General features: G+C 36.2%; 1 protein-coding gene, 1 long non-coding RNA gene and 1 pseudogene across 2 annotated transcripts; all 3 read right to left on the bottom strand.

Annotated features, from left to right (window-relative positions):
• Positions 1–33,532: 33,532 nt before the first annotated feature.
• On the bottom strand, positions 33,533–48,914 carry LOC120243563. Its single transcript, XR_005531337.1, has 3 exons — positions 48,884–48,914; positions 48,614–48,730; positions 33,533–33,637 (listed from the first exon to the last, which is right to left on the bottom strand). It is a non-coding gene; the product is annotated as an uncharacterized LOC120243563 (long non-coding RNA).
• Positions 46,448–48,481, bottom strand: TPBG (trophoblast glycoprotein). The gene has a single exon (XM_039249769.1). It carries the CDS (start codon positions 48,389–48,391, stop codon positions 47,132–47,134), a length of 1,260 nt encoding a protein of 419 aa, XP_039105700.1. The 5' UTR covers positions 48,392–48,481; the 3' UTR covers positions 46,448–47,131.
• Positions 48,915–67,395: 18,481 nt separating the features above from the next.
• Positions 67,396–72,089, bottom strand: part of LOC120243552 — an 8,945-nt pseudogene continuing 4,251 nt past the window's right edge.

The raw sequence follows: 72,089 nt of genomic DNA, 5'->3' as shown, positions 1-72,089 counted from the left end.
CAGGAAAGCTCTTTCTCACCCTCCTTTCTCCACAGAAATATGCTTAGCTATAACTGTGCCATCTTTTTCTCATGTCCTAAAGGAGGGAAACTTCTCCCTAAGGCTCATTCCTCCATCTGTTCCTTAGATCCTATTTGCTCTTTGTTACTCAAGATCTTTATATTCCCAATGATCTCATCTCTTTCCTGCATCACCAACTTCCTCTCAACTGGATCCCTCCCCTCAGCACCATATAAATATGTTTACTTTTCTCACATTTCATAAGAGCTTATCTTTGACCTGTCCTTACTCCTTCCTTATCAAGTATTCTGGCCGTAGAACTAGTTTGTATTTTCTGTCTCCACATCCCGTTTTGCATCCCTCAACCTTTGCAGTTTGCTACCACTTCAACCACACCTTGACATTATTCTTGTGAAGATCATTTCAATGGCTTTCAAGTTTCTAAATTTAAAGTCTAGGGTTTTGTTCTCTTCACCTCCCTTCAGTATTTGATGCTGCTAGTCAATCCCACCCCCCAAGTACTTTCTCTTGGTTCTAGAATAACATTCTCCCTCGTTCCTCCTTTTACCTCTCTCACCAGTCTTTTCAGTGGGCTTCCTGGACTCTTTTTCCTATACATATCTAAAAAATGTTTAAAAACAAATTGCTGGCATCCCAGTGAACTTCTGGGCTGAGCTCAATATATCAAGGCTCCGATGTGGCAATATCATGTAGGCTGTGGCTGCCAGCACAGGCCTGTGGGCTTTAATAGTCTATATACACCATGATAGGAAGTTCGGTGGCAATGTCAGTTTACACCAAGTCATATATGGTGCTATCAGTTTCCCTGAAGAGAAGTAAGGGGCCCTCACTGCTGCATCAGAGAGCAATTAAATTGAGGAGAGTGTACACTTTCACACATCTCAGGAAATAAGCATTCCTTAGATGTGTGAATGGTCTGGTTTTCTTTACTCATAAAGCATTGTGCACTTGGCCCTGAAGCTGGTAAACATTTTGATCAGTAAGCAAGATGCCTGTAAAATTAGTGACTGGTGGCTCTGAGAAGCTGTAAGATCTTCTCTGCTTCCATAAACTCCTCCCTACTACCTAGATGACACACACAGCCACCAAGCACCCAGAGCTCCTGAGAGACCATAATGACCAAAGCTGACATCTGTTGCTTTGCCATCACTCTCTGGCAAGTAACCGTCAAGGAGATGCCTCACTCAGGAGAGCTCTGCACTGTGATGTCCTATAACTTTCATCAGTCTCTCTCAGTAGCTCATCTTCACTGAGTCTGTCTCTGGGCAAAGGCTTGGGAAGATCATCTAAAGCTGCTGGATAGCCAGTGCTTTGCAGCAGCCAAGTACAGCACTTAGGCTTGACTTTATAACTCTTTAAAAGCTAAGTTTGGGGCTGCCTGACTGGCTCAGTTAATAGAGTGTGTGACTCTTGATCTCAGGTTTGCGAGTTCAAGCTCCAGGCTGAGTGTGGAGCCTACTTAAAAAAAAATTTTTTTTAATTAAAAGCTCAATTTAACTGACTCTAAACTGTATCAAGATAAGCTTTTTACTTTCTTTTATTTACTTTTAAAGAAGTGAGTATGTAGAAAAAGACATTTATAGGAGGGATTTTTAGAAAGTAAGGTATAAAACATAGAGAAAAATTTCCAACTTCTTGGAAACTTTATTAGTTGTGATTCTACTTCCTTGAGGGAAATTTTTTTGGGGTGGCTTTTAATTGAATTAGAAAACTAAGCCTATACCATATATATATAATGTATGTAATTTTTATGATACGATTTATAAAGTATCTCAAGGCTTTGATTTCATCAGATAATGAGGGTGGAAGACAGACTTCATGGGCTCACAACATGACGTTGGAAGTTGCCTGTGGTGGGAGCTTGAACAAGTCACTGAATTTCTCTCTGCCTGTTTATAAGATGCAGAGAACCTCTGTGCCCAGGTGCGTGATTGCTCTCACAGCTACCCTGTTAGGATATGTCAAGTGCTCAGGACAGTGCCCAGCCCACTGCAGTCATTCAGTAAACGATAGGTATGCTGTCATTGCTATAGCTAGTGTTATTATACTGGCTTTTCCTGGAGCAAAAAGAAATAAAAAATCTAAATATAATTTAAAAAATTAATGCATCATCTTGAACCTAAAGTAAAAACAGCCTTAAAAAGCCTTTAAAAAATATCTTTGAACCACAAATTTCTATTCACCTTATATATTTATGTATGTTACTCCCCTAACACACACCCCTTAGAGTGGCCTAAATGGTTTGGAAACTCTGTTATTCAATAGCGTGAAAATGTCAGAGATCCAAAACCTATCTAGATTAAATAAATGCATTCAGGGCCCTCCAAAGATCCACAGTCTCACAAGAAGGAATGAGAAAAGAGAGCAAAACCATATCTCAAATGTAACATTCTCATTAGTCTCTTCTGATTTGCGTTCTTTATTTTTTAACTTTTGGTGTAAAGACAAAGGTCTTATTCCCTCTAGTCTAATTCAAGAACTTTTATGGCAACAAATACACTGATTGTGCACCTACTGTGTGCCTGGCATCACTCAGGACACTTGGAGGACAAGCAGGACACTCTGCTTTCATGAAGCTTGAAGTCAAATGTGGTTCTTAAAAAAAGATTTAATGGTAGTTTAGCAGTTGTTGGTATTGTCTATGTTCATCCCTTAACATCATATATTAAATTAAAATTGGCATTTAAAAGTTTAAATTATAGTAACATAAATATTAAATGTTGGAATCAAGAATAAAATTAGATCTCTTTGTGTATAGTTTCTCATATGTTTTTAATTGCCCAAGTGCCTACTCTGTGCTAGAAAATGTGAAGTTTTAGGCCATATAGTAATTATATTTTTCAGACATTTTTCTTTTATATAAAATTAGAAAGAATGCTATTATCATGATAGATCTTATTGAGCAGTTTCAGTAAGTGGCTTTTTGGTTTTGCTGAAATCTAAATGCAAATCTAAATGAAACGTAAAATTTGGGGTCAGTGGAGCATTAAAAAAATCTCAGTTTATTCAAAGTAAAACATAGCCACATAGAGTTTTTTCAAGAAGAAAGCATATTTCATAATATGCATCATTGTGTTTCTTTACTGAACTAGAATAAACTAAATATTGACAAATTTGTCTCTAAGAAACCCATTACAAATACAATTAATAAAAATCCCCTACTTCCCACATGTCTATCACAGTATTACATATAACACCTGATAAACAAATATGTCATTAATAATTGCAACTATGTAATGTTCTGATCATCCAAGTGGGTACCCACTTCATTAAATTATCAGGTATTTGTTTAATCCTAATAATGGTCTGGTAGGAAAAGCTATATACTCTTTTACTCTACACAATCACAAAAAGGAGGTATTTTATTTCATTTATTACTTTCTTTGCTTCAAGTTTTTATTTAAATTCCATTTAGTTAACATATAGTGTAAGACTGGCTTCAGGAATAGAATTTAATGATTAATCACATATGATACCCAGTGCTCATCACAACCCAGGCATCATCAAAATTGAGGTATTTTAAACATGGTTTATTATATAATAATAGCTAATATTTATTGATTGCTTACTTTACAAAGTAATTGTATAAATCTATTTAATCTTAATAAGTCTCGATGATCGGATTCTATTATCCCCATTGCAAAGTTGAGGAAACTGAGACACAGAGGACTAAGAAACTCACCCACAGTGGCATAGACACAGTAGAAGAGATGGAGTGGGGGCTTGACTCTGTTTGTCTGGTTCAAGGACCTGTTCTTGGCCCCCATGCCGCATTCTCATATACCAGTCTCCTTTCCAAAAACAATTTGCTGCTATCTCTTTTTATTTGCTAAAACATAAAAGTTTTTCTTCCATTTTTTTTAATCATAAGAAAAATGTTCAAAAGTATGACCTGCTTCTCTGTCTCATCTCAAGTAATAATGGTTCTGGTATTCTGGACATTGATTTAGATGCTTCTTTTTATCTCTAGGTTCTTTGAAAGCACCTATCATTATAATGCCTATGCACTCAGACAAATATATGAGACATGCTTTAAAAAAGAGAGATAAATTTCCCCATGGTCTCTATTACATCTTAATAGTATGAAGAATAATGCAGTTAACAGATAATGGAGTAAGGCAAGGAATTGTGGGAGGAAGTTTCTTTAGGGTTTTTTGGCTGAATCACCAGATAAAAACTCAGACCTTGTCTACCCTGGCTTAGATTTCTGAATCTTGGACCGAAAAGACAGAGAAGTAATGGTAACACTGTGATGCAGTAGTTTAAACCCTGCGATATACATGTAATCCACACACTGCCAGAGATTTACAGTGGTGGACTAGGCTAAATGTCAGTGTTTTAATTAGATTTTCTTGTACTTCCAATAAGAACTGTCTTGGATAAGATACACAGCGAGTCTGTCTTACAGTGAATTCCACAATATAGAACAATCAGAGCACTGCTAGAGAAAGAATCTAAGTTGTTTACATATCAGCTACAACTGCATAAATTATTAGTGAAACAAAAATGTTATGTCTAAAGATACTAAAAACATATCAAGATAAAATGTAACTCTACGTTCTCATGTTTTAATATTCTTCTGGACATGAGTGCCTTTTTGTCCTAGATTATTTACTTGTAAATAATTTGATTAATTTAATGATTTTAATTTTACTGGGTCTGTTTTCTCCAAGTTGGGAGTATAATGTGGAGTTATATTCAGAGCCATGTTATGGGAGATCTCTGGGATGATAGTAATGGCCATTTGTCACTCTCACCTGTCACTATTTGTCAGGCCTCAAGTCAGCAGGCAGAGAGGTAAGGCTCCATCTTATAAACCCCTTCTGAAATTGTTTGTGCTATTGGCAATGTGCCAAAGAGTTGCTAATGCCCTGGGGAAAGGCACGGAACTTCCCACTTAGAAACAGCTCTGTGGGTCGCCCCAAAAGCCATTCTTCCTGCTGCTGCCATGAAGGGCACAGACAGAAAACAAGGAAATTTGCTTAAATTCAGTGTTGGCTCCAAATGTCTCTTATGGTGATATAATTTTGAAAGAAGAAAATTAATTATGATGGTTGTTCAGTAACTTAGAAGACAAGAATCACAGAGAAGTACAATAATTTACATTACCAAAAACACCTTCAACATTCAGAATTTAAAGTACTTTTATTTTCTGAAAACAGTATAGTTCCCATTGTCCAAATAAAGAGATTTGTAGCTTAGTGGTTCCAGACTTCTTGATTTTATTTATGCTAAGTGATATACACAGTACCTGATACTTTTTAAAAATATAAAGCATAACAACATTTATTTGTGGATCTGATAATATTTACACAGAAATTTATCACCCTATATTGCTTCAAAATATATATAAGAAAAAATTAACTTGAATTCATGGTGTGCTTACAATGAGACTCCCTGAAAGGTTGATCTTTCACTTCTAAACCCATTTTCACTTACAAGGTACCTTGATCATAATTAGAATATTTTATTGTTATTTAATTTTTATTTTCTTACAGCAATTGCATTAAGCCTTTTTGAGTAACATTACATGATAATATCGCATTATATTAATCTTCAAAGTGACTGCAAACAATCAGTGATCATGGGGGTTACTTTGTTGTATGTTGATTTCTTTTTGTTGTTGATGTTTGACTAAAAGCAATATATGGTAAAAGAAAGTAAGATAGATTTCCTGAATAAGAGATTCAGCTTAGACATTGTTTTGTTGAACATCTGTGTCTTCTGTCTTATTTCCATATTGAGCCATTGAGTTTACAAAGAGTAATTATAATTTCTGTAATGTTATATTTTACCTATCATTACATTGGACTGTTCAATATTATAACTTCTATACTATGATACATTTCTATTCTTCCTTAGTCTTATTTTTATCTGAGCTTTTTAGTTACAAAAATTTAAAACCAGTGTCTTTATTTAATTTTTTTATTTTAGAGAGAGAGAGAGAATGTGAGAGAGCAAGTACAAGAAGCGGACAGGGGCAGAGGGAGAGTGAGAGACAATCTTAAGCAGGCCCCATGCTCAACATGGAGCCTGACACAGGGGGGTCACAACCCACGGAGCCCACAAACATGGGAAATCAAGAATTGGCCCATTCAACCAACTGAGCCACCCAGGCTCCCCACAAGTATCTTTCTTTCTGACATCAAATCAATGCAGTCATAATTATCCACTGTTTATATATTATTATTTTCAAAATCTATAACCATATTCACTGCTAAAACATAGTATTTTAAAAGCCACACAGCTCATGGCTATATCTCAGTGTCTGATTTGATAGCCTTTGGTGTTCTTCCATAGTTTATGTGAAAACCTAGAGATCAAGAGATACTGGCATATATAAAATCAAGAATCCTGAGTCAGAGAACTTGAGCTCTAATCCTGAGTTTGTCACCTAATAGCATTGTGACATTTAGAAAAATATGTTTTTGTATCCATAAATCTGGAATAATATACTCTGGCTCCTTGAGTTGTTTTGATGGTTTATAAGCTATGATTTAAGTGACCAACATGATGCATGACCTCAAATAGTTGGTGAAAGCACGTTCATTTCCTTTCCTTCTTTTGAGTCCCAATTTCTTCATCTGTAAGTCAGCAGTAATAACGCCTATATAGTTCAGTGGTGTACTCGAGTTGGCATTACCAGCTCATAAGAGCTGCTTGCTCAATTTTTAGGAAATTTTCAAGCCAGTTTTTAAGCACAACCAATAATAAAGATTAAATTCTATAAATTTACAACTAAATGAACTATATTAAAACACTAAGGCAGTATGTATTCAAAGCATATCGCTTTGTAAGTATTTTGCTGTTATCTATGTTCTTGAGGTTATTTAGGTATACTGTGCCTATGTGGTAAAAATTTTATATAAAGCACATTACATTCAGTGAAGTCGTCATGTTGGAAGCTTGAGATTGGCCATGGTGAGAGTATTTACATTGTAGAAATTGTCAAACTCTAAATCTGAAGGGTTTCTTTCTCCTAAGAGAACGGATTGCTAACATTTAGCAGCACCATAGATACCTAAGTGGTTTTGAAATGGAAAAGCATTCCATACATGTAGATAATTGTACGAGTCCCTTCTAAGTTTAAAGTTCTAATGTTCCTATCATGTTGAAAACATTATGCAACAAGATGAACAGATGCTGTTAGTGATCATGGAAACGTCAACAGTTAGTAGTAGTTTGACTATAAAGCTTGGAAGAAGTAGTCATGAAGATTGTGTATGAGAGATGACTGGATCCTTGGATTCAAGGAGATATTAAACATATATGATCACAATCATTTGGTAGAAATATATCTCAGGAAGTAAACCTTGAAAATATTCCCTAGTATCATTTAGTGTCTCATTCTAATTATAATCTTTAATTCAGTGGCTCCACTTTTAAAATAGACATGACAATACTTTACAATATTATGATGTACATTTATAAGATGCCAGGGCACCTGGGTGGCTCAGTCAGTTGAGCGTCCAACTTCGGCTCAGGTCATGATCTCACGGTTCATGGGTTTGACCCCTCGTCAGGCTCTGTGCTGACAGCTCAGATCCTGGAGCCTGTTTTGGGTTCTGTGTCTCCCTCTCTCTCTCTGCTCCTCCCCTGCTTGTACTATGTTTCTATCTGTCTCAAAAATAAATAAACATTAAAAAAAAAAAAACTTAAAAAAAAGATGCCTTGCTGATAAAAAAGTTCAGTGAACCTTGTAAGTGACTTTTTCTGAAGTCAAAAGTGTTTGTCCTTGAAAGTATATTTTAATTATTTGAGACCATGCTATCCACCAAAAAGAGGTGGGTGGTAGTTTTCACTCAAAACTTCCCATAAAAGAAAAATACTGGAACTTTTAAATATATGCTAGTGATGAGGTATTTCTGTATATATTTCAATTATTATTTGAAATGATATTTTTTCTTGTTAGTGCGGTTTAAAAAAGCTCTTAAATCCCATAAAACTCTACTTTAAAGCAGATATTTGCACCTAAACTCTTCTTCATTTTCAGTAACAAGTTGAGTCTGCTGAAAAAGCAATCTCAGTATGCCACCTCTGAAAGAATAAAAAATGATAAATTGTAATGTTCAGGAAAATACTATAAATTAGCCATTTTGAAAATAAAATCTGGGAAATAAAAAGAATTAAGAACAAATTAATATCTGAGTAATAATTACAGCAATGATTTTATTTTATTTACACTAAAATTCATTTTATTTATTCAAGATACTAGTTTCTATTACAATTACTTTATTATAAAGAAATTTAATCTAATCCGATCCTATAATTTTATTCTATCTGGTTATGTAAAATAATATTTTATTGATAAATTTTATTCCAAAATTTATATTTTGCTTTTGAATTATAAGATTATTTTCCTGTCCACATTTTTCTTATTTTAGTGCATACTGTTCTTTTTTTATTGAAGTATAGTTGACATACAGTATTATATTAGTTTAAGGCGTACAACCTAGTGATTCAGCATTTATATGTATTATGAAGTGATCACCTAGAAAAATCTAGTTACCATCTGTCACAATACAAAGTTGTTACTTACTATTAACTATATTCCCTATGCTGCACATTGCATTCCATGTCTTATTTTTTTAATGACTAGAAGTTTGTAACTTTTAATTCTCTTCACCAACTTTCCCAATTCCCCCACAGTCATCCTCTCTGTTAACAACCAAATTGTTCTCTGTATTTATGAGTCTGTTTCTGTTTTGTTTTGTTTTCCTTTTAAACTTTTTTTAATGTTTTTATTTCTGAGAGAGAGAGAGAGAGCGTGAGCAGGGGAAGGTCAGAGAGAGAGGGAGATACAGAATCTGAAACAGTCTCCAGGCTCTGAGCATAGCTGTCAGCACAGAGCCCGACGCGTGGCTCAAACCCACGAACCATGAGATCATGACCTGAGCCAAAGTCGGACACTCAACCGACTGAGCCACCCAGGCACCCCTTGTTTTGTTTTTAGATTCCACATATAAGTGAAATCATACCATATTTGTCTGTTTCTGTCTGACTTATTTCACTGAACATAGGTTATCACAAGTGGCAAGATTTATTTAATTCTTTTTATAGCTGAGTAATATTCTATTGTATACATTTACCACATCTTTTTTTTTTTTATCCATTCATCTATCAAAAGCATAAGCAGTAAGCTCTCAGACATCAGTCTGAGCAATATTTTTAGGATAGATCTCCTCAGACAAGGACAACAATAGCAAAAATAAACAAATGGGACTATATCAAACCAAAAAGCTTATGCACAGTGAAGGAAACCACTAACAAAATGAAAAGGCAATCTACTGAATGAGAGATTTTACAAATGATATAACTGATAACGGGTTAATATCCAAAATATACTTTTAAAACCACATACAACTCAATATTAAAAAAACAAACAATCCAATTTAAAAATGAGTGGAAAATCTGAAAAGACATTCCTCCAAAGAGGACACACAGATGGCCAAACAGGCATATAAGATGTTCAGCATCATGAATCATTAGGGAAATGCAAACCAAACCCACAAGATACCATGTCACACTTATCAAAAGGACTATAATCAAAAAGACAAGAAATAACAAGTGTTGTCAAGGATATGGAGAAAAGGGAACCCTTGTTGGTGGGAAAGCAAAATGGTGCAGCAACTATGGAAGACAGTAGGGAAATTTCTCAAAAATTAAAAATGGAACTAGCATATATCCAGTTATTTCACTTCTGGGTATTTTCTGCAAAGAAAATGAAAACACTGATTTGAAAAGATATATTACTCCTATATTCATTGCAGCATTACTCACAATAGCCAAGATATAGAAGCAACATAGTGTTCTTTTATATTGCAATTAATGAGATTGAGTTTGATTATTGCTTACTGATCATGAATAAATTAATATAATTATCCTGATTAGTTTCTTGCACTCATAAAAACTAGAAATAACAGGATCTAAGAAGAAATCCTAAAAATGTTTTCATCAAGGAAAAGCTGATTTCTACAGATGTTCCTATTGACGATGATATAGGACTTCTCACACTCCAGTATATATAATAGGGTAAACTACCTACCAATATTATACAAGAGTTCAAAATGCCATTAAGAGAGCAGTCCTCATTGAGATCATTTTAACCTTTCACTGAATCATAGAACTTAAAAATAAATGAACATCCACAACACTAAAAACTGAAATTGGTTGTATTACCTACATGAGACTGTATAAAGAATCCATCCAAATTGTAAGGCATGTTGAAAGTAGATTAAGGAAAATTTGGGCAGATCTTAACTCTCACATAAAATTAAGAACATTTGGAAAATGGTACAGGGTATTTAGAATGCCTCAACTCCACCCCATTTGTCACTGGCTGCAAAAAATGAGGGTGCCCACCCATTAGAAGACAAGGCAGACAATGCTACTCTCCTTCCCTGCACATGTGCATGCATCATATTTCAATGAGGATAGGAGTTGATGGGAATACTACCCTATACCTTAGAAGACAATTTTGTGGTATATTTTACATGCTTCTCCAGAGGTCCTCAGTGGAATAAAGTCGAGTTGTCCACAGTTGTAATGAGCTCAGAAACAACCTTTATTGACTTTCTCTTCTTTTTCTGCCTCTCATTCTTACACTGTAGCTTCCAGATCATGCTGCAAATTAACCACCTGCACCTGAATCCTTATCACAGGCTCTGTTTTCCAGGAAACCCAAACTGAGATAAATTCCCTACTTTCCTTTCTTTCACTTCTTTATACGTTTATTCACCCTTTGAAACTTAGCTCAAATATTACCTTCTCAGAAAGCCCTTACCTGACTATTCCACTCTGCTTTAGATATCTCTTATTCTAATATTATCATTTCTGAATAACTGGAGTCTTTCTCCCATCATCAGATTTCAGCCCCCCTAAGAATATATTAGGACACTTTCCTATTACCTTTGCACCCCAATGCCTGGTACATGCTAAGCTTTCAATGTACTTGTGTTAAATGGGTGACTGAAATAAATTTTGAAAAGAATAAAAGTAGATCAAAGAGGAAGAAGAAATAAAGATAGACTTCTCTTGCTAACATAAAATCTATTAATATTTTGTGCCTGATCATTTCAAAATGCAGCTCCCAATAACCAAACTATATTTCCTATTTTTGGTTTACAGACTTACCTCATAAAAATAGCCCTGAGAAAAAGCTCCCATATCTTAATTCTTGAATGAAATGTAAAGGACTTGGTAAAGTGAAGGTGTCTGAGATTTTTTTCAGCAACATCAGGAAAACAGATCTATCATCTTAGCTAATTCCTAAAAGAAAGAATTTGGTAATTCTCCTTGGTAGATAGTTCTCAGGGAAAAAGAAAGTCACAAGCTTACACTTGGAAAATTATTCATATTTACAACAAGAGTGGTAAGAAACCTTGGAATAGTGGAGCAAATCCTAGGCCAACAGTGAACGAACCCTGTGCTATGCCAGGTGGGACATATGCAGACAAACCAGGGACCTGAAGCAAGAGCTTCAGGGTCTCACTAATGTAGGGTCTCGGCAATGAGGTGCAGAGTTGTGGCTGCGATGGCTAAGAATTGGTGATGTGGTGAGACAGATGAAAATCACAGTTAAATGACACTTTCAAAAAGCTTTATCCCTTTACTTTGGGGCAAAGGAAGAGAGGGAGGGAATCCAGTCTTGCCTGAAATAATCAAGGTTACTAGGGATGCAAGGATGATAGCCGACTTTTTATCTGACATGGAAATTCTTAAATTAGGAAAAAGAAGGCATGCAGTGTAAGTGTAAACCTTCTGAATCAATACATTATAAACTGTAGTTTGTGACATGAAATTGGTTTATGAATTTTCTCAGTATCTTTTAAAAAGATAGAATGGGGGCACCTGCATGACTCAGTCGGTTAAGCCTCTGACTTCGGCTCAGGTCATGATCTCATGGTTCGTGGGTTCGAGTCCCATGTCGGGCTGTGTGCTGACAGCCAGCTCAGAGCCTGGAGCCTCTTTTGGATTTTGTGTCTCCCTCTCTCTCTGACCCTCCCCTGTTCATGCTGTCTCTCTTTCTCTCTCAGAAATAAATAAAAATATTTAAGAAAAAGATAGAATGGAATAGATTCAAGTAGAAAACATCAGAGGAGTTAAAATAGGATGACATAATTGAGTTTTCTTCCATCTTCTCCTCAAAGAACACTGATTTTGACCATCACCCAAAGATGAGATTACCATTGCAGAGGCTCAGAAATCCAGCAGAGAAGAAGTTCTAGCATGCTGTTGAAGAAAAAAAAAAAAAGAAGAAGCCATGTTTGGCTGTACTTGGCTTGGAGGAGGGTAAGAGGAACACATTCACTTTACCCCTAACATTCTGGAAGTCTCACCCCCACACATCCTGTTCCATGGCCAGCTGCCTGTACATGCTTCAAAGGGGGCAAGTGCAAACCATTGCAGATGTGCAGACAGCAAGCTTTGCATGTGAGCACATGCAGAAAATCAGCCTGACACTGTAGGATTGGGAGAAAGTACAACAATTTGAAAACTTAGCACCACCCTAAGGAAAACAAATGTTTCAACAACCAACCTAGCTTTGCAAGATGAAGAGAAGGCATACAATCTTAAGAACTTAAGAAGGAAGAAAGGTATGGAGCAGGCATAATCATAGAAAATGTCTAAGAAAATCTCAGAATCTCTAGCAAGAGTGACAGAAAGTGTTTCTCTTCTGAAGCCAGTCAGTAACACAGGAGGACATGACTCCATCTTCAAGTGTGAACACAGCAATTCAAGAAGTCAAGGAACATGAAAAATCAAGGAAGCATGACATCATCAAAAGAACACAATAACTTTCCAGTAACTGAACCCAAAGAAATGAAGATCTGCATTTTATCCAACAAAGAATTCAAAATAGTTGTTTTAAGGAAGTTCCGCAAACTAAAAGAAAATACAAAAGACAATTCAGTGGAATCAGAAAAACAATACATGATCAAAGTGAAAGGTTTAGCAGAGAGAGAAAAATCATAAAAGTGAACCCATGCAGAAATTCTAGAGCTTAATACAATGAATGAAACAAACAAAAATTGCAATGGTGGGCTTTAATAGCAGATTTGATCAAACAGAAGATTATCTTTGGACTCAAAGAAAGCACACTTGAAGTTATCTGGTAGGAGAACAAACTTAAAAAATGATTAAAGAGTGAAGCAAGCCTCTATGAATTATAAAATATCATAAAAAATGAACCAAAACAAAACATAAACCAAAACCATTTATGCATTGCAGGAGTCCCAGAAGGAGAAGAAAGACAGAAAGGGACAGAAAGTTTATTTGAAGAAATAATGACTGAGAACTTCCCAAATCTGGGAAGAGATTTGGACATCCAAGTTTATGAAAATCATAGGTTCTGAACAGGTTATTATAATAAAACTCTAAAATTAAAGAAAACAAGAGAATTTTTAGAATTTTTTAAATGTTTATTTTCGAGAGAAAGAGAGAGAGAGATAGACAGACCATGAGTGAGGGAGGGGTAGGGAGAAAAGGAGAAACAGAATCCAAAGCAGGCTCCAGACTCTAAGCTGTCAGCACAGAGCCCAATGTGGGGCTCGAACTCATGAGCTGTGAGATCATGACCTGAACTGAAGTCAGACACTGAACCAACTGAGCCACCCAGGTGCCCCAAAAACAAGAGAATTTTTAAAGCTGCAAGAAAAAAAAATTACATAAAAAAAAAAAACCAACCCATCAGGCCATGAGTGGATTTATCAGCAGAAATTCTGCAGGCAAGAGAGTGGGTCAATATGTTCAAAGTACTGAAAGAAAAAAAAAATGCCAAGAATACTTTACTCAGAAAAACTGTCCTTTATAAATGGAAAGATAGACTTTCCCAGACAAACTAAAGCTGAGAAAGTTCACTACTATTAGACCTGCCTTACAAGATGCTAAAAGTTCTTTAAGCTGAAATAAAAAGAAGCTAAATAGTAACATGAAAATATATTAAAATATAAGACACGCTGATAAAGGTAAGTATACAGTCAAATTCAGAATACTCTAATACTATAATGTGTTATATAAATCACTTAATTAATATGAAGATTAAGAAACAAAAGTATTAAAAATAACTAGAGTTTCAATCATTTTTAATAGACTCACTGTGTAAAGAAATTTAAATTATGACATCAAAAGTATTAAATGTGGGCGAGGAGTAATGGGGTAGTTTTTGTACAAAATGTTAAATTGTTATCACCTTAAAAAAGACTCATAACAATAAAGTATTTTATGCAAATTTTGTGGTAAACACAAAGCAAACATCTCTCATAGACACCAAAAGATAAAGAGAAGGGAATCAAAGTATACCACTAAGGAAAATCATTAATTCACAAAGGAAAGCAGTAGAGAGGAAGAAAAGAACAACAAAACAGCTGGAAAACAATAAGATGGCATTAGTAAGTCTTTACCTATCAATAGTTACTTTAAATGTAAGTGAATTAAATTCTCTCATCACAAGATATAAAGTAGCTGAATGGATAAAAGAAAAAGAAAGCCCAACTATATGCTGCCTACAAGAGACTTCAGCTTTAAGGATACAGGTAGACTGAAAGTGAAGGGATGGAAAAAGGTATTCCATGCAAATGGAAACCAAAAGAGAGCTGGAATAGCAATACTTATACCAGACAAAATAGATTTTAAGTCAAAAACTGTAACTAGAGATATAGAAGGTTATTATATAATAATAAAGAGGTCAATTCAGCAAGAAGATATGACAATCATAAATATATATATATACCCAACATCAGAACATGTAAAAGTATTAAGCAAATACTAACAGATCTGAAGGGAGAAATAGATAATAATACAATTATGGTAGGAGACTAGTATACCACTTTCAATAATACATGGATCATCCAGACAGAAAATCAATACAGAAATATTGGACTTGTTCTATGCTTTAGATAGAATGGACCTAACAGACATATACAGAACATACCATCCAACAGCACCTGAATCCACATTCTTTTCAAGCACACACAGAACATTCTTCAGTATATATCTTAGGTCACAAAACAAATATAACAAATTTAAGAAATTTGAAATAATATCTAGTATCTTTGCAAACAACGATAGGAAATTTGATATCAGTAATGGGAGAAAACCTGAAAAAAATTATGAACGTGTAGAATTGAACAACATATTTCTGAACAATCAATGGATCAAAGGAGAAATCAAAAGGGAAGGGAAAAATATGTTGAAACAAAATAGAAATACAAGATACTAAAATTTATGGGATGCAGCAAAAACAGTTCTGAGGGTAATTGATAGTGATAAACACCAACATTAAGAAAAAATGTGATCTGGGGCACCTGGGTGGCTTAGTCGGTTAAGCGTCTGACTTTCGCTTAGGTCATGATCTCGCGGTTCGTGGGTTCGAGCCCCGCATCGGGCTCTGTGCTGACTGCCAGCTCAGAGCCTGGAGCCTGTTTCAGTCTGTGACACCCTCTCTCTCTGACCCTCCCCTGCTCACGCTGTCTCTCTCTCTCTCTCCTAGAAATAAATAAAACATTTAAAAAAAAAAAAAGAAAAAATGTGATCTAAAATGGACAATTTAACTTTAAACGTGAAGGAAATACAAAAAGAAGAATAAACTAGGCCTAAAGTTAACAGAAGTTAAAAAATTACAAGGATCAAACCAGGGATAAATGAAATGAAGACCAGAAAAATAATTACAAAGGTAAGTGAGGCTAAGAGTTGTTTTTGAAAACACGAAGAAAATTGACAGACATTTAGCTAGAAAAAAGAAAGACTCAAATACATAAAATTCTAAGTGAAAGAGGAGACATTAAAATCGATACTACAGAAATAGAAAAAATCATAAGATACAACAATACAACAATGAATTGGATACCCTAGAAGAAAACATTAAATTCCTAGAAACATACAACTTACCAATACTATATCATGAAAAAATAGAAAATCTGAACAGATCAATAACAAGTAATAAGGTTAAATTGATAATCAGAAATCTAACAAATAAAATCCCAGAGCTTAATGACTTCACTGGTGAACTCTAGCAAACATTTCAAAAATTAACACCAATACTTCTCAAACTTTTAAAAAAAAAATGGATAGGAGAGAATATTTCTATTTTCATTTTACAAGACCAGTGTTAGTTTGATACCAAAGCCACACAGACACTGCAATGAAAGAAAATTACAGGCCAATATTCCTCATGAATCCTTAACAAAATACTAGCCAGTAGAATTTAACAGCACCTTCAAAGGATCATACACCATGATCAAGTGGATTCATCCTTGACATACAAGGATGGTTCAACATATGCAAGTCAATACATATGATATACCACATTAACAGAACAAAAAATAAAATCATATGAGCATCTCAATAAATGAAGAAAAAGCATTTGATAAAATTCAATACGTTCACAATGAAAACTCTCAATGAATTAGGCATAGAAGGAATTACCTCAACAAAATAAAGGCTATAAATGACAAACTCACAACTAACAACATACACAATGGTAAAAACAAGACAATATCACCCACTTTCACCACTTCTATTCAACATATTACTGAAAGTCCTAGCCAGAGCAGTTAAGGAAGAAAGTTCATGATGTAAAAACAAAAACAAACAACTAGGACTATATCAACTAAAGGCTTCTGCATAGCAAAGGAAACAATGAAAAAAATGCAAAGACAACCTGTGGAATGTAAAACAAAATCTGCAAAGCATATATCTGATAGGAGTTAATATTCAAACACACACATAAAGAACTCTTACAACTCAAAAGCAAAAAGACAGTTTGATTAAAAAATGGCCAATGGACCTGAATATACATTTTTGCAAAAAAGACATATTAATGTCCAAAAAGTATATAAAAAGGTGCTCAACATCACTAATCATCAGAGAAATGTAAATCAAAAGCACAATGAAATGTCACCTCATACCTGGTAGGATGACTTTTATCAAAAAGACAAGAAATAACAAATTTGGCAAGGATATGGAGAAAAAGGAACCTTTGCACACTCTTGGTGGGAACATGAATTGGTACAACCATTATGGAAAACAATATGGAGTTTCCTCCAAAAATTAAAAATAGAACTACCATATAATCTAGCAATCTCATTTCTGAATATATATCCAAAGCAAACAAAATAAGTATCTCAATGAGATATCTTCACTGGCATGTTCATTGCAGCATCATACACAATAGCCAAGATACGGAAAAAACCTAAATGTCCATTGATGGATGGCTGGATTAATATTGTTCAGCCATGAGAAAGAAGGAAATCCTATCATTTGCAATAGCATAAAAGAACCTGAAAAACTTTATATTATGCTAACTGAAGTAAGTTAGAGAAAGGCAAATACTGCAGGATATCACTTACATGTGAAAGTTTTTAAAAAGTCAAACTCATAGAAACACAGTAGAATGGTGGTTGCCAGAGGATGGAGGTTGGGAAAATGGGGAGATCCTGGTCACAGGGTACAAGTCTTTTGTTATAAGATCAATAAATTCTAGGGCTCCATTGTACAGCATAGTGACTATTATTAATAATACTGTATGGTATACTACAATTTGCTAAGAGAATAGATCTCAAGTGTTGTTGCCACAAAAAAAAAGATAACTGACTGAAAGGTGTTTTTATTAATCTGATCATGATAATTACTTCACAAAGTATACATATATCAAATCATCATGTTGTACATTTTAAATATATACAATCTTATTTGTCAATTATACTCAGTAAATCTGGGGGTGGGGAGGAACCATTTTTAAAAATGTCAAGCAATATTTTGCCTGCTTAGAATTTAGGTTTACTCCTATTTTTCAATCCTACTCAAAATCTGTTCTTGCATGATTTATGAAATATGGCAATTTTTGGTTATTCTTTATGAAATTACCAACTATGAACCCCATGATTGCATTTTGCTAAATAGTCTTGGACAGAATGGCTTTTGAACATGCAGTACAAGTTAAACTAAATAATAAAAAAATCAGAATTCTCACATTTTTGTGGACACATACATGTGTGCTGGATTACAATATAAAATGTGTTCTTAAGTGAGTTGTGGTTAAAAATGTTTGAAAGTCTCTGCTGTGGATTAGTGCTATCTATCCCAAATGTGATATAGATGCCCCAAGTCATAATGGTCCAGATAAAAACATGACTTCCAGTCCTCAAAGGACTTCCTGTCCCAGAGATTATGATTGAATAGGTCTAGAGTGGGGCCCAGAAATCTGCATTTTAGATCCTGACGAAATCACTAAAGTTACAAAGATGTTATCACTTCTAGGGTCACAATGAGTAGATGTAAAGAATTGCTAGTCATTTTACTTTATAGCATTGCAGAGGGCTTCCTCATGATTAGAATTGTGGGGAAGACCTTTTTTTTTCAGAGCAGTTTTTTCTTTTTTTATTGAAGTATAATTAACATAGTGTTATATTAGTTTTGGGTGTCTGATATAATGATTCAACAGTTCCATACATTATTTAGTGCTCATCATTAGTGTACTCTTAATCTCCTTCACCTATTTCATATATCCTTCCACTCCTCCCCTCTGGTAACCACCAGTTTGTTTTCTATACTTAAGAGTCTGCTTTTTGTGTGTGTCTCTTTTGTTTGCTTAGTTTGTTTTGTTTCTTAAATTCTATATATGAGTAAAATCATATGAGTATTTGCCTTTCTCTGACTTATTTCACTTAGCATTATACTCTCTAGGTCCATACATGTTGTCACAAAGGGCAAGATCTCATTCCTTTTTATGGCTGTGTAATATTCCATTTGATTATATACACACATATAATATATATACACACACACACACACAATCACACACACCACACTTTCTTTATCCATTCATCTATCAGTGGACATTTGGATTGCTTCCATATCTTGACTACTGTTAAAAATGCTGCAATAAACATAGGGGTACATATATCTTTTGAAATTAATGTTTTCATTTTCTTTGGGTAAATAATATTGGAATTATGCATCATATAATAATTCTACTTATAGTTTTTTGAGTAACCTCCATATTGTTTTCCATAATGGCTGCACCAACTTGCATTCCCACCAACAGTGCCTGAGGGTTCCTTTTTCTCCACATTCTTGCTAAAGCTTGTTTCCTGCCTTTGTGATTTTAGGCATTCTGACAAGGGTGAGGTGGTATCTCACTGTGGTTTTGATTTGCATTTCCCTGATGTTTGGTGATGTTATGCATCTTTCCATATATCTGTTGGCTATTTTTATGTCTTCTTTGGAAAAATATCTATCTGGGTTCTCTGCCCACTTTTAATCAGATTATTATTATTACTATTATTATTATTTGGTGTGCAGTTGTATAAGTTCTTTATATATTTTATATTAACTCCATATCAAATATATCATTAGCAAATATCTTCTACCATTCAGTAGGTTGCCTTATTGTTTTGTTGATGGTTTCCTTCACTATGCAAAAGCTTTTAATTTTGGTGTAGTCCCAATAGTTTAATTTTGCTTTTGTTTTCCTTGCCTGAGGAAACATATATAGAAAAATGTTTCTACAACTGATGTCAAAAAAATCACTGCCTATGTTCTCTTCTAGGAGTTTTATGGTTTCAGGTCTCACATTTAGCAGGAAGTCCTTAAATCTTGATAAGATGCAGTATTGCATAGTGCTTAAGAGAAGTTTTGTGAAATGAGACAGACTTGAGTTCTAATCCCAGTCTGCCATTTGCTAGCTGTAAGATCGTAGGACTCTCATTTCCTTTGTTTTTATAAGTAGTGCTAATAACTATCTACAGCATATAGTTACAGGGATTAAATGGGATAAAGCAACTGGTGCATAGTGATATAAGAAATATTAGCTATTGTCATCTTTAGGAATTCACCAACACTTTGAGAAAAATTTTGTAAAACTTAATTTTGCAGACATTAGTTGAGTGTACAAAGAACTATGCTAAATGTTTCTGGAAATGCAAAGATAAAAAACAGACTCTAACTTCATGGACCTTACAATATGATATGGTCATAGACTTTTACAGCAGAAAACCAGATTGCCCAGTTAACTTCTCATTTAACAGATGAGGAAACTGAGTCTCTAGAGCCTAAGCATGTTGCCCAGGATTGTCTATCTGGTTACTGGGCTAGTCATGAATAGAACTCAGGCACCTGAAGCCAGGCTAGTGTCCTTCTGCCAGAGTGGACCCCAATTCCAGCTGAGAGCTTGGTCCTAATAGTGTTGTGCTGGCAAATGTTCTTTGGGTAGGAAAATATGTGTATATATTTATATTTAATTTTATTCTGCATGTTACTCATACAAAAAATATGTAACATGGGTTACAAATGAGGATAAAATACATACATCACTATAAATTCTACAGGACTAGTTTATTTTCACTAAATACTTTTAGTTGATTTTTGCAGAATTATATCCATAGCCAAACTATGGTTGCAATTTAACCAGGATTTCACTAATGGGGTTGTACCTCAATCCACTAGCTCTTCTTTTTAAATTGTTGTAAACACATATAAAATTCATCATCTTAACCATTTTTAAGTGTATAATGTAATTCAAAACTGTTATACATATTCAGATTGTTGTGCAACCAATCTTCAGAACCTTTTCATCTTGCACAGCTGAAACTCTATACCTATTAAATAGCAACTCTCCATTCATCCCTTCCCCCAGCTCCTGACCAATCACCATTCAACTTTCTGTTTCTATGAATTTGAACTCTCCAGATACTTCATAAAAGTGGAATCACATAGTATTTGTCATTCTGTGACTGGCTTATTTCACTTAGCATAATGTCCTCCAGATTCATCCATGCTATAGCATGTGACAAGATTTCATTCCTTTTTAAGGCTAAATGATATTTCATTGTAAGTATATAACAGTTCTATTTATCCATTCACTTGTTCACAGATTTGGGTTGCTTCTACCTCTTGGCTATTATGAATAGTGCTGCTATGAACATGAGTGTTCAAATAATCTTTTTACAACTCTGCTCGTAATTCTTATGTATATACACCCAGAAATGGGGTTGCTAGATCATATGGTAGTTTTATTTTAACTTTTTTGAAGAACTGCCATTCTGTTTTCTATAGTGGTATGTTACCACCAACATTGCAAGAGAGCTTCAACTTCTCCACATCCTTGCCAAAACTTATTTTCTGGTTTTTTGATAGTAGCCATTCTAATTGGTGTAAAGTGATCCACTGACTCCTTACCCAATAAAATTGTTGTAAGTCTGATGTGTGATCTACTATTAAACTACTTTTCACTCCTATACAGATGATATTCATTAAACTAAAATTTTAGGTTCAGCATACTTATGTTGAAATTTCACTCAATCATCAACATTAGTGGTTGCTGAATCAGATAATAGTTTTCCAATATTGAAGAATATTTCTTCAGTTTTCTGTGCTATTCACAATGGAACAACTACAAAAACATGCTTTTAAGTTTAGTTTGCATTATTAACATTTGCCTCGTCACTTTTTAAATTCTAGATGAGGGACAGACCAACCTTTTCTATAATGGGCCAGGTGGTCAATATTTTAGGGTTTGCAGGCCATACTGTCTCTTTCAAAATTATTCAGCTCTGCCATTGTAGTGTGAAAGTAGCCTTTGATAATACATAAGTGAATGGGCAGGCTGTGTTCCAATAAAACTTTATTTATAAAAGCAGATACTGGGCAGTTTTCTAAACCTTGGTCTAGACAATCAACAAAACAACAAATCATTAGGCCTGCCACTTGCCAATTTCCCTTGTGGCCATCCTCTTACCGTTGTCTACTTCAGGTTACCAACAGGAAGTTACTGATGAAGTTAGAAAGAGATTCATAGAATCATACCTTCTACAGCTTTCCTACCAAACAGATACAGTAGACACAAATAATAAAATGTAGTTTTAGATAATTAGGAAGTGATAACTATTAAGTACAATCACCTGTGTTTTTAACATAATTTCTTTATTTTTAAATTTACATAATTTAATTTTTATTAATGGCTGTAATTAAAAACTGGCTCACAAAATTCCTACAGATTTAACAACTGTTTCCACAAGCCAGTGCAGGCTACTTCCGGCATCCCAGTGGTTCAATTCCAGTCTGTGCTAGTCTTTGCTCAGACAACCGAGAACCAGTTCAACTTCTTGTTCCCTTTCAAACTTTACAAAAATGGTCTTTTCTGGAAGATGTCAGAAGCCTGATTTCTGGGTATGTATCCTACTCATCCATAAGTTAATTTTGATTAAAACAAAAACAAAGCCAACCAAAAAAGCTCCTCTTCTAGTAGTTTTTAAGGCAGGCTGTCTTAAGGTAATTAAATTTCTGGCCAAACCTGCACTGTATTGGAACTTACAGAACTGAATAATCGCTCATGTGTTTGTATTCTGAGTCACAGTTGGTCTAAAAAAGCTCATGTACTCTTTAGAAGTTTCTGAAATTACAGCACTGCTAAGTCTGGGAACCAATAACTTTGGGTAAAAGGTAAGATGGATATAAGATATTGCACGTGAGCATAATCGGGCAGTCTGTATTTTAACTCAGCCCCAGCATACACACAATAATCTCGGACAACTGAATTCACTTACTTAAGTCTCAACTTTCTCCTTTCTACAAACTAGGGTGGCAGTAATGCTTGGTACTCTTAAAGTTTGTGAGGGCTAATATTGCTAAAGGGATTTGAACACTTTGGCTAATGGGGTGTTGGAAACATAGATCATTATTTATCATCTGGACATGAATGTGAGACATTAAAGATTGTAATTCCATGAACCTGACATAAACACTTTAAGCTTTGAAAAATGTGCCTAGTTCCTTAGGGCAAATTGAAACTACCCACTGAAATCAGCTTTTTAATTTTTATTTTCATTTTCTTAGTATTCTCTCCCACTCTCTCTATGCCATAAGTAATTGAGAGGTGATGACTGAATTTATTCAGACATGGATTTTCTTGTGTGTTATCTATGGATCTGGACTAGACAAACTATGTACCACTATTTCCCCTCTTTCCTTTGTTTGCCCTTCCTTTCTTACTCTATACTTTCCATTCTCTTTCCTTCTTTCACTCTTCCTTTTTTCCTATTTGCCCAAGTACATGTAAAGCCAAACATTTTAGCCTGGTGTGACCTTTGAATTGGCTTGAAACATAAAGTTACATAACAATGTATACGGGTCTCCTTTAAAACAGGAGGCAACCTGGATTCTAATGATCATTGAATCCATATTTATCAGGCCCTTGTATTACCTCATCCTTTTTATATTTCCAGGTTATTTCTAGGTACTGCCTCTCACTCTGCTTATGGGTTCATATACCAAAAGACAACCGTCCTAATATATATCATTATATGGTAAGATATATCTCCTTAATTAAAGACCTGAAGAAGGACATGGGCTGTGGGTACAGGAGTTCACTCTGGCATAGCATAGCCTTAGCATGACAGCTCTTGTTGTATGTATTCTGGAAAGCCCAGTTCAGTTTATGCTTTTGTCTCATGAGAATGCTAGCCTAGCCTATGGGTCCTTCCAGAGCTTGATCTATCTCCCTGGTATGAAGAGCCACTGTGCAATCTGTATGCTTAATATCCCAGATCTAATTGTTCTTTACTAGTATTGTATGTAAAGGTAAGCATTTAAAATCACATCAAGTTGGAAAATATACTTCTCATTTTTAGTGGAATACCATATTTATACTGAAAAGCTTTTGTTAATGAGTACTTTGTTGAGGAGGGTAGCTGGAAAAGAGTTATCCAACCGTAGGTTTTATTTGCCCTTTGTATGTGTATGGATTTGAAAGAGAAAACGCTTTTATATCTGCTAAGATTAGCTACAAGTAATTGTGGTTAGCTTTGCTGAAACTCCTCATCCTAATGATGCAAACAAAAATCACAAAGCACAGAGCTTTAGGTTACAGAGGTGACTCACAAAGACTAGCAATCCATCTTGGAAGTCTTAGCAGGCCTATTTTTGGGCTATTCTCCACACATGGCAAGGCTGAAGAATCCCAGGTGTTCTTGCTGAGAGCAAAGTGAGAGCATGAAGATTGCCCTGAGAAGCAAGAACATGCTCATTAAAGTAGGTTTCTGGTGGGAGGTGAATCCAATTGGCAGTTCTGCGTTTCTCCTTGTGGTGACCTCTTTCCTTGTTAGAGAGGGGGTCTGATGTCCAAACGCATCTGGGTTTAATGAGTGGCAGTTCACTGGGGACCCAGAGAGGGCAAAAAACGTAGCCGCCTGGTGAACCAAGAACAGTATATTGCTTATTTTGTGTATTCTATACTGTTTAAGCAATGTAAAAGTTTTTCTTTGTGAGATCCTTCTGTCCCTTGGAAGTCTGAAATGGCATATATGAATAGGAAGCCTAGAGCTATGACATAAGTGGACTAATCAAGTTGGCTAGATTAATGATTCTCTTATGAGACAATCACTAAACTCTTAAAAAAATGATTTGGCAAGATCATCAGTCATTCATTTCTCTATCACAAATGAAGATGGAATAATACTAGAGAGGCTCTTCTTATAGGTCTGCAGATGTACGATGGCTGACCAGGTAGTTAGTTCCCCTAGAAACTAGAGGATTAGGTCACTATATTGATTGTTTTAATCTGTCAGAGACTTATTTACAGCAAGAATACTTTGTCTTAAAGGGCATATTTCAATGAAATGGCAAATAAATGTGTATCTTTGTAAAACCAGAAGTGAGAAATTGCATGCAACAGGATTGAGAATGGCAAAATGGCTATTTATATATGGTCAGAGAATATAATTTTATATGAAGTGTAAAGATTGTGATGTCCAGGGGCGCCTGGGTGGCTTAGTCGGTTAAGCGTCCGACTTTCGCTTAGGTCATGATCTCACGGTTCGTGGGTTCGAGCCCTGCATCGGGCTCTGTGCTGACTGCCAGCTCAGAGCCTGGAGCCTGTTTCAGTCTGTGACTCCCTCTCTCTCTGACCCTCCCCTGCTCACGCTCTCTCTCTCTCTTTCTCCTAGAAATAAATAAAACATTAAAAAAAAAAGATTGTGATGTCTGTATAAGAAAATGCATAACAACTCTAGCAGTGTCAAAACCCTCAAGAAACATTGAATGTGTATCAGAAGTTAAGCATTAACTTGGGCACTAAGTGTCATGAAAAAAGATCTTTTCCTCTGCAATGATACTCTGAATGACTTTTTCTATCAGTAAAAAGTAAGCTTTTTTTTCCTGCCAGTATTCTAGAAGTATGCAAATACAATATGTTTTAAAGGTATGAAAACATTGTCTACTATTTAGACAATTAACTACAAAAGAATTAACTACAAAATTAACTACAAAAGAAACCATGCTTTCCATATCAATGTATTAAATGTTCTTTTTATAGAATCAATTACATACAACTTCTTCGTGATATAAATTTGCTTTCTTGTGTTCAAATCAAATCTTTGGAATTTTAATAGAAATACTTCCTATTATGCTATGGAGTCTATAACCCTGATCAATTCACTTAATTTTTCTTTGCTTTGGTTTCCCAACCGAAAAATGAGGATCATGATATAGTTCTACTTCCTTATCACACAATATAGAAATAAGTTAAAATGAGCATGAGTATCTAGGTTTATATGATGTGATGAATGTATTTGTAAAGATATTAATACCCTCTTAAAATTTTAAATTATTACAACTGAGGAATCTACACAATTTTCCAAGTAGGTGAAATGTTAGTATATGATCTAAATCATCACTGAGCATATCAGATCAGCAGAGGAAGAAATTCACATAAGAACAGATATTTATTGACCACTTTCTGCATGCCAAACACTTTATAGGAACTATTTCACTTGACTGTCAGGACACTTTGAGGTAAACACTACTATAAGATTTATTTTAGAAATGGGAAGATTGGGACTAGCAGAAGTTATGTACCTTAACCTAAATTCATCCGAATGAGTAGTAAGAAAGACCATTTGACCAAATTTGAACCAGATTTGAGTCCTGTTTGATTCCACAGCCCCAATTTTTTTAATGTTTATTTATTTTTGAGAGAGAAAGGGAGAGAAAGAGAGAGAGAGAAGTCATGAGTGGGGGAGGGACAGAGAGAGAGGGAGACAGAGGATCTAAAGCCAGCTCTGCACTGACAGCAGAGTGCCCCACACAGGATTCAAACTTATGAACCATGAACCACATGGCTTGAACTCACCAACTGTGAGATCCTGACCTGAGCTGATGTCAGACACTTAACCAACTGAGCCCCCAGGAACCCCACCGCAGCCCAGTTCCTTAATTGCACTCTTCTGACTGCCTCTCCAAATTCAGATTGCCTGTTCACACAATCCAAGATTTTGCAATACTGCATAACATCTTATCTCAAAATATAAAGGGAATACTACAGCAGCTGAGGTCAACACATAAGTTTTGAGATCTTATCCCATTCCAAATTTCACACTGAAATGCATGCCCTTTTGTCATCCATTCTTGTAGGAGAATCTGTCCACCTGAGCTAGTAGGTGGGAGATGTGAAAACATTATGTCTCTTGCTTTGTTAATTGTCTGGGTTTGGTAAAGAAAAATCCATTTTCTTTGGAGATGATCAAATGCTTCCCATGCAATTCATAAAAGCTTCATACAGAACATTTAGGCATATATTTCTTTGCCATCTCAAGGACAAAGTGTAACCATGCATTATTTGAAAGTTTCTTTCATCTTTGTAATTATAATAATATTTTTTACCTTTTCCACAGAGAAATATATCATGATGGTTCAGGAAAATGACATATTAGATACATAACTATTATGAATCATCACTGTGGAAGAAATAAGCCACTCACTGATCTCATAGGTAGTACATTTTTTATTTGACTAAATATTTTAATTGTGACAACTCTCCATAACAATTGTTTTACAAGGAAGTATGTAATATTAATTTTTAGGAAAAGGGAAATATATTTTCTAAATATAGAGAAGAATGATACAGTGGTCATTTTTAATATTGATTTCTTTAAAAAATGTATATTTATGTTCATTGAACATAGAAAAGAAAATTTTAACAACTTATTAATGAGGGGCACCTGGGTGGTTCAGCTGGTTAAGTGTCCAATTCTTGGTTTTGGCTCAGGTCATGATCTCACAGGTTCATAGGATTGACCCCCATGTCTGCTGTCAGCACAGAGCCTGCTTGGGATTCTCTTTTTGCCCCTCCCCTTCTCTCTCTCTCTCTCTCAAAAATAAATAAATACACACTCAAAATAATTAAACAAATAAATAAATAAAACTTATAAATAATATAAATTGCTATGGCTTTCAGCTATGGAAAAAAAAATATTTACTCCCAAATACATTACATTTAAATGTTTGAGCATCCTAGAACAGGTTAGCTCAGTTTTTTCTTGAATATGTCTATGTTTCTTAATGATATATATTATAAACAAGTGTCGCAGTGAGTTCAACTCACTTTTGAAAGTCTTAGAAGAGTACAAAATGGAGAGCTACTTAAACACCAGGGAAGAAACCTCAATTATTCAGAAAAAAACACCTTTTGTAAAAGCTTCATCTAAATGAGGATTTTTGTGTAATGGAAATGAACTCCTTTTACTAAAAGTAGACAAATTTACCATTGTTATTAACACTTTACCCCCCAGGAGGTACACTTTTCCCAATGCTAAGTAGTAACACAAAAACCGCAGGATTGTTCCTCCTAGGAAAAAAAAAAAAAGCTGATGTATTCAATTTATATTTATTTTATTATTTTGTAAAAACATTAGAACAAAGAGAAAAAATACGTCATGTAAAGTTTCACTCTACATAACACTAAGCTTCAGAAAGAACTGTTTTCCAGCCTGCCAGATGTTTTCCTCCTTTTATTATAAGTTAACAGCAGTGATATATCAAGGATAGAGAGGAATTCACAAATGCATTGTCTCCTGCTGCCAATTTAGGGTGTGTGTATTTTTTTTTTTTTTTTGGCAAATGAATAGAATTTATACTTGGCATCTTCTAACTGAAAAGCTATTCTTAAAGATACAGAGATTGTTTTTCCATTAGGCTAATTTGTGTTACTCCATTTGCCTCAACCTGTAACTGACAGCCAAGGAAAATGAAAAGATTCACTCCTGTTTGCTTCCATGAGAAAGTACTACCTAAAATGAATTTGTTAAAGTTAAATTAGTCCTACAATTTTCCAGTTCTTTTTAAGTGGCTTCTAAAAAGTTATCCAAGATAAAAAGAAGAGTTGACAAAGTCTGGAAGCACAAGGGGGAACTATCTAGGCAGGAAATCTCAGCATCTCAGTGCTATTTGGTGATTGGGTGCTGGTTAGAGATGGAAATACTCACAAACATGCTCACATGCACACATATGTTCACACCCACACATGCGCAGGTGCCCTTACACACACATACAAACACACAAACACAGAATATACCATCAAGCAGATTTCCCTAGTGTTATTTGGAATTTCCTTAACAGATATCATGCCACACCAAAACGGGACTAAATCAAATGTGTTCAGAAAAGTAGAAAGAGAGGCCAGTGCCTTTCCTGTAAGTAGTCCAGTGTCTAAAGTCTGTTGCAGTTCTAGTAACAGATCAATGAGGTTTCTCATGCCCACTCCTGCGGCTCTTACCCACTACTCCTTCTCACAATGAGGCTGATAATAGCCCCAAGCCTTCACTTTGGTTTTACACACCACCTATTGGATTCATCCTGTAAATACTTCAGAGTCCCCTGAGCAGGAGCCAGTTAAATATGGGCTATTATTAAGCAGCATTAAAAGCTCAGAAAATCACTGGATAGGTCAGTGTCATACTCAATGCAATATTGATCTGTCGATCAACACCATAAATATTGAAAGATAAACTGATGTTAAATTAAAATTCGGGAAAAACCTCATATCTTCCTAATGAAAGAAGTAAAAATTTGTGACAAAACAATTCACAATTGTTTGCTCACAATTTCAACATTCCTTTTTAAAATTTTTTAAAAATGTTTTATTTATTTCTGAGAGAGAGACAGTGTGAGCAGGGGAGGGTCAGAGACAGGAAGACACAGAATCTGAAGCAGGCTCCAGGCTCTGAGCTAACTGTCAGCACAGAGCCCGAGGCGGGGCTTGAACCCAGGAACCCCGAGATCATGACCTGAGCGGAAGTCGGACGCTTCACCGACTGAGCCACCCAGGCGCCCCAATTTCAACATTCTTAATTGCTTTTCTTTTACCCTGACTTACTCTAGGGGTAAGATGGTATTTTAATGATCATTGCTATTTTACACATTTTAATTAATGCTTTAAGTTTTGTACTTTTAACCGGAGGCAGTTTTATAAAGGAAACTATTTTCAACAATTAAAACATGTTACCCCATCAGGTCTTCAGCTTAGCCAGCTGCACAGGTAGAACTGAGCACCGTTCCCCATACCCTCCAGCATGCCAAGAATACGTGTTAGGAAGCGTAGCCAGGGCAACATGGTAATGGCTGTAACTGACAAAGTTCTCTCGCTGAGACTGTCCTTTCATATTGCTGTGGCACTGATCATCAAAAGCTTGCCCTGAACTTTCCATCACACAAAGCCATGGAATATAAAGGGGAGGGTCAGAGGAGGGCTTGATTCTAGAGCAGAGGCCAGAATGAAAGTTTCAGTGAAGTGCTTTTTGGATATGAATGGCACAGAGTGGACCCCCGTTAAATGTTCAAATTAGTTAAATCAGTTTGATATAGGGAGAAGGGGAGGAAAAAAGGAGCCAGAGAGCCAGAGAGATGGGGTTAAAAATGCTATGTACTACTGGGGCACCAGCGTGGCTCGGTCAGTTAAGCCTGACTTCAGTTCAGGTCATGATCTCGTGGTTTGCGGGTTCAAGCCCCACATCAGGCTCTGTGCTGAAAGCTCGGAGCCTGAAGCCCTCTTTGGATTCTGTATCTCTCTCTCTCTCTTTCTCTCTCTCTCTCTCTCCCCCTTCCCTTCTTGTGCTCTCATCTCCTCTGTCTCTCAAAAAATGAATAAATGTTAAAAAAAATTTTTAATGCTATATACTAAAGTTGTATTAAGTGTGCTATTATTTAATGAGCAGTCAATTTTGTATATCTGATAACACATATCTTAGATCATAATATCTCTTTGAATGGCTTAAGTGCATCTCTGTTCTTTCTTTTTTGGAAGTTTATTTCTAATTATTTTTATTTCATAATTAGGAAATCTGCCCTACCCTAGAAACTGAGTTCTGCATGCTAATGAGGGAACAGTGACAATTTGAGAATTTCAGGTGAAATGAAAATTTCTTTAGTCCGGGAACCAACTCATCAGAGTCTGGCATTCTTGTAGCTTATAATAAAGGTATCACTTCTAGTTAAAATTTGTGGTGCTCATCCCTGACCTCAGACTTGACCTTTAAAGAACATTAAATATGACAAATGAACTTTGACAGAAATATATTTAATGACTAGTTTGCTGACATCCACAGGTAAAACAGAGAAAATAGCCAGTTAAAAAAAAACCCAAAAAACTATTTTGCATCTGGCTCTCCTCACTCTGCAGCTGCTTGGAGGGCTGGGTTCCCAAGTAGGAGAAGGAGTCCTTCAGGATAAGCCCCGCACCCACGCCTGGGGACCCTGAACCATCTATCTGGAGCCAACACAATGGGCCAGAGGAATCTGCTCCTAACTTGTTAAAACACTCTGTTTGTAACTAGAGAGATAAATATTTACTTCCCTTAACCTTTACTTGTATATGATGATTTTACTTAAGGGGTGGGAAAAAAATCTGCTTTGCAGAAATAGAAATTTTCTGTTAAATGCGTAGAGTTCAGCATTAAAAACAAACAACAATGACAACAAACCTCACAAACTGTATATAATGAACATCTCATCTGTTATTAGTTACAGAATTAGCTCTGCTTAAATCTCTCTTTCCTGATTCAGGAGTGTCTGTGAAAGGCCAGTAAGTAGCCTGAATGTCTATAAAATGGTATCAAACACAACCAGTATTTAAAAGACATGAGCTCCTGTGAAATACCAAACAGAGCATTAATTACTTATTAAGAGTAATTAATGAAAATGACTGAATTTAAGTATGTTCAAAGACTTGGAAAAGACTCATTCCAAGTTTCCTCACAAACACAAATCCAAAATACAAACTTGTATTTGATGTTTGATGTCTGTAGCCTAGACTCTAGTTTAAACTTGTTATATAAGAAAGGGCTATAGAGTTATGAGAAAAACATTTTAGAAAATGAAATGAGCTAAAGTCTCCTACATTTTTGTAGTTGTGAATAGTCACTATTGAATGATTGCCTTTCTTGATCACAGCATTACATGACCAATTTATATGTGATTAAAATGATCTATCAGACAGTTTGCAGAATCCATTTTCTGGTTTGGTAACAGAAACAATGCTTTTTTTCCATTCCCCTAAAACCTTGTTATTCAAAACATAATCAGTGGACCAGTTGCATCTGAGGCTTTAGAAATGCAGACTCTCGGGCTCTACCCCAGAGCTTATAAATCAGAAACTGCATTTTAACAAGCACTCCAAATGATTTATGTGCACACTACATTTTGGGAAGCACTGATCTAAACCACAGCTACCCATATTCCTTACAAAGTAAAGATGGGTTTTTTAATTCTCAGAACTAATTCAAAAAGTTAAACCAAAAATGTTCTTTAAAATTCTACATTATAATATTATTTTTTAGTGTTTTTATTTATTTCTGAGAGATAGAGAGAGAGAGAGAGAGAGAGACAGCATGAGGAGGGGAGGGTCAGAGAGAGAGGGAGACACAGAATCTGAAACAGTCTCCAGTTCAATGTGGGGCTCAAACCCACGAAACGCAAGATCATGACCTGAGCCAAAGTCGGATGCTTAACCAACTGAGCCACCCAGGTGCCCCCAAAATTCTACATTTTAAACTTTTATTTTTTAATCAATTCAATATAATGAGTATAATACAGACTTTCAATGTGGCTCTAATTTTTTTTCTAGAAATTCCTCCATGCAGTTGGAAGTTCATTTTAATAGTCCCAAACAACATATAATAAACAAATCACAAGTTGGAGAATAAAAAAAAAAAATTCTTGGAGATAAGTATAACAGCAACAGCTAGTTTTGTCTGATATAATATTTTTTATATGTGCCAGGTTTATTACTTTGTCCTCATTTATCAAACACTTTGTGCTTTGTATGCAGTATTTTCAGAATTCATGATAACAGAATTATGCTGTAAATCCTCCAGCAAAATTGTGAAAAGCTTTGTTCAGAACAAGAGTAACCTCTACTGGATTGCGATGGTCCTTATGGAAATCCACAAAACAAAATTCAGGGTTTGCTCATTTTTACAGAGACAGAACAACTGCTATGTTTATTCCGACATAATCTGCCTTCACTTTCTGAAATAAACTAAAATTCCTAATGAATAGTATGCTTGAATCCAGAAGAACATATTATTTAAATGATAATTGAGAGTTGTGATATAACATTTTACTGTCAGATCATGAAATCAGATTTATTTTGTTCACTTACATTACCAGTTACGTATTTTTCAACCTAAATTTAAATATATAATGCATCATCTTCAAGCTTTTAAAAAGAAGTTCGGGGAGGGGGAAATTAAAGGACAATAGTGGACAAAGGACAAAACTTAAAGGACAATTTTTTGAATTTCCCAAGTGTTTAACATAAAGAATTTATTATTTTGTAATAAAAAAAAACTTTTATTTTAAAAAGAACAAAAAAGCTGTCTCAACTCTGGGTAAAACTACAAGATAATTGCATTAAAATAGAGTATGCATTTCTGATTAGGATTCTTCTCATCTGCCAACTGTCCATAATATCAAGTATTTTAAATCTAGAGATGCTTAAATGAGAGTTAATCAGAGGAAAACTGCCTCATGTAATTAAACTTGTTAAGCAGTTATGTAAAGTTTAACCAGAAGTGGTATAAAATATATAACAGTCTGTCCCTTCTTTTTGACTTTGTATGTTATATATTCTTGATGACAGGATGAAAAACATTCAAAAATTCAAAAGGGGAGAAGTGTAGCCACATTTTATATATATAGATATAACTATAAAACTATATAACTATGAAACGATATATATGTATTATATATATAATGAACACACACACACTAATATATATATATATATATAGAGAGAGAGAGAGAGAGAGAGAGATTCTTCAAACAAAAAGCATAGTTTTTATTACAGTTCCCCTCACAGACCTTCAACTGTCACTATTTCCTACTGAATAAATTCTAAACGCTTAAATTCAGCTACCAAGTCTTTCATACTCTTGTCCCAAACTATCTTACCAGGTATCTCTCACTATTTGCTATCTTCTCTTTTCTTTGCTCCAAACTATACAAAACCATTTGCTATTTCCCTATATAATCTGAGTTTCTAAATTCCATGTTTATCTCACATTGTTCCTGTTGATTGGTGTATTTTTTCTCCAATACCACTTCACCACCATCCCCCACCCCCCTACCATACCCCAAACTGCCAAGAAGGATCCTACTCTGTCAGTTAGGAGGCTCATAGTCTCCTGTAACAGAATACTCAACTAACTGTGTCTTAAATAATATAGACATTTATTACCTTACATAGCAACAACTACTTCGCTATCTTCATGTTGGCCATTGTCTTCATGTTGTTTCCACATAGTCACAAGATAGCTGCCACTGCTCCAGGTATCACATCCTCACATATCTGTGTTAAAAGGAACAGGGAGGGGAGTTCTTCTCATATGCCTTTTCTCAAGAGAAAGGAAAACTCTTTCCAGCATGCCCTTAGCAGTCCTCTGCTAAGGTACTAATTGAAAGGAATTGCCCATGCTCATTCTCTAGTTTCAAAGAAGGTGGAAATGTTAACATCTACATTTTCAGGCTCCAACATGGCAAGTGGACTGTACTGTCCATGAGGAGGATCAACGGAGGTGATAGCTATTATGTAAGCAACCAGCAATTGGCTCTAGTTCTCCAAAGCCCAGATCTAATGACATTTACTCCATTAAGCCTTCTCCAAGTCATCCAGTAAAAATAATCTCTCCTCTGGTTTCACACAACACTGTGTATATTTTATATTCACACTTTGCTTTGTATTATAATGCTTTGTGTGCTTGCCTAATTTCAACTATGAGAACATATGGACTCTATCTTCTTCATCTTTTATTCTTCATATCCTCCAGCATAGTCCTTGACTTTAGAAGGTCTTGGATAAATATTTCCTGAACTGAAAACCTCATTGATTTGAACCACAGATCATTCACTTTAGCTCCAGGGGAAAAAGAAATAACCCAAAAGAAAACTTAGGGCTTTCACCATATTGGCAATTAATACAAACTTGGCTTTTCAATAAACAAACTACATGGGTAAGAGTCAGAAACAAAAATATAGAGGGTTTGATCTTACTCCCTCTACTGATGAAAAAAAAAATGATTCCTAGAAGAAATGCTCTTTTCTCAAGACTAGCTACTGGATGGTTGAAGTAATAATCCCAAGGGCTCATCCTAACGGGGTACCAGACTCAAGCCAACTTAGGCCAAAATGTTCAGGGCTGCCTACTCGGAATGGAGGACCAATAAGTTAAAAGCATCCACAGTTGCTAAGGGCTTCATAGAGAAAGGCTGCCATAGCACTTCTGAATGTTAAATCTTCAATTTCTTAAAAGAAATAAATTTGCTTCTATTGAGTTTTCTGCCACTCACAGCTGAACCTATTCCAAATTAATGCACTTGGTCTCTCCTGGAGACTATTTTACTTGTCAGAGTCTTTGGAGTTGGTTAGGGAGTCATTGCCAGCAGGAAGGTCCTCTTGAGTCCAGCCTCAATCCAGCTTGGAACTCAACTCAACTTGAAGATTGGCCAAAACTAGTTCCATCTAGTCAAGTGGTACCATACACTGTCTGCACTCACTTCTGTTGGTGAAACTGGCTGCACATCTAGTTTCTCAAGCAAAACAAAGGACAGTAACAAATGGTCAGAGATCCTAAACATCAACATTGCGGATTATGTTTAATAAAATGCCACTTTTTTCTACCTCAGGAAGAGCTGAAAGAAATAAGTCAGGCCTTCCCAATGCCAAAGCAACTAACCTCTAACCAAAAGGAAGATGAGATACATGGAAAAATCTTAATGGTTCTTTGCTTTTTATTTATACTGCTACATCTTTTACCAAAGATCCTCATGCTAAAATTATGGTGACCTGCACGAGTGAAACAGTCAAGTGGAGGGGATGAAAAGTCAAACTAAAAATGCATTTTGTATTCTATCCTAAAGGTCAAGTTAATTCAAACATTTGTTTTTTTGGACTGAGCAGTGATTTTGTTAATATGACCAATGAAGTCAGTTAAAATAATAAATTAGTTTGTAAATAAAGATGTAAATTGTTGAAAAATATCCTTATTGCAGTTTCCATAGGTAGCTAAATCCATAAAGTGAGGCCTTGTTACAGACACTAGGATTAACACCCTGGCAGACACACAAAAGGGGCAGGAGTGCTTTTTCTCAGCTTTTCCCCACAGAAGGCAATTGTCCAGCCAAGATTAAGTTGAAAAGACATGAGAAATTATTCTGAACTCTAACAGGGAGAATTTCACAACCAGCTGATTCAAATGGAAATGCAGACCACAGATCAGATAACTAAGGTCAAAATATTCAAGAAAAGACTTGAAATGTCTGATTTATCTGGTTCAAAATTGTTCAAAACTTTCACTTTGTGGAAAGCACTTCTCAAAAATTATTAGCAGCCAATAATATAAAATTGATCATCTAATGTCACGAAGGAGGGACACCTGGGTGGCTCAGTTGGTCAACAGTCCAACTTCAGCTCAGGTCATGATCTCACAGCTCCTAAGTTCGAGCCTTGTGTCTGGCTCTGTGCAGAAGCTCAGAGCCTGGAGCCTGCTTCAGATTCTGTTTCCCTCTCTCTCTGCCCTTCCCCCGCGCACACTCTGTCTTCCTCTCTTTCTCAAAAAATGAATAAACATTAAATAAAATTTTTAAAAAGTCACAAAGGAAATCCTGAACCCATTTAGATACTGAAAGTAAATTACACTACTCTTTTCTCCAAAAGTGCCTCGTTTATAAACTACTGATTTTTTTTTTAATTTTAGATTTGCAAATGAAATTAATTGGTGCTCTTTTTCATACACAGTAGCTTATTCAGGGCCTTGTATTATTACCATTTCTTCACATACATTAAATACCACTGAAATGTAGTGATTTTGTGTTTATAGTTTAACATCAAAAATTAAAAAACTAAAGAATGTGAAATTGAATTTAAATTATTTGGGTCACTTACCCCATAATCCCATATACCATCCTTGTTATAGAGAAACCTGTCATATTCCTATTTTCTCTAAGAATATATAGCATTATGGTTACCATGGTACTTGTGAGAAACAATATAGCACAGTGGTTGAGATGTGGATTCTGGAGCCAGATTTAAACTTTAAGATCTGGGGTTCATATCCTAAATATCCTAAATGTACCACTTACTAGTTGTGTGAACTTAAGCAGGTTTTTTAACCTCCAATGTGCCTTGCTTTCCTCATCTATATCACATTGTCCCATTATGTCCCATTAAAAGGACAAAATGATTTAATATTAATATAGCACTTAGAATGGTGCCTGGGGCATATTAATATTACATAATGAATTATGAAATATGTCACTTATTAAATAAGAATCACTTCCTTAAGTAATACAAAATGTCTCTGCAGTATGTAGTATAAACTTAATTTAAAACTGCCCTTGCTATATGTGACCAATTTCCTGTAAGGACCATTAGAACATAAAACCACCCCAAGTTTAATTTGATTAGCCAGCATTAAATTATTAAGATTGCAGATTTGTTCAAGCAATCTCTTTGGTGAGTTCATTTTCATTAGAACATCTATCAAAAATTGAAGAAAGACAAGAAGGGATACATTATGGGATATTCTGTTACATAGAGTCACTCTCCATTTATTCATTCAGAGGTCAAAACAACTGGTCCTAAGAACTGACCTGCTAAATAGCAGCAGCATCTTTAGGTCTGACCAGGGAGAATTTTAACTTTTTTTTTTTAATCTGAGTGAAAAACCAATATAAAGGACTATTTTACCTGACTACTGAAATCATTACTTGTCTCCTCTCTCCCCTTGCATCATTGTCAGATTATTCTTCCTGGAGCAAAAGGTACTAAAGAGACTCCATTTTTTTTTAACCTATGACCTCTAACACTTTCAAGCCCCACTTCTCACTCTTCCTCTCTTGCCCCACATCTAGGTAAACCAATAAGAAGACCCCAGCGCTCCTTTCCTTGGTAGGGTGGAGAGGAACTTCAAACCAGAGAAACCCTGGGAACCCTTACCTTGGCCCCACCCCCTAACTGCAATAAAAATCAGAGACACTCTCTACTTAAGCCATTTCTAGACCAGCTTGGATGTCTCCTCTCTCCAGAAAGTCCCACTATGTAAATTATAAATGTATTCATACTCTTGGGGGAGGGGGAGAGTGTCATCAATCTTAAAATCCAAACCAATTTCATGGGGAGTTTGATCCCAGCCTTCATAGGGCAACCAAAAACAATTTGAGTGGCAACCACTGTTGTGTAGTTGATGACCACATGACCACCTTTGAAGGGAGCCTTTCTTCTCTGGCTCTTGGCTTGCTCACTGGCTGTGATGCAAGCTAGGAAGCATGCACTTGGAAACATGCTGCTGCCTGTTGTCAAACTCATGCTTTGAGTTGTGCTGTGGCAGTGTTGCATGTGCCGAGTCCTAGAGTTTCTGTTTATAGATTTAACTTAAACTGAGAGTTGCAATAATTGGAGTATAGGAACAGGATTATGGGGTTGGTGGCAAAGGGGGGGGGGCGGGGAGTTGCATATCTCCTTAAAGTGCTCCCAAGTCATGTGTCTTGGCCCGGGCAAGTATGTCTCAGACAGTTGTTTCCCAATTCTAGCATAAGCTATGACCTACACTAGGAGACAGCTTTTACCCTGCAACAATTGGTTGTATATACCTCACTTTAGAGTGCTTAGAGGAAAGACTGATACTCTGTGTGATATACAAGCCCACCATGCCTTATTCCTTGTTTACAAATTTTATTTCAGTTCATTTGTGCTGTTACTTGCAAGTTAGCCTGCTGTGAATAGGGTCCCCTCCAACAAAAGTATACTATAATAGGCACTCCCATTAATGCTTTCTAGCATTAATTAGAGGCTTTAGCAACCTCCTCTCATGCCCACAGGAGTCTCTGGCCCACCTATGATGGCCAAAAGTTGCCCATGACCCTCTCACATAAGACACTGCCCTTAACTCCATGTTATACACCATTTGAACATCAACTGGTGGGTGCATATGGGGCCTTTCTGGAAATGGATGCCCTTAGTCCAGGACTCTCCATACCCAGTATCCTCTTATGCCTTGGATCACTGAGGCAGCACTCAGCAGACTGGGCACAGTCACAGAGGCCTCCTTATTAAAATGGAAATGATATTTACAAGATAAAGCCCAATCTTGGCCTTCTAGAATATCCCTCCTTTAGGATAAATTGATTTCCCCTGTCTTTAGTCCCTTGCCAGATGTAATAGTGCTTAGAGAAAGTCACCCCTATCCCAGACCCACTGACCACTTAAAGAAAGTGTGTGTGTTTGATTACTCAGGATGAACTGAATAATCAAAAAAGGGATTTCATTTATTTTACCTGTGGTGATATCACCATAACAGGTGATGGAGCCCTCCAGTAAGCTGCTGTTATTCATCCTCTAAGCAGGACAACCTTGATTAAGAACAAGACTCAAAGGTCTGCACAATTGGCCAAACTTCATGCAGTCATTTTAGCAATAGAAGATACCTGACCAAAAATTGGTCCAATGTGCCTGTTTTTACAGAAGCTTGGTACATTACTAATTATCTGGCCATTTAGTGTGACCAATGGCAATAACAACTCCTTATCCAAGGCTACCTCCTTTGGGTTAAAAAACTATGGGAATTTCTTGCCTCAGATACCCAAAATAAAAATCAAGGTCACACATGTCTATCCATACTAAGCCAAAATAAAAGGCTTCATCTTATCTTCTTTGAAGTTCCAGACATTACTGATGGTCACTAAGGCATGTATTTTCTCTTCTCAAAATACACACATTGACTCTTGAACAAGATACCCAGTGAAACCTCAATGAAGCCTTAATAGCCATATGCTCTAAGCCTCATAGAGAGTCATAATGGCTTACTTAAATAAGTCCAACTTATTGAGACATAGTACATTTCAGTCATCAAACATCAGTAATGAATTATAATTGAGTCTGCCTCCATTTGTGATGTCTGAGTATGGACAACTTTCAAGCCCCATATCCTCCCTTCCCACTTTGTTGCCTCACATCTAGGCAAGCCCCTAAAAATACTATGAGTTTCATCCTTTGGCATCTGGTGAGTAGTTAAAACCACAAAAATCCAGAACCCTCACTCTGGCCCCACCCCCTAATCACAATGAAAAGAAAGCCAAACCCTGTTCTCCCAGAAAATCCCATTATGGGAGTTATAAACCTATTCACAATTGCTTGATGCTTGTGTGTTATCATCACTCTTGATATTCAAACTGGTTTGAGGAGGAGGTGCTTTCTTACCCTGTGGAGGACACCACAGTTGTGGGTATCACCCTTCTGCTCATAGGCCTCCAACAGCTCTCCCTCTGTCCACTGAACTAAGTAGAAACCATCTCTCATAGCTACAGACTTGTCTTTCTAGGTTCACTCTCTGCAATACTCCTTATAAACATAATCCTTCCAATGTTATTGTTGCCAGAACACACTAGGTCTTTAATTGCCTCCATTCTATTTGCTTATGCTATTCCCTCTGTCTTGAGTTTCCTTTTCCACCCCCCATCTCTGTTTGCCCCTTGCTCAAGATCATCTTAAAAGCTAACTCTTCCATAAACTCTTGAGTCTCCCAACCAGACAAACTATCTTCCTGCTTTGAACCCCATTCCATACTGTTTGAATCTCTGGTAATGCTTTATCGTGTTCTACCCTATAACATAGTTATTCACATCTTATTGCTCCTAAAATTCAAAGGTTCAGACCATGGGCCCTGGAAACAGACACAAATGAATGAATGAATGAATGAATGAATGAATGAATATCCACATCTGATTCTTGCTACTTAGTTGTCCGTGGGCAATTCATCTCTACTCTCTAAGCCTCAAGTCCTTCCTAAATAAGAAATAAAATCTTATGTGCAAAAGGTTTTGCCTACTGTATGATTCATATTCAACACTCAATAAAATGTTAGCTATTATCATATTTATCCTCTACTGGATCAGAAACAATTTTACATCATAAACTTATTTTTCAACCCAGTGCATCAATAGTGTTTGGTATATAGAAAGCATTTAATAAATATCTATTGAGTGAACTGAATAAATGATTCACAGGACTTCAATGAAATTTTAAAGCAAATTAACAGTAAGATTAGGACAATCAAATCACGTGCATGGAATCTAAATTAATTCTAAGTACGCACACACAAATTATCTAAAAATATTAGAATTAAGGCAAAGATATCTTTGTCTTGAAAACTGCTTGCTAACTTGTAACTAGCTAAATTAATTTCCCAGATGATCCTCCATACCCCATCCAGCCTCTCCCACCCCTGCAGTGTGCTCTCTCTCTCTCTCTCTCTCTCACACACACACACACACACTTTTAACTGGATAATGGGCTTAGCTATTCCCAAATTTTTTAACTTTAAAAAAAAGTAGACATTTGTGTATTAAAAACAGTGACAAGTTAATTAGCAACTTAAGGTTTCTTTCTGTTCAAAATCCTATTCACAGACCATTCAACATTCTGTAAAAAGTTTGATGTGAGATTTAAAATATATAATGAACTATGCTGGTCTATGTTTAATATTCCTAATTTAAATAGACATCAAAAATATTTTTAGAGGTTAGAAAAAAGACATTGTACCTTCTGATGCAGTAATTCTCCTTCAAGGATCTACTTTAAGGGAAAAATGAAGGATGTAGAAAGAAACACAGGTAGGTATAACAATGCTCATTAGAACATTACTTAAAATTGCAAGAAGAATCCTACATGTGTAAAATATGTGACAGCCTGTGTACTTTAAAACCAGATATAAAATTGTTTTTAATTATATTGGGGAATGTTCACAACATTGTAAGTAAAAAGGCAAGATACTATGTGATATAAACAAAAGGCAGTTTATCTCAATATTGAAGCATTTTTTCTGTAGTGATAGGATAACTCATGGTGTTTCCCTCCCATATTTTTAAATAATCTACAAGAAACATGAATGAGTTACTTTAAATATGTCTTTTAAATGCTAATAGCCACATGTTTGCCGTGGTCTGTAAGAATAATGGCAGAATGTGTCCAAGTGAAAGATCAAGTTCTCTTTGAAAACAGTTCACTAACTGTATTGTAAAACTTGGAGAAACTGTCTCATGCAGAGAAATGTATATTTGTAAATTGACCCACCTAATGTTTCAGTCAGACCAATTCTTTTGTGTGCAACCAGTCACCTTGAAATGTTGTGTATCATAGTTCTCCTTGGGAGAAGACACAGGAGTAGAAATAGGAGTAGAAATAGGATCCTGGGAGTAGAGAAGTAGGGAAATCTACTAAATCTACTAAATTCAAGTTTTTAAAAAAGCCTATGTTGATAACATCCTCAGATTCTTTAAAACATATTATTTTAAATATTTATTTCTCACACAAAGTATTAAATTTAGTCATATTTTAAGACTCTACTCCCTTAAAACAACTCTATCCTTACATCAACCACCTTAAATTCTGAATCACAAATAAATCCTACCATCATAAAATGTCAGCTAAACATAAACTACATTTGTTTTTTATAGACAATTTACATACAAGTTTGTGATATAGTAATCACAATCCTGAATCTTAAACCACATTTTCATTTCAAATAGCAAAGCAAATCTATTTCCCATGTGGTACAGTAAAAGGCACTCATGAGAGATTTTTCTTAAAATTCACATAAATGAGAAACCTTTCGTGATCTGAGGCAAACACACTACAGCAAGGACCCAGGGACAGTCGTGTTGGTGCTGCACTGGTAAAGACAGTAAACTAACACAGCAGCAGGACAGCTGCCGGGGTTTGGCCCATCAGTCTACTGGTTGTCCTGGGTGATACGAATTTGCATTGACTTAGAGTCCCTGTTCGGTCCAGGCCCTGAAAGGATGGGTTGCAGCATGCACCTGGAGTGAGCACAGACCTGAGCATGCAAAACGGACTGTCTCCACGGTCATGAACTTGGTCTCATTTGTTTAGAGTTCTCACAGCTGAGCTAACTCATTTTTTAAGATAGAATTACACAAGCTAGCACAGCTTTCCGGTTTTATTTTTCTTTTCAAAAGAAATACCACCATTAAATTTCTAAAATATTTCATATCATAGACTCAGCGGAGCTTTATGGTAATAAGATTCCTGTGAAAAAATTACCTCAAAACATATTTAAAGCATATTCAGGGTCTGAAACAGAGTAATTTTTAACACAGTGGAAGTGAAATTTAGATCAAACCAAAACATATTGAATAAGGGCAAAGCGAAAACAATAAAACCAATAAATTCATAGCAATTGCCTTTTTATATTAAACATGGAAATTCCAAAGGTTTGAAGGTAGGTAATTAGTAATGCCATCATGTGGCAAAAAGAACATTAGAAGGGTAGTCAGGAACTCTGAGATCTAATCCTAGTTGTCAGTATATAACATAATGATATATCACAATTATTAGTTTCTTCATTTATAGAATAGGAAACTGGACTTGACACATCTAAAACCCTTCCATTTTGAAATACTCCAAGTTCTTACTCCTGTCAAAATTGTATACATCACAAATTAAATATTTTTTAAAATCTAGATTTTTTTAAACCATGATCAAGTTAGAGCTGCTGAAATGTTTTAAAACAAAACACAAATGAAGCCACTTGAGTTTCCAAGTTATTTGTAGGGATAAGAACGGAAAAATAACTGTACAAAACATCCTCAAGGAGCTGTTTTTCTCCATCTGAAAGAAGACAAGATAGAATATGTTTTCCTAATTATTTCTAATAATATAGGATATGTTTTCCTAATTATTTCTAATGTGGCACGGCAATATTGCTGAAAGATTTTTAAAAAGTCATTGTCAAGGCATTTTTCATTTATTACCTAAAAATATAATTTCCTTTCTTCCCTCTACTTTACTGTGAAAAATCCGCACACAAGTATTAAAGTGAAACCTGAATCTCATAAAATAAATGTGTCTTCACTTAATAGTGCTGCTCTCTAAAGGCTGGATGACTGAACGGATTTGGGAGTAGGAAGAAAGCACATGCCAATTGTTTTTAACCTTGCATATCCTCATGATTGTCTTTTTTAGTGTACTCTTTGGAGAAAAATGTAAATGGAAAGCAGAGATGATATGAAAGACTCCCAACCTAGAGCTGCAAAGCCTGGGATGTCTTCAAGCAGGTAAGCCCCATATTGGAACATTAGGGCCAAAAGGGACAGAGTAAAATGGAATCCCTAAGAAAACAATCACAGTTCATTTGGACCTTCCTTCCTTCCTTCCTTCCTTCCTTCCTTCCTTCCTTCCTTCCTTCCTTCATCTCTCTCTCTCTCTCTCTCCCTTCCTTCTTTCCTTGCTCCCCTCCTTCCTTCCAACATCTACTTTAATTTAAAAGACAGAAAAGATATGTTATTCCTTTTTTTAAAATGTTTTATTTATTTCTGAGAGAGAGAGACAGACAGACAGACAGCATGAGCAGAGGAGGGTCAGAGAGAGAAGGAGATACAGAATCTGAAACAGGCTCCAGGCTCTGAGCTGGCAGTCAGCACAGGGCCCGACGCCGTCTCGAACCCACGAACCGTGAGATCAGATGAGTAGATGACCTGAGCAGAAGGTGGAGGCTTAACCAACTGAGCCACTCAGGCTCAGTTATTTGTAATTAAATATTGAGCACAATCCGAATTTGCTGCCAATCAAGATATTTTAAAAGGATTTACGATTTATGATTTGCTCATTTATTTCACTCAAGCCTTTCCTCACTTAGGAAGGAAGGAAGGAAGGAAGGAAGGAAGGAAGGAAGGAAGGAAGGAAGAAGGAAGGAAGGAAGGAAGGAAGGAAGGAAGGAAGGAAGGAAGGAAGGAAGGAGGAAAATCTTGTCTATTATTGATAGTATCAATTTATGTAGCTCCTTTCCCTTTAAAAAATTTTATTGACTATGCTTCAAATTTTCCTGGTTTTGTGGGAAAAATCCCTCAGCCATAAGGTACAAATGTGCCTTACAGGTCACCACTGAATCACACCAGGCAGCAAAATTGATGATATATACACATATTAATTTATCAAACTGAATGATTACATTGAAAGCAGGTGGCTGCAATTCAGGGTCAAATAGTGTATTATCCTAAAATCTTGCACTTTAAATAGAAATTTATTGGACATTTTAATAGCTTTCTAAATTGAGGGATTTATCAAGTGCTTAAATTTTTAAGTATTTTTCTAACTTCCTTCAAATGAAACTTATAAAGGATAAATGAAGGGTGTTTTTGCTGAAACAGCTTTGTTTCAAGCTGAGTAATAAAGTATATCACCAACCAAAATAATTTATTTTAAGTGGATTACTTATAGGTTTCTAGGATTAGTAATGCATAATGTTACTAAAGATCAGCATTTAAAACAAGTACACTTAAATAAAGTGCTGATACTTTTATTTCATTTTTCCTATATTCACACTGTATTTATCTCAGATTGCCTTAGAAGTTTATAGACTTCAAATATTATGGCTACACAATGGCAATTGTTCCCAAACAGTATTATTTTTTGTTGGAAGACTGTTCAATTGCCATGTATAGGAGAATAGCAAGGAGTGATGTCACAGAAATGAGACCAGTAGCAAATTGGGAAGTTCATACAAAGGAAGAAATAAGGGGATGAGAAAGAAGAAATTCTAACTTCAAAAAAAGGTGAAAACAACTTCACTTTACTCTAGATCCTGCTTCAGTGAGTAGATGAGAAAACCTAATGAATTTACTGCTTCCCCGGATCTTAGATAGAGCTCAATTTTTAACTGTTAGGTTATTATATGAGGACTAAATAATTCTTCTAAATAGACTTTCCACAGTATCAGCAGACTTCCCAATCAAAGTCCATCAGTAGTTTATTTCTAACATGGTGTATATGCCCTTATTTATTAGATGCTTTTTACTAAAACACTGGTGAACACTTAAAATGTTTAATGGAATATTAAGTACCGTATACTTAACCTTTTCTCAGGTAATTATAGGATCTGAAATAGAACCTGTAAGTAATAAATACTGTAATATTTCATAAAATGAGTCTTATGAAAGTTAATATAGTTAGAACTTCATATTCCAACTGGAGTCTAAACAAGGAACAGATTCATAAATCTTTAGCCCTATTTTGAAAACTTCTCAATTTAACTCAGAGAAGGAAAAGGCAAAGACCTCTGAAACCTAAAATACAACATTCCAATTTCATTTATAAAAATATGGAAATGTAAATTTTATTTCAAATATAAAACACTGTAGAACATAATCAATTTAAAGAGAAGGCCCTGAGACTTACTGATGCGAATTTACCTACTCTGTACGTTAAGTAATAACTAAATTTAAGTCACTTTATATAATAGATTGAAGATTAATGGAATTTACTTTTAAGCTTAATTGGCTCATAATAAACTGACCAAAAGAAAATCCTGTGTATTATTGATAGTATCAATTGGTCAACCAATTGCTTTTATTTACCCTTAACTGTGATTTATTCTTCACAAAGGTGTAGATAAAGCTTAGGCAAAAAATCGAAACAACCCCAAATTCTTAAATACTGAACTAAACATAACCTATGATTAGTTGAGACACGTTTATGGATGTAGACATTTATATGTGGTTATTTCCTCAAATTCATAGCCTATCATGAAAGTTTTTAAACATGCAAGCAGGATCTCTGATAAACTACTGACCATGTATATTCCATTTTAAATGTCTTGAAAAAATTTTTCCCAAGAAAGTCTAAGTTCCAATTTACATTATGATCTTAGGAAACATTTTTTTAAATTTACATTTTGAAATCTTTTATTTTAGGATATTCGGTCAGTATCTTTAAGACACTTCATTTGGAAACAACTGCATTATATGTTTCGTATTCTGCTCTAAAAGCCCACAAATAACTTCATAAAGTTTCCTTAAGTAAATAATTTTGTTCCATTATAACAAATTGGTGTAGAAAAAGTTCCAAACTGTGAGCTGTTTATCATGAGGACCTCTTCCCTCTCACCCTACCAACTTTATATAATGCCCTTATAAAACTGCTTCATGAATAGAATTAACTTTGGGACCATGAGATGTCTATTACATGAATATTCAACTCTGTTTGAATCCTGAAAAGATCCACCATCTCAAAACTATTTCTAAAGTCTACTTATATAAGACATTACTCCTAATCCTATTTTTTTCAAATAGCAAACTTGAACACACTGTAATTCTTTTAAGAATCTTTATTGAAGTTTTTCTTAACAATTTAGTCTGTTGGATCTCAATGCAGTTTATAAAAAAACTTCAGTATAGTTTCATATAAACTGCAACCAAAAAAGTAAGTTACTTTGTCAAAGAAGTTATCTGAAGTTGCAAGTTATTTTTTGTAATAAGTAGAACAGTAAAATGTAAGCATGCTCTCGGATGCAGGTGCTCCTGTGTACTATGGAGTTACTTTGAAGAGCTTGCTAAGATCTGCAGGCAGTCTATAGAATGCATTTATTTTCTCCACAATTTAGGTACATGAGAAAACTGATATTTATGAATAAAGTCTTTTTCTCAAAAAAGTTGAGGCAGCTTTTGTTGAATGCTATCTGTGCGGGTACACTGGCTACCCCTCGAACCGGACTAAGAGAAACAGCCAGGAGTCCATGTTCATGCTGAAACTTGAAAAATCCCTCCACAGGAGTTGAGTTCCAAGAGAAGGAAGAGGATAAAACACTATGCACAGCTTTTCATCGTCTTACATTAACAAGACACACCAAGAAACTTCACATAACAAGGGAGCAAATTCCCTTCACTGCTTTCAGTCAAGGTCAGTGGTGTCCATAGTGGAGGGTGGAAGTGGAGCAAGCTTAGGACAGAATAAAGCTTAAGTCTACATGTCATGCATAGCTGTCCTCAAATGTGTCTCAGACATCCGAATTAGAACTGAGGTTTGTCAACCTGGGGTCCGCGTTGATTTCATATCTGTAGTGATACCCTTCCATGTGATCCCTGCAGGCATCTCTGATATTATGCATCCACTTTTTTATCCCCTTGCGGTTCAAGTACAAAACCAGTAGGAAAATGGCACCTATCAGGGCTAAAACAATACCTAGAAAGACATAAGAAGTCTGCAGGGATGGAGGGAGGATAGGGTCACACTCCAGGTGGGAGACGTTGAGTTCCAAAAGGGCCCGATTCCACATTTTTTCCGGGAATGCACAGGCGAGCCTGGATTTGCCCTGCACTATCTCTGTCTCCTTGAGCCAGGCCACCATGTCTACCATGTGGCAGTCGCAGACCCAGGGATTGTTGTCCAAGAAGACCGTGACGTGGGGCAGGCTCTGCAACTCCGCCAGGGTGCTGTTGTGAAGGACCTTGAGGGCGTTGTCCTCCAGGTGGAGGCTTTCTAGGTGTGTCAGGTTGCGGAAGGACACGTAGGTTAAGCTCACCAGAGAGTTGTTGCGCAGATCCAGGTGCCTGAGGCCGGGGAGGTCGACCAGTACGTCGCGAGGCAAGTAAAGGAAGCGGTTGCTGGCCAGTTCGAGGCGCTGGAGGCCGCGAAGCGCATGGCCCGCGCGTAGGGCCGCCGCCACCATGCCCTCGAAACTCCGGTTCCGCCGGTTGTCGTCAGGGGGCACGACGTGGTTCAGCAGCAGTTCCGCCAGGGGGCTGGGGGCCGAGAGGCTGGCGTTGCCGCCCGAGAAGGCGAAGGGGCTGAGCTGGGCCAGCGGGTTGTGGCTGAGGTCGAGCTGGCGCAGGCTGGGCAGATGCTCGAAGGCGCCGGCGCGCACGTCCTGCAGGCGGCTGCCACTGAGGTTGAGCGTGGCCAGCTCCGCCAGCGGCGGCCGGCGGGCAAAGGCGCCGGCGGGGAGCACCGCCAGCTGATTGCCGGTGAGGAAGAGGTTGCGCACGTAGTGGGGCAGGTCCGCGGGCACCTCGGTCAGGTTGCGGTTCACGCACTTGACGGTGCGCGCCGCCTCGGAGCACTCGCAAAGCTGGGGACATTGGCCCGGCAGCGGGGGCTGGGCGGACACCGCGGAGGCCAGGAACGACGCGGAGGAGGTGGAGGGCGCCGAGGAAGTGAACGGGGACGAGGAGACCCAGCCCAGGAGGACCAGCGCCAGCCGCGCCAGCCGCAGCCGCCCGTCTCCGGCGGCGGCGCCCCGGGAGCACCCCCCAGGCATCGCGGCGCGGCTTTCCCCGGAGCTGGGCTGAGACGGCGCCCGCTCCGAAGCCTCGGGAGCCGGTCCGGAGGGCGCCCGCCTGCCGGAAGCGTCCGGAGAAAACTTTCCTCTCTTGCGAGCGGAGGAGGGACGCCGCAGCCGGAACTTGGCTAACCCCCTCGCCACCCGGCGTCCCCCTCCCGGGGCCGATTCCCCCACCCCTTCCCTCCAAAAAGTACGCACGGCGGGTCTGGACGCCCAGCTCCGCGCTCTTCCTCAGGCTCGTCTTCCTGCCGCCGCCCCCGGGTGGCACCCTCCGGCCTCTTTTGTTGGCGCCTCGTGCTCGATCCGCTTCAGGACCTGGGACAGGCGGGAGAGAAGCATGAGCAGCGGCGGCGGCCGCAGCTCCCCGAGTGCGGGAACCGGGCTCCCCAAGCCAAGTCGTCCCCACGCGGTCCCCAAGACCTCCCTCCGAAAGCGCGTCCGGGCTCCGCCTCCCCCACTCCCACGCACATCTTCACCCCCGAGAGGGGCGCGCGTCCCGAGACACCGAGGGGAAAGTCTCCCCTCTGCCCAGGCCCACGCTATATATACATTCTTCCAGCCTCCCGCCCTCCTCCCTCCCGACCAGATTCGTCCCCGGAGTCGAACTTCTCACTTAATCCCCAGCGCCTTCCCGACCAAACTTCTCACTCTCCCCGCTCGGTCCCCGACCGCCTCCGCGGGCGACCTGCCTTCCGGGGTCCCCGCCCCCGCCCGACCTCACCTCGCGGTCCAGGTTGGGAAGGGAGGGAAGTTTCAGGTTACAGGAGTCTTTTCATCTCTTTGGGCACCTTCTCCGCTTAGCAGGAAATGGAGGACCTAACAGCTGTCGCTGCCCCCTCCCCCTCAGCCCCCGCCCCAGCCAGACCCTCGGATCCCAGAGGGGGTTCAAGTCATCTCCAAAGAGTCAGGGAGGGGCCGCGAACAAAGCGGCGGTGGGACCCCGGACCCACGCCACTCTCCCTTCAAAAGATGGGAAGGGGCCACGGCGCAGCCTCCGCGTTTTCGCCTTCGCCGCTGGCTCCCCGCCGCTCACCTCCGCGCCGGTCACCTCCAGAGACAACTCTGAGTCTCACCGGAGTCGCGGCGACTTCCCGGCTCCGCGCAGCGGGCGCCGACTCTCCTAGCACCCCAGCCCTTGGCCCAGCCTCCGCAGCTGGGAAAAACCAACCTTGGGGGCGGGGGAGAGCTGGGCCTGCTGGAGGCGCTGCTCCCGCCGCGCGACCAACCTTTGCAGCCCTCGGTAGGGGGATTTAAGAAAAGACACTGGGGGGATCTGGGCCGCGCGCCTCCTCCCGGTGGAAATTAACGAGGGCTGTGCCCGGAAAGGTGAGGGAATCCCTCTCTCTCCCCCTTCGCCTGCATCCTTTGGTGGTTCCTCATTTTGCATAATGTATTTACCTTGGACAGGAAGAAAACCGCTGGTGAATCTCGTGGAATTCACTCTGATTTTGGCACCTCGCGCCGTATAGGTAGTTTTAGGGGTGACAGAGCCACGCGAAGCAGCAGCATTAAGAAATGAGCAGGAAATGTACAGCGGCAGCAGCAAAATGCCTAGCAAGCTGCAAGGGAGCTTCAGAAAGTCTTCCCACCCGAGTGATAACGTTACATGCCAATTTAAGGTTTAGGTGTAATTAATGCATCCCCACCTGTCCCACCCCCGCACTTCTAGGATAGTTACAGAACTTGAGAACTAGAGAGCCAACTTTAAGAGGGAAAAGGAGTCGAGGAGAGGAGATTCGTTCTTGGTTCATTAGCTTTCCTCCTCCCCAAATTAAAAACAGAGGGAAGAAAACAGCAGCCAAAGCATGCTAGAAAGAAAAGGCAAATAGCAAAGACTTGAGTCACCCAGAAAGCGGATGTGGCATTGGTGTGCCAGTGCAAGTCTCTTAAGATGGGAGAGCCCATGAGGTGGGGGATGGGACGTGGGCGGCCCTCGGAGGACGGAAGTTTGGTCCAGATGTCTATCCTCCCAGGGAGTGCCTGGCAGGCTGGGGAGGTGGAGAGGATGGAGTTGGGGAAAGGGATAGATTGTTATCTGGAGGATCTGTTATTTCGGAGAGGTTTAGGGTCCTGAGGGCTCCAGCGTTGCTCTCTAAATAACTCTATCCAATAATTGTCCTGAAAGGATGAGAAGGTGCTGGTATTCCAGGCTTCTTCATTTTAGAGAGAAAATGGCAATTAGAGGAAATAATTGGGAAAATTGAGATCTGGAAGGTAATATAAAAAGAAACAAAGAGGAAATGCTGAAGTTTGTGCCTGTGACGTGTGCGTTTAGCATGAAGAAATGCCCCAATTCTCAAGCGATTCCTGATTTACTTTGGTGGAAACAGAGAGTCTGCAGAGTCAACAGCAAAAATGGCCCAGACAAGACCTAGAGGGGTTGGGGACTGCAGAGATTTGTACAAAATGCCATTCTTGTTAGTTTGTATCTTGACAGTTATCTAAATTCTTTTTTTCTTATTTTTAAAACTGTTTTGCAACAAGAATGTGAAACGCTTTGAAAAAAGAATCTCAAAAGCTAGAGTCATGTTCTGTATCTGGACTGTGGTAGTGGTTACATAAATCTGTACATGGGTTAAAATTCATAAAACTTTATACACCGAAAAAGAGTGGATTGTACTGTATGACAATTTTTAAAACAAAATGAATTACTCAGACGAAAAATTGTAAATAATGTTCTCGCATGGCATTAATTCTGATTCTGATCTAAGGAGCAAGCACTCTGTTGAGGAGAATGAGAAGCTGTTTAGAATATAGAAAGATAATATGTATTTCTCATCTGATCCTCAAATCAACTTGGCAATATTGGTATTATTTGTGTCTCTGTCTTGTTATTGATGTTGTTATTCTGGGTTTTTTTAATGAAAAAACTGGGGTTCTGGGCCAAGAATAACTAGCATTGACTTAGTGTTCTTTCATTGGACAAACCCTGTGCTGACCACTTTACAGAAATTATCTCTTTTTTTCATTGTGTCAGTACTCAGGTCTTCTTACTCCTGTTATACAGACAAGAAAATTAGGCAAAAATAAATTATGTAACTTGTTCGAATGTGTGGTAGATATGGGGACAAGGTCCAGATGTGTCTGCCTCTCCTACATATCCCACATTCCACCTCTAACAAGGTTAAAGACTTTGTGCAGGCCTGCTCAGCTACACTTAGGTAGAACCAAAGCCACACCTCTGATTCTCTTTCCCCATCTTTTCTCCCTTTCCTCCCTGTAGCTGGCACTTGGTTATGGCTGCTGAATCAGGACCCAGAAACTTGGGGTCATTTCTAACTCTTCCATTTACTGGGTGACTTTTGTCTACCTCTGTTTCTTAATCTGTAAAATAGGACCACTAATAAAACTGTAAGGCATTTCCATTAGAATGGAGATAATGTATGAAACACACTTAGCAAAATTGCCTGTTATTGTGCTCTCCTCAATTACTCTCCCTCTCACGATTTATTGTGCAACCACTATGTATCTGTAAGTATGCTAATGATAGGAGTACAAAGATGAATAGTTTATGGTCTCCTTGAAGTAGAATTGCCAGAATTCACAAATAAAAATTTGAATTTCAGATAAATAATGAATAATTTTTTAGTATTAAGTATGCCCTGTGTAATGTTTGAGATGTACTTAAAAAATCCATTCCACTTGAAATTCTAATTTAACTGGGGGGCGCCTGGGTGGCTCAGTCAGTTGAGCACTGCCCTTCGGCTCAGGTCATAATCTCACAGTTCCTGGGTTGGAGCCCCACATTGGGCTCTGTGCTGACAGCTTAGAGCCTGGAGCCTGCTTCAGATTCCATGTCTACCCCTCTCTCTGTCCCTACCCTGTTCATGCTGTCTCTCTCCAAAAATAAATAAACATTAAAAAAAAATCTAGCTAGGCATCCATTTATTTGATCTGGCAACCAAGGAACTCATAACCTGGTGGAAGAAATGGACACAGAAACGAAAGCTTTTTCAATGCACGACATTGAAGTTTGATGTGTGTGTGTCTTTCTAATCACCTCTATTTTGTATATATTTTGTATATGTTTTACCTGTGTTTCTATTTTTTACATGAATGGGATCATAGAATATGTATTATTCATAACTTTTCTAATTTGGTACAAACATATATATCATTCTATGTCCATATACATAGGTTTGCTTTCTTCTTTTTTAAAGACTCCAAAATATTCCATGCTTTGCATTGTTATACCATATTTTTTAATCGCCTATTGAAAGATATTTAGATCAGTGACTACTTTTTAAAGAAGTTTCCTTCAAGTGAGAAAAGCTTACTAGGATCCATTCTATTTTGATTGTCTTAAGAATTTTAATTATCTTAAATTATCATACTTGCCTCACTCCTGACAGCTTGAAAATGTTTTGTGTGAGATGCTATTTACATGCTTTAGAGCAGGACAGAGGATTTCAGAGCACATTTGTTCCCCATTTATTCTTTCATTCCAGAATGAAATAAAAGGAGGATCTGAATGTCCTAATGGAGAAAAACAATTTAGCGTATTTCAATAGGTCACTTTGTAGCCTCCAGAAAAATGTCTCTGCACTATCATTTATTTAGATTGTTTCCACAGGAACCATTTTTCTTCTAATGACCCAAAGGAAAGTCATTAGTAAACTATTGAAATATTGCTGTTAAGTCTTAGAATGGCAAAGAATAATGTAGTATTAAGAAAAGAAAAAGGATGACTGATTATGGCCACCCTCATGAAAACTAGCAGAGGGAAGCCAAATAGTTCACCATGGACAAACATCAACATTATTTAAAACTACGAAATTTTGATCTCTACCTTAAATTAGCAAAGAAATTGATAAATGTAAACACTTTCAAATCTGAAAAATATAAAACAAAATTAAGTATTGGTGAATAATATCAAGCAGTTATGTCATAAAATCATGACACAACACTTAAAACCACAACAATCAACCTGAGGTTATATACATCCACTCATGGAGAAAACAATTTTTAAAAATTGTTAGCGAAAGAAAAGAAAACTCTTTTCATGAGCTGATTTCAAATTACTTTAGAAAGAAATGGGCTTCTTGTCTGATATATAAAGAAGGTAAATTAAATAACAATTAAATTAAGTCAAGCTAAATTAAATAAATTAAGTAAAGTTAAATAAATTAAGTGAAATTAAATAAAATATCAACCAGGGTTGGGTCACAAAGGACATATTTTTTTCATGAGTCAGTATAGTGGAAGGGTGGAGTTGGTAAAAGGAAAATATAAGATGTTTCAAAATTTGTTGGAGTTGAAATAAATACTTAAGAAAGAACAAGATAAAAAGCTCCAAGATGGAAAGGTTAAACTGGGTGGAAATATGTGATTCTTCAGGGGTGAGAAATATTGAAAGGTAAATAAAAACAATTACATGGTAATCTACAGAACTCCAGATAGTTAACATTACAGGATCATTCAATGTTAAAAGTGTTTAACTGTTTAAGCCTTACCATATGGCCTCCACCTACTTGATGTTCTTGGGATACAAAGGTAGATAGCGTAAAAATCATTGCTGTCAGATTAAATTTATAGTGTAGTCGTAGAGGCAGACGATCTAATAGTTATAAAACATGATAAGCGCCAGCGTCAGAGGTAGAGTGGGGGGCTGACTGGAGAAGGTTTTACTGGAGATGCAATGCTTGAATTGCATTTTGAATTATTAATAATTATTAATAACATTTCGAATTATTAGTAAGAACTCTCCAGACCAAAGATGGCCAACTTGGAGGAAAGACTCAGAGAACTTACTCAGTTCTAGAGACTACATGGGGAAGACCACAACACACATTCAAGAGAGTGGTACAAGATTTGAAATATAGTGAGAACAGATTGCTGCCCTCCATTCTAAAAAGTTTGACTTCATCCAATAGTGCTGGGGAGCCTCCGACCATATTCAGGTATGAAATGACATGATCAGACATGCGTTTTAGAAAGATCACTTTTGCTATCTGTTTGAAGGATGAAACACAGGCAGAGAAGACTGAGGGCAGGGAGTGAAGGTAGGAGGTCCAAGTGTGAGTGGTTGCAGAACCAAACTAAAGTAACGATAAAAGATTGACAAGCCAGGAACAGATTGTATAGAGCGGTGGTTCTCAACAGGGTGACACTGCCCCTGGTGGACATTTTGTATATCTATGGAGGCATTTTCTGGTTGTCCCAGTGATTGACGTTTAGCACATAGATGCCAGGGATGTTAGATCTCCTATAATTAGAGGGCAGTAATATAGAATGAAAAATTATTCCACTTCCCACATGACATTTAAATATCCCTCTAGACATTCTTGCAGATGAAAAACCAGATTATGATCAGCCTAGAAACATCTTCATTCAAACTGAAAATACTTAGAGTATGGTTTTAATATACACTGAAGTTTCCAGGAATGCAGCTACCGTATTTATTGAAAAGATATATGTATATATATTTTTTGTTTTGTTTAGAACTTTACAAAATTTTATTTCTGACAGCTATGCCACTCATGTTGTTTGAATCACCAGTACAGCCCAACTGTATCAGTTTGCATTTGTAGTTATTGCATCCACAGTGAATCTTACTTCAAAATGTCTAACATAGGGGCACCTGGGGTGGTTCAGTCGGTTAAGCATCTGACTCTTGATTTTGGCTCAGGTCATGATCTGCTCATGAGTTTGAGACCCCCATCTTGGGATTCTCTCTCCTCTCTCTCTGTCTCTCCCCACTTGAAATGTCTCTTACTCTCAAAATAAACAAACACAAATAAATATTTTTTTAAAAAAGATTCAAAATGTCTAATATAAAGGAAAAATATTTTCACTATTTATTTGAATTTTTGTCTACTTTCTCTTAAATACAAACCTGTTTATAAATAGCTGGAAGTGTATTACCACTGCATTAGGTCTTCTAATATAGTTGTGCCCAAATATTTATATTTCATTAATGTTATTTAACACTTAATTATTCTTTTATTTCTCCTTTATATTATAGTTAATATTAAAATATATGTGTGTAGGTAAATTTGATGTACAGAGGAGGTTTTATAAAATATTTGTTTTAAAAAGGAAATATTAGTTTCAAAAGGGTTGAAAACAACCTGTACAAATATTTAAAAGCTAGAATCTATACATTGTGATGACTTATTCAGTATGGAGGTGAGAATACAGGCATTTATAATTCTAAACATTATACAATTATAGATGATTTTTATATTTTAATGATGTCCAGGAGAAATTCTAATAATTCTAGATTGAAAGAGTCAAAATTGACTATAAGAAGTTGAGACATACCTAGAGTAAAGCATAGAATAGTGAACTTTGTGTATAGAAAACTCTGACTTATTTGGTTGAAATTATTTTTTTCCAAAGGAAATTATGATAAACATTTTAATCAGAAATATTACCTAATACTCTTTTTCTGTGTAAAATAATTCAACTTTGAAGGTGACATTGGAGATTTTCCACTTCTCTAGTCCTTTGCTCAAACTGAGTTCTAAACCCAAACTGGAATTCAGCCAAGAAATGGAAGCAGTTGCAATTGTAGCCACCATCCAAATTCAATTAATTTCAATTAAATTTAATACAGTTCAATAAATGTTTATTAATGTGACTTTTTTGTGGTACCCACTTTGTCTTCCAAACAGAGCCACCTCCAAAGCCAGAAATTTTCGTTAAAAAAAATTCTAACCCTGGCACGTTGACAGGCAATCTATTGCATGTACATGGCAGAAGTTCAGCAGACAAATTTGGGCCAAAACTTGGCTACATGGCCCAAGCTTCTCTAATGTATTTTATAAGTCTTACTCACTGAGCTAAGGTTCATAGGTGATAGATAGATAGATAGGTAGATAGATAGATGATAGATAGATGATAGATAGATAGATAGATAAGAATTTCTGACAATCTCATCAACTACCCTCCACAGTATGGGCAATCATTCTAATATTGTCCCATAAATTCCAAGCTTTACCATAAGGAACTAGAGGCTTCTTTAAAAGAAGAAAATAACCAGTAGTTATGAATAAGGTGAATTTATTCATAATTTGCTTCTAGGCACTGTACTGAGAGCTGAGATATGGTAAATAAAACAGACTAGAGCCCTGTTTTCATGAAAACTTATTGTTTCCACTAGTTTATTAAGTCAATTATCTGAGGTGTGAGAAATCTAGTTTCCTTTTTTAGTTGAAGGTATATATTTTGTTATTAAATATAGAAAACACATAGTGCAATATAAACCTGTGTAGTTGCTGCTTGGCTTTATAAATCCTAACACTTGGTTTCTTTTTCAAATTTCTTTTGCATATAATTAAAGTATAACTTAGTAAGTTTTGACTTGTGTATACACCTTTGAAACCATTATTGCAATCAAGAAAATGAACATATTTATCACCCTCAAAAATTTCTTCTTGACCTTTAATATTACCTCCATCTACATGTCACCTCCACACAAACCTATCCCTAGGCAACCACTGATTTCACTTCTGTCACTATAGATGAATTTGAATTTTCTAGAATCTTATATAAGTGGAATCATATAGTACGTGCTCTCTTTTACTGGCTTCTTTCACTCAGCATACTTAATTTGAGATTCTTCCATGTTGTTATGAGTATCAATAATTTATTCTCTTTTTTTTTTTTTTTAACTGAAGAGTATTCCATGGTATGGATATAGGATATTTTGTTTATCCCTTTACCTACAGATGGATATTCAGTCTGTTTTTAGGTGGGGGCTATCACATATAAAGCTCTGATGAACAATCATGTTCAAGTCTTTGTGTGGACATATGCTACCATTTGTCTTGAATAAATAACAAGAGATGGAATCATTAGGTCATATGGTAGACGCATTTTTAACTTTTTCAGGATTGCCAAACTAGTTTCCAAAAATGGTTATACTATTTCATATCACCACCAGCAGTGAAGAAGAGTTCCGGTTGGTCCACATCTTTCCAATACTTAACATGGTTTTAGACTTTTTAATTTTAGATATTCTAAAAAGTGTGTGGTAGTATTTCATTTTACTTTTCTTTGATCAGTGATCTTGAGCACCTTTTTAATGCTCTTATTTGCCACTGGTATTCTTTCATGAAGTGTCTGATTAATTCATTTGCTCATTTTCTACATTGGGCTGTTGTTTTCACATGATTGAATTTTAATTAAGATATATATATATATTAACTATCAAGAAATCATAATAAACTAGAGTTGTGCACCTAGACAAATACTGGTGAAACTCTTGATTTAAGGGAGCAGTAAAAAATTCCTGCACTCATCTAAGCAGAATTGGCATTTGAAAAGAAAGAAAAATCTCACTGATTTCAGATGTTTTTTCTGTTCTATTACTTGCTAGAAGAATTTGGAGCACCAGGAGTATCCTGAGTTTTTAAAAATAATTTAACTTATTTTCTAATATACGTAATTCATTTAAACAGTTGAAAATTTAAAAATAACAAAAAGGTATACAAGGGAAAAGTCTCTTTCCACTCCTCCTGTCCCTCATCTATCCAGCTAACCTTTCCACAGACAACGGACTTTTATCACCCTTTCTTGTGTATCCTTCTAGTCATATCTTATGCATATATATGCAAATTTATTTTCACAGATGATCAAATGCTTTACATTTTTCTGCGCTTAATTGAACTGAACAATAAATTTCAAAGACTATTGCTTATCAATATAATAAAGAACTCTTTTATGGGTAGATGGTATCTATTGCATAGTGTATTAGCTGTCTATTGCTGTGTAATATACAATCTCAAAACTCAGTGGCTTGAAACAACAGTCCTTTGTATGTACAGTGTATGCATCTGCAGGATTCGATAATCTGGGTTGGACTTGGTTGGCAAACTCTGCTAATCTGGGCTTGGTTGTACTTCTAGAAACTGACTGGTGTTTTCTACTTTAGGCTGGGCCTGACTAGGGCACCTTATTTGAAGACAGTTCTAGTACAAACCAATGTGACATAATTTATTTAATAATCCCATATTACTTTTTCAGAATTGCTTTCTCCATTTGGGGTCTTTTGTGTTTCTATAGAAATTTTAGGGTTGTTTGTTTTAGCTCTGTGAAAAATGTTCATGGTAGTTTTGATAGGGATTGCATTAAATTTGTAAAGGTGTAGATTGCTTTGGGTAGTATTGACATTTTAACAATGTTTTTTGAATCCATGAGTATGGAATGCTTTTCCATTTCCTTGTGTCCCCTTTGATTTCTTTCATAAGTGCTCTATCGTTTTCAGAATATAGATCTTTTACCTCTTTAGTTAGGTTTATTCCTAGGTATCTTATTGTTTTTGGTGCAATTACAAATGAAATCAACTCCTTGATTTCTTTTTCTGCTGCTTCATTATTGGTGTATAGAAACGCAACAGATTTCTGCACATTGACTTTATATTCTGCAACTTTGCTAAACTCATGTATTAGCTCTAACAATTTTTTGGTGGAGTCGTTCAGGTTTTCTACATAGAGTATAATGTGGTCTGTAAATAGTGAAAGTTTGACCTCTTCCTTGCCAATTTGGATGCCTTTTGTTTCTTTTTATTGTCTGATTGTTGAAGCTGAGACTTCCAGTGCAATGTTAAATATTCGTGGTGAGAGTAGACATCATTGTCTTTTTCTTGATGGTAAGGGAAAGGCTCTTAGTTTTCATTATTGAGGATGATATTACCTGTGGGTCTTTCGTATACAGCCTTTATGATGTTGAGGTATATTCCATCTATCCGTACTTTGTTGAGGCTTCTTATCAAAAATGCATGCTGTATTTTGTCAAATATTTTTTCTGCATCTATTGGCAAAATCATATGGTTCTTATCCTTTCTTTTATTATTGTGGTGTACCACATTGATTGATCTGTGAATATTGAACCAGCTCTGCCACCCAGGAATAAATCCCACTTGATTATGGTGAATAATTCTTTAAATATACTGTTGAATTTGATTTCCTAGTATCTTGTTGTGACATCATGATTCCAGATTTCAAGCTATGTTACAAAGCTATAGTCATCAGGACAGTATGGTGCTGGCATAAAAACAGACACATAGATCAATGGAACAAGATAGAAAACCCAGAAATGGATGCACAAATATATGGTCAACTAAACTTTGACCAAAGCAGGAAAGAATATCCAATGGAAAAAAGACAGTCTCTTCAAAAATCATTTGTGTGAAACTGGATGACAACATGCAGAAGAATGAAAGTGGACCACGTTCTTACACCATACACAAAAATAAATTCAAATTGGATAAAAGACCTAAAAGCTTCTGCACAGCAAAGTTGAAAAAACTAAACTAGCAAAACTAAAAAGCAGCCTGCAGAATGGAAGAAGATATTTGCAAATGACATATCTGATAAAGGGTTGGCATCCAAAATCTATAAAGAATTTATTAAACTCAACACCCAAAAAACAAATAACCCAGTTAAGAAACAGTAGACATGAATAGACACATTTCCAAAGAAGACATACAAATGGGTAACAGAGACATGAAAAGATGCTCAACATTGTTCATCATCAGTGAAATACAAACCAAAACCACAATGAGATACTACCTCACATCTGTCAAAATATCTAAAATTAACAACACAAGATACAACAGGTGTTGGTGAGGATGTGGAGAAAGGAGAACACTCTTGCACCGTTGGTGGGAATGCAAACTGATGCAGCCACTCTGGAGAACACTATGGAGATTCCTCAAAAAACCTAAAATAGACCCAGCAATTGCACTACTAGATATTTATCCAAAGGATAAAAACAATACAGATTTGAAGGAGTACATGCACCCCAATGATTATAACAGCATTATCAACAATAGTCAAATTATGGAGAGAGCCCCCCAAATGTCCATTGGCTGATGAATGGATAAATACATATATATATATATATATGTAAACCTTTTATCTTGGCATGTAGGCCCCAACCATCTCTGTATGTTCACATGGCCTCTACTTTGTGTACAGGCAGAGAGGAAGCTCTTCTTCTTTTTATAGAACACTAATATCATCAGGAGGGATCCACCCTCATGACCTCATCTAAACTAATTACTTCCCAAATGACTCACCTCCTAATACAATCACATTGAGGAGTAGGCCTTCAACATGTGAATTTGATTGGGGGGGACACAACCCTCCACAACATTTAGTTAATTTAAAACTTAGGTTATTAAATAATGAAAATAATTAATTTTAATTTAAAAGGTAGTATATGCACACCTATTTCTTCTCTTAACTGATTTAAAACACAGTTGTGTAAAATACTATGTATATAATTACATGATTGGGCCAGGACATATGGGAATATAATATATTGCCAACAGTAGTACAAAGAAGGTTGGTGTTAGAAAAGCCTTGCTGGGCTAAGGAAATGAAACTTGATGATAACTTAAATCCATGGAACATATGTAGAGAACCAAAAAGTGTTAACCAATAAAGTTAATATCACAAACTCTGTAAGTATAACTTGTTTTACTTTCTTTTCTCAGCTTTATTAGACATAAAATTATGCAAAATATTAATTATAACAATATGTTGGTGATTACTAACATATGTAGATTTAATATGCATAACTGGTATAGTCTAAAAGGAAGAAAGAGAGAATAGAGTGATATAGAAGTAATATTTCTATATCTCACTTTAATTAGGTTTATATAAATCTAAAGTAGATTCTGATAAAACGTATATAGTAATTTTTAGAGCAATCACTAACAAAATCACTCTTAAAATAATGAACGAGTAATTATAGTAATTAAAGTATAACTCCAAAAATTATTTGCTTAAGGCAGAAGAGAGCAGTAGAGGGAATAGAAACAAAGAAGACATAAGTAAAGTAAGCCATAGAAAGTAAAATTTAAAAATTAAAATAGCAGGCATTGTATAAATTGTATAAATACAACTATATCAATTATTACATTAAATATAAATAGGTTAAATAATCCAACCAAAAGGCAGAGATTGCCAGGCTGGATAAGAAAATATGATCGAACTATATACTGTCTATAGAAGAAACACTTTAGATCCAAAGATACAAACAGATTAAGAGTAAAAGAATGGAAAAAGGGTATATAATGCAAACAGCAACCACAGAAAATCTGGAATGGCTAATATAATATAGTAAAATATAATAAATAAAATAGTATCAGACACAGTAGACTAAAATGAAAATGTTACTAGACATAAAAAGGGGATTTTATAATGATGAAAGAATCAATCTACCAGGACATTATAACAATTATAAACATATATGCACTTAACAGTCATGAAAACCATGAAGCAAAAATAAATTGAAAGGAAAAATAGAAAATCTGACAATAATAATTGGTGAACCTCAAACCCCCTTTCAATAACTAATAGAACATCTAAGCAGAATACCAATAAAATAAACAGAAAACTTCAACAGTATATGCAAAAAAGACATAACATACATATATAGATTATTCTATATAACAACAGCAGAATACATATTTGTCTGAGTGCATGAAATATTCTCCAGGATAAACCACATGCTAAGTTGTAAAACAAGCCTCAATAAACTTAAAAGGTTAGAAATGTAGAAAATATTTCTCTGATCACAATGAAGAGATATTAGAGATTCATAACAAAAATAAATTTGGGATATTCACAAATAATGAGGAAATTAAACACTACACAACTAAATAATCAATAGGTCAATGAAGAAATCAAAAGAGAAATTAGAAATTACTTTAGGATGAATGAAAATAAAGATACAACAAACTAACAGTTAATGAATGCAGTTAAAGCAGTTCTTAGAAATTTATAGTTGTAAAATACCTACATCAAAAAACTATATGTAAGAAAGAAAGATCTCAACCAATAATCTAATATTCCACTTAAGATACTGGAAAAATAAGAATAAGTTAAATCCAAAGCAAGCATAAGGGGAAAATACTCATTAGATTCAAAATTAGTGCAATAGATAAAGGAAAAAATAATAAAGAAAATAAATAAAATCTATAGTTGGTTCTTTAAAAAAAGAAACAAATTGATAAAACTTCAGTTAGACCAGAAAGTAAGACTCAAATTATTAAAATCAAGAATGAGAGCAGACACATTATTACCAATCTTAAAATTTTTTTTAATTATGAAAAAAATACTATGAACAATAGTGTTCCAACATAATTTAAATGAATGGCAAAATTCCTAGAAAGACTCAAGCTACTAAAATGACTAAAAAATGTATAGAAAATCTTGGCGCATCTGGGTTGCTCAGTCAGTTAAGCATATGACTTTTTGTTTTGTCTCAGGTCATGATCTCACAGTTCATGAGTTCAAGCCATACATCAGGCTCTACACTGTCAGTGCAGGGCCTGCTTGGGATTCTCTCTCTCTCTCTGGCCTTCCCCCACTTGTACACTCTCTCTCAAAATAAATAAATAAGCTTAAAAAAAATCTGAATAGACTGTCAACAATTAAGGGGACTTAGGCAATAACAAAAATCTCACAAAGAAAAGCCAAGGACCATGAGGTGACTGGGTGGCTCAGTTGGTTAAGCTTCCAACTTGATCCCAGGTCATGAGCTCATGGCTTGTGAGTTCTAGCCCCACATCGGGCTCTGTGCTGTCAGCTCAGAGCCTGAAGTCTGCTTCAGATTCTGTATTTCTCTCTTGTTCTGCCCCTCCCCCACTCACTTGCTGTCTCTCTCTCAAGAATAAATAAAACATTAAAAAAATTTTAAGTAAAACAAGAGCCAAGGACCAGACAACATTATTGGTCATTTATACTAAACACTTAAAAATAATTACTTCTTCACAAATTTTCCAAAGATAGAAGCAAGGAGAATACTTCTTATTTATTCTGTGATGCCAATATTATTAAATATGAAAACCAGACAAAGCTGTCACAAGAGTAAAATACAGGCTTCATATGAATACAAATGCAAAACTTCTTTAAAAATACTAACAAATCAAATCCAACAATATATAAAAAGTATTATATAATATGAGCAGGTGGAATTTATACCCAGGAATACAAGGTTGACTTAACATTTGAAACTCAGTTAGTGTAATATAGGATTAAAAAAAGAGACCAATATAACTCATGCAGTTACCAAAATGCAACACTTCTTCATGATAAAAACACACTATCCAATGTGGGGAGGAGGGCATTTGTTGGCATGAGCAGTGGGTATTGTATACAAGCAGTGAATCATGGGAATCTACCCCCAAAATCAAGAGCACACTGTATACACTGTATGTTAACCAACTTGACAATAAATTATATTTTTAAAAAAACAAACAAACACTATCCACTAGGAATATAAGAAAATTTCCTCAAACACATGAAGGGCATCTACAAAAAACCCTGCAGCTAACATCATGTTTAATGATTAAAGACTGAATGTTTTCCCTCTAAAGATAGTAATAACACAAGGATGTCTGCTCTTAACACTTATATTTAATATTACACTGGAGGTTTCAGCTGAGGTAATCAGGCAAGAAAATGAAAAATCATCCAGAAAGGTAAGAAAGAGGTAAAACTTTCTATTCTATGATGACATGATCTTTTTCATGTAGATGATCCTACAAAAGCCACCAAAAAAAACCCTATTAGTACTAATAAAATGTAAAGCTGCAGGATAGAAGAATAATTTTTTATATCTTAGCAAATGAAGTATCTGAAAAATGAAACTAAGAAAACAGTTTGACTTAAAAAGCATGCAAATGAATAAAATACTTAGAAATAAATGTATTTATTTATTTATTTTACAAATAGTTTATTGTCAAGTTGGTTTCCATATAATACCCAGTGCTCATCCCCACAAGTGCCCTCCTCCATAGAAATAAATTTAATAAAAGAAATAAATGTAACGAATTTGAGATATGCTGAAAACCACAAGGCAACATCAAAGATGGCAGAATAGGAGTTCTCTACCATCATTCCTCCACAGAACATCAATTTTGGCAATCAGCCTTGGACAAGAGTACTTTTCTGGGCATCTGTAGAGAAATTCTAGCACATAACTGGGGCAAAGACATCCAAGAGTAGATGTATAAAAGAGAGAAAAAGGAACGTTTTCACTTTGTCTACATCAACCCACTCCCAAAGTGACACGACTCCATGCCAGGACAGATCCAGTGGGCCCATGATTTCTCCCATGGGGGAAGCGAGAGCATTTTAGTGAGTGCTCACCTTCCCTAGCTATGCAGGATGTTGCTCAAGAGGCACACTTTTTTCCTCATCTCATTTAAATTACTGAAGTGACCAGCAAGACTGAGGGTTGAAAGAGGCTGGCAACATAGCATTCAGGGCTCCAAACTCATTAAAGGGATATTACTAACCACTTCTTCCTATTAACTTACTTGCAAACTGACCACAAGCCACTGAGGACATCTTGCTTGTGGACTCCCACAACTGGCCCATAGATAATCCATATCTCTTTATCCCCCTAACCCCCCAGGGCCAGCTCCTGGCACATACTTCCTCAGACCGAAAAAGAGAGTCTTTGTAAACAGCTAAGTGCAGAAAGCCTGCCTGATTCTATGAGACTGGGAGAATGTGCACACACTTGAGCATTTCAGGGCATCACTCTAGGGAGAACAAATAGGAGACTCTCAGCACCTAATACATTTTTGCAGGATCAAGAGAGGGCAGAGAATCTTAAGAATTCCCCCAAGAGGGAATGATAATGCTGCTACAAACATTGGAGTGCATGTAATCCTCCAAATCTCTATTTTTATATGTTTGGGTAAATACCTAGTAGTGTGTGGAGTGGCACACCCATAGAAAAACATCTGAGAACCTTCAGAATCCCCTGCTGGACTGTGACCACTATAGGGATCTACCTACAAACAGTAAGATAAAAATCACTAAAAAAACCAAAAAACAAAAAAGACAAAAAACAAGCAGAGATTCTGGAGCTGAAGAATACAATGAGTGAAATGAAAATGCAATGATAAAGCATTAACAACAGGCTTGATTAAACAGCTGAAAGAATCTGTGAAACCAAAGACAAGTCATTTAAAATTATCCAGTCTGATGAGGAAAAAAAAGAAAAAAAAAAGTGGAGAACAACTACATGAATTATGGAACTCCATGAGAAGAATGGAGACTCCATTCATAATCCAGGAGTCCCAGAATAAGAGTAAGAAAAGGGGGCAAAAAGCTCATTTAAAGAAATTATGGCTATAACACTTCCCAAATATGAGGAGAGATAAGACATCCAGGTACTTGAAACACATACAGATAAAACCCCATACAGATAAAACCCAAAAAGGAGTTCACTAAGACATATTCTAATAAAACTGTCAAAAATCAAAGACAAAGAGAATTTTGAAAGCAACAAGAGAAAAGAAATTCCTCTCATTCAAGGAAAAACCCATCAGACCACCATAGGATTTCTCAGCAGAAACCTTGCAGGCCAATGGTGAGTAGGATGATTTGTGCAAAGTGCCAACATGAATACTTTGAGTATTTTGCAAAGTTGTCCTTCAGAAATGAAAGAGAATTAAAGACTTTCCCAGACAAGCTAAAGCTGAGAGAGTTCCTTACTACTAGCTCTGCCTTGCAAAAAATGCTAAAGGGATTTCTTAAGCTGAAATGAAAAGACACTGAATAAAAACATATGAAAATGTAAAACTCATTAGTAAAAATAAATATATAGTCAACTTCAGAATATTCTAATACTGGAGGTATGTAAATTGCTCAACTCTAGTATATAAAAGAAGATGAAAATGTTAAAAGTAACTATAATTACAATAATTTTTAATGGATTAAAAAGATGGAAATTGTGGCATCAAAAACATAAAATGGGAGGAGGAATAAGAGGGTAGAGTTTTTGTATGTGATTAAAGTTAAGTTGTTATCAGCTTAAAGTAGATCATTGTAAATTTAAGATGTTTTATGTAAGCAATATAGTAACCACAAAGCAAAAGCCTATAGTAGATTCAGAAAAGATAAAGAGAAAGGAATCAAAGTATACCACTTCAGAAAATCATCAAATCATAAGAAAGATAGCAAGAGAGGAAGAAAAGAACAAAGGAACTACAAAACAACCCTCCCCCCAAATAAACCATTAACAAGATGGTAATAGTAAGTCCTTAGCTGTAAATAATTAACTGTAAATGGATTAAATTTCTCAAAGGACAGACTCACTGAATGGATAAAATAAAAACAAGGTCCAACTATGTGATGCCTACAAGACTTATTTCAGTTTTATGAACACACATTGGCTGAAACTGAAAGATGAAAAAAAGGTATTTCATGCAAATGACAATGAAAATGAAAAAAGATAAAATGTATCAGAAAAAAAGACTTTATGTAAAAAACTAATGAGACAAAAAAGTTCATTATATACTAATAAAGGGGTCAATTCATCAGTAGGACATAATAATTGTAAAATACATTCACTCTCATTGGAGTATATAACTATATTAAGCAAAGTTTAATATATCTGAAGGCAGAAATAGACAATTCATTAATAATTATGGACTTCAATACCCCACTTTCAACAATGTATAGATCATCTAGACAGAAAAAAAATAGTAAGGAAATACTGGACTTGAACTACACTTTTGACCAAATGGACCTAATAGACATATACAGAATATTATATCCAATAGCAACAGAATACATTTTCTTCTCAAGTTCGTATGGAACATTTTGTAGGGTAGCTCATATGGTAGGCCACAAAACAAGTCTTAGCAAATTTAAGACTGAAATCATAACAGGTATTTTTCCCAAACACAACTGTATGAAATAAAAAATCAGTAACAAGAAGAAAGCTGGAAATTTTAAAATATATGTGGAAATTAAACAATGCATTCCTGAATAACAGATAGATCAAGGAAGAAATCAAAAGGAAAAACAAAAAACATATACATATTCAAACTAACAAAAATGGAAACACAACATACCAAACTGGAACAAAAGCAATTTTTTTTTTTTTTTGGATGATACCAGGATGTGTTTACAAAATTGCTGTAGGAAAACATGATTAGCAACTAGCATCCTCTGGCTTACTGTGCTAAGCAACCGGCTCTATTACCAACTTCTCAGAGAACCTTAACGCTGGGGAGTATAGCTGAGATATTTCTTGCCAAATGAAACCACTTTAGTTAAAGCCCCTTTAGGGAAAATTTTTTGGTTACTTCTTCAGGGATGGTTGGAAGGACTGTCACACTATCTCCATTCCTCCAATTAACCAGGGTGTCAACTCTTTTTTCTATTGCCAGGTTAAAAGAAATAACTACGTTGAGTATCTCATCAAAGCTCCTGCCAGTGGTAGCTAGATAGAGGATGACAGCTTCAATTTCTTATCAGGACCAAAAATAAATATCACACAAGCTTCACAGGCATGCCCTGTTCATCCTTCTCTATTGGGTCTAGCAATACATAAGATAGTAAGGTCCTAATTCTTATCATCAATACTTGAAAAAGGTAACATTCCTGTGGACTTCTCACCATCGTAAAGCATTGATACCCTTGCTCCAGACAAGAGAGTCTTCTACACTGTCTATTAAAAGAGCAACTATCTTTAACATTCCTCTTGGTAAATTTCGTACCAGATTTGCTGCTCTGCCAAGCTTTGTAGTACACACTGGAGTAAAGTCTCAAGCATGGGACAAAAGATTGCCCCATGTTTCTCCCAGAGAGTCATGGAAATAGATGTGGCCAATGATAGTATTGGCCTCAAAGTTGGGAGACTTATCCCCAATAAGAAGACATCTAGGCTCAGCAGCAGCAGTTATATGAGAGGATAGTATGACAGTAGGTTCTTGTGATGGAGGTTAAAAACAGTTCTAAGAGGGCAATTCCAAGAGGACAACATATGCCTACATAAGAAAAAACTATTTCAAATAGACCACCTAAATTTATGCCTCGAGAAACTAGAAAAAGAATAACTAAGCCCAAAGCTAGCAAAAAGAAGGAAATAACAAAGATCAGAGAAAAAATAAGTGAATTAGAAACTGGAAAACCAGGGGCGCCTGGGTGGCTTAGTCGGTTAAGCATCCGACTTTCGCTTAGGTCATGATCTCGCGGTTCGTGGGTTCGAGCCCTGCGTCGGACTCTGTGCTGACTGCCAGCTCGGAGCCTGGAGCCTATTTCAGAGTCTGTATCTCCCTCTCTCTCTGACCCTCCCCTGCTCACGCTGTCTCTCTCTCTCTCTCTCTCTCTCCTGAAATAAATTAAAAAATATTAAAAAAAAAAAAAAGAAACTAGAAAACCAATAGAAAAGATCAATAAAATGAAGAATTGGTTTTTTTGAAAACATAGAACAAATTGACAAACTAGACAAAGAGAAAAGAGAAAAAACACACAAACAAAAACATCAGAAATGAAAGAGGGGACATTCAACAAGAGGATATAACAATTGTAAATATCTATTTACCCAACATTAGAACACTTAAATACATAAAGTATATATTAGTGAACATAAAGAGAGAAATTGATGGTAATACAACAATAGTAGGGGACTTTATACCCCACTTACATCAATAGATAGATTATCCAGACAGAAAATCAGTAAGGAAACAATGTCTTTGAATGACACATTAGACCAGATGGATGTAACATATGTATATAAAACATTCCATTCAAAAACAACAGAATTCTTTTCACCTGCACATGAAACATTCTCCAGAATAGATCACATGTTTGACCACAAAATAAGCTTCAATAAATTTAACAAGATTGAAATTAAAACATGAGTCTTTTCTGACCACAACAGTTTGAAATTAGAAATCAATCATGAGAAAAAAAAAAACCTGGAAAAATACAAACATGTGGAAGATAAACAATGTAATACTAAACAACATGATACTAAACAGCAATGGGTCAATGAAACAGTCAAAGAAGATATTAAAAAATACATGAAGACAAATAAAAATAAAAACACAATGGTCCAAAATCTTTAACATACAACAAAAGCAGTTCTAAGAGGAAAATATATAGTGACAAAGGCCTACCTCTAGATACAAGAAAAAGCCTAAACTTACACCCAAAATAACTACAAGAAGAACAAATAAAACTCAAGGTGAATAAATAGAAGGAAATAATAAAGATCAGAGCAGAATTAAATGACATAGAGATGAAAAAAAGAAGGAAAGATAGAAAGAAGGAAGGAGGGAAAGAAGGAAGGAAGGAAGGAACAGAAAGGAAAGGGGAAAAAAAACAATGAACCAAGATCTGAGTCTTAATAAGCTCAAGATTAACCAAATTTATAAACCCTTAGCCAGGCTTATCAAGAAAAAAAAGAAAGGACCCAAATAAATAAAATCAGGAACAAAAGAGAAGTAACAACTGATACCACAGAAATACAAAGGATTGTAAGAGAATACTACAAAAAATTATATGTCAGCAAATTAGACAACCTAGAGGAGGACAAATTCCTACAAACATATAATCTACCAAGACTGAATCATGAAGAAATAGGAAGTCTGATTATAACTAGTAAGGAGATAGAATCAATAGTCAAAAATTTCCCAATAAAGAAGAGCCTGTGAACAAATGGCTTCCCTAGTGTATTCTACCAAACACTTAAAAAAGAGTTCATGCCAATCCTCCTCAAACTCTTTTTAAAAATTGAGGAGGAGGGAACATTCCAAATCATTTTATGAGGCACCATTGTACTGATACCAAACCCAGACAGGACACTACAAGGAAAGAGAATTCAATGCCAATAATTGCGATGAACATAGATGAAAAAATACTAACAAATTCAATTTAACATGACTTTAAAAGGATAATATGTCATGATCAAGTTGGATTTATCCCTGGGATGCAAGGATAGTTCAATATACAAAAATCAGTAGATTAACAAAGTAAAGGATAGAAATCATGTGATGCTCTCAACAGATGGAGGAAAAGCACTTGACAAAATTCAACATCATTTCATGATAAAAACTCAATATATTAGGTAGTGAAAGAATATACCTTAACATAATAAAGGCCAGATATGACAAACCCATAGCTAACATACTCAACAGTAAAAATCCAAAAGTTTTTCCTCTAAGATCAGTAACAACACAGAAATGCTCTTCTTTATTCACCATATTCTATTTACTATATTACTGGAAGTCCTTGCCAGAGCGACTAGGCAAGAAAAGAAAGGCATCCAAATCAGGAAGAAAGATGTAAAAATTTCTCTAAGTAGATGACATGATCTTAAGTATAGGAACCCCTAAAGACTCCACCAAAAAAATGTGAAAGCTGCTAGATCCAGTAAAGTTGCAAGATACAAAATCAACATACAAAAATCAGTTGTGTTTCTATATACCAACAATGAACTATTCAGAAAAGATGCAATTTACAATTGCATCAAAAAAAGAAAAAACTTAGCCAAGTATTAACAAATTTAACGAAGGATGTGAAAAATCTGAACAATGAAAACTATAATCATTGAAGAAGGAAACTGAGGAACATGAGCAAATACATTGGAAGAATTAATATTGTTAAAATGTCCGTACTACGCAAAGTGATCTACAGCTTCAATGCAATCTCTATAAAAATTCCATTGACATTTTTTTACAGAAATAGAACAATCCTAAAATGTATAAGAAACCATATGAAGATACTTAGGGGGCTATAGTTGTGTTAGATGTGCCCTAGTAAAATTGTGAAAAAGAGACAATAATAATAGCTAAGATTTTTTTAAGTACTTTATATGTATCAAGCATTTTCAACCAGTTTTCTTTTATTTAATCTTCAAAATCCTGTCCTGAGGGAGGCATTATTATTATTGTTGCTTTACAGATAAGTAAAATAGATTACAGAAAAGTAAATTGTCTAGCATCACACAGTTGGTAAATGCAGACTGATAGAAGAAGCCATGCATTAAATACTTTGTAGAGTCATCTAATCATTGTAGACTTGAGTTCATTCAAAAATAAACTAAAATCCAGAAATAAACCTTCAAATATATGGCTAAAGAACCTTTGACATGACTACAAAAACAAATAAAAAGAAAAGAAAAGGAAAAGATAGTCTCTTCAACAATGATGCTGAGAAAACTGGATATCTACATGAAAATGATCCTGGATCCCTAGATTATACCACTCACAAAAATTACTCTTGAGTATACTCACTGCCAAAGAAAGCACCTTTTGAAGGACTACAGGAGTGGATGGATGGATAGATGGATGGATGGATGGATGGATGGATGGATGGATGGATGGATGGATGGATTGCAAACTAATCAAGGGTCTCAATCATCTACTTTAATCCTAGTCCAATTTGAAATACTTAAATAGCCAATCTGATACCTTTTTAGCTAATAAGATTTTAGAATAGTTTTTAACTTCTAGAAAATAGTTTAGAAATTATATTATAGCACTTTTTTTTTCATTTTTTCAATGTATTATTGTTGACAGAGTAATAGACCATGAGTGAGGAAGGGGCAGAGAGAGAGGGAGATGCAGAATCTGAAGGGAGATGCTGGCCGAGCTGCCAGCACAGAACCCAACGCAGGGCTTAAACTCAAGGACTGTGAGATCATGATCTGAGCTGAAATTGGACATTTAACTGAGCCACCCAAGTGCCCTATATATTATAGTACTTCTAATGGAAACTGACCTTTCTTTTACTCTCCTTCTTAAAGAAAAAAAGATAAGTCACCCTATCTGAAAAAAAAAAGTTAAAAAATAATACACTTTTTGTGATATAGATTCATATTCACTGCATCCAACAACAGAATTTAGCTTGGTACTTTAACAGCTTGGTGTTAAGAGAAGTTCTGAAGTTTCAACAAAGCTTATCAG

The sequence above is a fragment of the Hyaena hyaena genome, unplaced genomic scaffold (assembly GCF_003009895.1).
Source record: "Hyaena hyaena isolate Hyena2069 unplaced genomic scaffold, ASM300989v1 scaffold_344, whole genome shotgun sequence".
NCBI classification, from domain to species: Eukaryota; Metazoa; Chordata; class Mammalia; order Carnivora; family Hyaenidae; genus Hyaena; species Hyaena hyaena.
The sequence above is the reverse complement of the archived record's forward strand: the minus strand, read 5'-3'. Positions and strand labels throughout refer to the sequence as shown.

Coding starts and splice junctions, on each gene's coding strand:
- TPBG (XM_039249769.1), bottom strand. CDS start 48,391: ATGCCTGGGGGGTGCTCCCGGGGCGCCGCCGCCGGAGACGGGCGGCTG.